We start from the raw sequence: 70869 nt of genomic DNA on the forward strand, positions 1-70869 counted from the left end.
TGTTGCTCCTACAATGACCGACGCCATCACAACTCAAAAGTCAAAAGAGATAAATTGGTATTTCTAACATAGTCACGTGACAGTGTGGCCTAACTCTGATCTATGAAAAAAGATAATGCATTTTTATACTACATTCTCTTCCTCTTTTTCATTAAAAATAAAGACATTTCACACTGGATGCACATATTAAATAATAGTACTAGATTTTGGAAAGGAACTAGCTTCATGAGCCAAGCAGTACTGTGTTTAGTGCTTACAGCATTCACATAGTACAAAGCATGGGCTCCCTTATTTTTCTCCCCCAATTTTGATACTCAAACTATGCATTGGATCTTGTTTTTCGGCAAGCTACCAAGTTACAAAAAAAAAAAAAAAAAAAATTGCAATTATCTATTAACAAAAGATTAATTACAATTTGGCCATGTGAACTATGCAGAAAAAAAAAAGTTAAAACTATTAAAGAAAACAGAAAAAATCCCAAGCAAGAGACCCTCCCACTTTTCTCTGATCTAAAGGCAAGACTTGCTCAATTTACACATCCCAAGTCCCAACTCCCAAGAGGAGCTGTATCATCAAATTCGTACTAGAAAGTAGTAGGAAAATAAGACCAAAACCATTGCATGATGTTATTCAGCAAGCTACAGAAGTTACAAAAAAAAAAAATTGCAATTATCTATTAACAAAAGTTTAATTACAATTTGGCCATGTGAACTATAAAAAAAAAAAAAAAAAACAGAGAGAGAGAGAGAGAGAGGAAAAACTGTTAAAGAAAACAGAAAAGATCCCAAGCAAGACCCTCTGACTTTTCTCTGATCTAAAGAAAAGACTTGCTGAATTTACACCTCAAGAGGAGCTGTATCATCATATTACTACTAGAAAGTAGTAGGAAAATAAGGCCAAAGGGATGGTTGTTAATTAACAACTCCACGTCACCCTACTTGCTCTTCCTTGTCTCCACAACACCACTGTCCAGCAATTAACAAACAAAAGGGAAATTCCAAGAGAGCAGTTCACATGTTGCAAACCAAAATTATCTTGGGCATAACCCTTCTTGCTATCCCTTTATTTTTTTCTCTTATGCTGTTATTTTGTCCTACACCTTCATTTTTCTCTTTAATCAATCATCTTTCTTTTCTTTTCTTTTATGGGTTTTTGGGATTAAATATCAGTATCAGGGGAGTCGAGTGGGAAACAAGTATCTTCACCACCAGTATTCCATAGAAAATTAGCATAATTAGCTGCATAAAATGAGTTGTCTGGTTCTGCAGCTAGGGCTTCAAGATAAGTCTCTTCTGCAGCCCAAAGGTCCTTCCTTACTTGCCATAGAAAAGTTGCATACTTATTCAATGCCTCTGCATCCTTTGGCTCCACCTCTGCTGCTTTCTTGAAGTACTCCTCTGCTCTGTAAATAACAAAACCACAAAAATAATTCAGAACAAACCAAATTTAAAGCAAACTCTAAAGCTCTACAAGCTTAATGTTCTTTAATCTATGGCGCTCGGATACTACTCCAAAAATGTTGTCGCACCCATGTTTTGAATTCTCCAAGATACATAATTTTTGGAGGATACGACACGGATGCACTGACATTTTTGAGGGATCTGACCAACATAGCCTTTAATGGGGCCTACATACAGTAAGATATTTGAATGGAAACCAGCACCTTGGGGCCACTAAGAATAGTATAATTCTAGAAATGAAATTAAGGTACTACCACAGACTGCTCTATCAAGATACAATCCCACCTAAACTTTACAGAAAATGACAATTGCATTGTGAAGGTGATTTTTCAAGCCATCAAAACAATTACTTTTCTATGAAGCAACTAAGTTGACCTAAGAGATCAGCTACATAAGCAAAAATTCATGATTAAATCTACCAATTAGATCTAGTTCTCCTTAGCAGGATTAAAAATCTAACATTGAAAAGAAAAGGATAGAAAATTTTGGTACCTGTCATAATCTTGAGCTACCAAGAAAAGAAACTGAGCATAATTGGCTAACAAAAGAGTATTTTGAGGTTCTTGAGTTAGTCCCATTTGATACAGCAACTCTGTTCTGAAATAATCAGCATAATCATCAACTTCAATATTTGCATGTATTGGTGACACAAATCTCTGCATGGTTTCATGATCCAAGGCTTCATCTCTCATTGAAGCTTGCATCTTTGAAGCCTCATGTACAATTGAATTCCAAATCTGCAACTCTTCTTCCCTTGTTTCTTGACCAGATACACACTCTTCTTCACTGACCCTACTGCTCCCAATTGAAGAAATCCCATTGGTTAACATACGTCTGTCGAACGTCCCATCGCCATCGTTTCCACTAGCAATTGGCTTGTAAGTCCCACCACCTCCATTGTTTCCACCAATAGAAGTAGTTTTCCCACTTGAAGAAGATGACACTGAAAATGTCTTAAGTGTTGAAGAATCAAATCTTTGGTTCAAATTACTCTCATCTAAAGTTGAAACACTTTCGGTAAGTGGTGGTGGTGTGGCAGCAATAGCAAAACTACTTGCCATAGAATGAACACTATAATTTGCAAGCAGTATCATCACATATACCATTAAAGTTGGTGTATGTGAAAATACTTGCTGGAATAACCACACAAAAGATGCATGCATTTCCTTTTGTACTCTCACTAATATCCCTTGTAGATCTTCATAAAACAACATTTCCCTCATCTGCAAAGTATAGCTTTGCAGTTCCCTTATTATGAACACCATATTCGAAAACGCTTTTTTCACAGAACAGTAGGCTGATTCTCCTGCTTCTCTAATCCCATCTTGCCATTGTTTTTTTCTCTTTATAATCCTAAGAGAAAAAGGAAGATCCACACTATTCGCCTTCCATTCGATATTAGCAGGAATTATCTCGTCTCTTTCAGGCCAATCAGGTTGTTCTAGTGGATCAAATGGCCTTTGGTTCTCCAAAAACTTAATATCATGACCACCATCACTGCTAACACTTTCAATAACTTCGCGCTGAGACCTTGTTGTACTGGGATTTTCGACGTCTGAGAATTGGAATTTCAAGGCCAATTCTTGAATTTCCTTAGAAAATTCTTCATCTGAAAATGAATCTAAGCTGGCACTAGTACTATTAGCCCTTCTAATAGTTCTAGTTCTTGGTTTGGGTATGTCACAAGATTTAGATCTGTATAGGTTCAATGATTGGGTATCCAAAAGAGCAGATTGGTCAAGCCTATGAACATAACGGCAAATAAGAGACCCTTTGTTACTAATACTACGTTTTTTTGAAGAAATTGGTGAAGCAAATGTTTGAGAAGAAGAAGGTGAGTGAGGAACAAAAGGTTGAGTAGTCCATTGCAAACATGTTGTAGCAACTTTCACACCCATTTTTTTGAACTGAAAATTATTAATCAGAGATTATATGGGGGTGAAAAAAAAGTAGAACCCTTTTGATTCGGATCCACAAAAAGGCTTAACCTTTCCTTCTCTCTCTCTCTCTCTCTCTTTTTTTTTTTTTGTTAACTCGAGATCCCAAAACCTGCAAATACAAGTAAAAATGAACCGACCAAATAAGTCAAATAACGTTCATAATTGTTCCCTGAAAATACAAGGAAAGTGGAACTATCTAGTTGAACTGAATCAGTAAAGGCAAAATAATATACACAATAACCAAAAAGGCCGTGCTACCAATAATTACACACGCCATTAAAATCGGATCGTATAACAGAGTCCAATAATAAAATGATGCAATGAGCATAGAAATTAACGTTAACTTACGTAGTAATAATAGGCACTGTCACCGGTGAAGCTTAAGACGGTACCGTTTTAGCAGTGATTTCCGGTCGTGAAAGCGAAGTACGAGTTGCTTAGTTACGACTTACGCTTATCAACAATAGCAGCCTAGCTGAGGTCTTATATATATGAAGCTTCAAGAAAAAAAGGCACTTTCAATTATAATTATTATTATAATAAGAAGAAAAAGAAATTAGTAAAATATAAATATTAGAAGTATTAAAAAAAATCTCAACAGAGTCCGACAGCGGACGGAGAAGTACGAATAGAATTAAAGTAGTTGTAGTAATATACACGTAGGGGTCGTTTGGCAGATAGTTGAAATTATCCCGAGATTATAATTTCGGGACTAATTTATCTCATTTAAAAGATAGTATAAAATAATCTCAGTATAAATGGGATAAGAAGTTATAAGCTAGGATATCCCAGCACTAATTTTTGTACTATGTTTGGTACAAGGTATAAATTTATCCCAATAAATTTATACCTTCTACCAAATATGATATAAAAATTAGTGTTGAGATATTCCACTTATACCTCCTTCCAAACGGCCCTCTAGTACATTATAAGGAGTAGGGAAGTTGCCGGTTGCCAGTATGATATTGTACCTTTTTTGTAAATGCTAGGATATGTTTGACAGCTGTGCCCAAGTCAAAGCCAAATTGCAATTTGCAAAGAAGGAGATTCTTGTTTATTACGTAAAAAAAAAAATGAAATCTTTAACTACTGTAATTGTTTTTAGAAGAAGTGTTTGTTTAGGGTTTTTTTTTTCTTAAATATTTGCTAAAAGATCTTCTCAAACGAGTTGTTCTTTGAAGGAATACAAATTTTATATTTTAAAAAAAGCTTTATAACAAGATTATTTTCAAGTGGCGTCAAAATATTAAAGGCGATTATTTGTTATATATTTGTTGAATAGATAAGTTAGAATATAAGTCCCAGTCAAGTCATGTTAACTTTGAAATTTTGGGGTGGAGCTCAATAATCCGTATGAATTTATTGAACTCTTTCATACAAAAGTTATGCCGTGTAGATATAATTAAATATTATTTTATATATATGGATTATTGAATTTTCTTGACATGAGAGGATTCTAAGTATAGTGATTAATGTAACTAAAGAGAGTATTACCCTCTTATGACTAATGTTAAAGATGGTATATATTTGTTAGAATCGCGAAAAAAATTAATGTGAAGATTTTTGGACAGATGATGCCATGATGGTAACAAACATGGGAAAAAAAGTTACTAATTTAAAAAGATGCATTAAAGAAATATAAAAGATTTCTCCTCCTGACATATTTGAGATGTGTAGCTTGTGAAAGATTCTAAAAAAAGTAATTAGTATATGATTTTGTTTATTTAAGTCTGATCACTGATGTCTGACATTCTTATATTGTTTTTTTTTATATTAGTCCTGCCATTTTAGAGAACTTACATAACACAAAATATAGCAACAAGTGGGTAAAATATCTCCCACAGAAGGAATCAAATCGTATAGTTTTATACACATTAACGTCCACAAATTTGCCGGTTGCCTGTTGCCTGTTGCACTTTGTATGGGGACTATTCTTTTACAACTGTACATAGTCAAAATGCAAATTGGAGAGTGAGTGTAGATTCTTGGAAGATGGGCTGTAGCAAACGAGAGACTCGTTGGGTGATTAGTAAGTTTAATTAACGCTGCTCTATTCACGGGACTTCTGGATCTTAACCAAAGAATGGACATGTGGCGCGTGTCCAGTGAATATTGAGATTTTATTTTATTCTAAAAAAAAAATTACTTTAGGCGGAAACGTGAATTCAGGTGTCAATTTTTTATGACACGTGTCCAAAAGTGCTCATTTGTTTTAATGTTCTCATTTACTACGTAAATGCTGTACTTAAATTTTGTTGATACAGAGAAAGTCGGTTAATTGCGATTTCATTAGTATGAGGAGAATTTTTTTACGGGAGTTGTTTTTTTGTAATATAAGCAAGGAAGCATGAGAGGTGTGTTTTTAATTATTATTTCTTTCGATCCATTGAAAGACTCTGCTGAGACAAAAATGGGCTGTCAAGAAGGTAAAGGAGGTAGGATGAGCAGTTGATCAGATCTAGTATGGATTGTATATGGACGGTAGTTGGAGGCGGCGGCTCTCCCAAGGTGAGATCTTTGGGGAAGAGGATCAAGTTGTCCCTTGCGAACAGCTTGATGCACTATCTCCCTTCAACCCGTATCTAGCTACTGACTATGGTATACAACTGTCATTGTTCACACATCACATGTGGATTGGTGGATTTCTCATAGTTGGTGTTGCCGCGCATGCATCCATTTTTATGGTAAGAGATTATGATCCAACTACTCAGTGCAATGATCTATTAGTTTGTGTTCTTAGGCATCGTGATGCAATCATATCTCATCTCAACTGGGCATGTATATTTCTAGGCTTTCACAGTTTTGGTTTGTATAGTTCGGTATTCGTACTGAAACCTCGGCTAATTCGGATTCACGCCGCATAGAGCAAATTCAGGAAAAGCGCTTCCTACTAAGAACTTTTATATATCTAGAACTCGAACCCGAGACCTCTAATTCAGGGAGAAACTGTTATGTCTAAGTGTTCAAAGCATTATTGTAATAAAATTAGTTTCTGTTTAAACAACAAAAAGAACCAAAAACAATGTTAAGAACATAAGGTAGATGAACAGAAATTTCTGAGCCCACAAGTTTCTTGTGTGTCCTTAAAAAATCTAATCCCCTCACTGTTGCCAAGGTTAATGTATTGATTTCTCCCAGGATAGAACGGAAAAACTATTCTGCAATAGTGGCAATGCAAATTGTAGAACTTCGACGAACTCAAATAGCGGCAGCAAATCACACTGGACACTTACGTTTTTTTCTTTGGAAAATATGCAGAATGCAGAAGAGAGAGGGGAGTAAAAAAACAAATTTTCAGTTGTTCGAAATATTTCAGTGATTTCAATGTGTGAAAATGAGGCGAAACCTCTGAAAATTTATAGCCATTGAAAAGGTGCAAAGGTACCCGTTCGGGAAGAAGGTGATTGTTTGGTCATCAGTTAAGACTGTGGGGAAAATATTAATTTATTCTGTGAATTAATAATATAATTAAATAATGCGCGAATTAATATTAGGAAAGGGAAAATTAAATTTGGTCAAAACAAATTATCAACCAATCATTTGATCGAATCCGAGCCGAGCGACGACGGCACATACATATCACTTTCCACCATCAATGTGGAAGAATGTTCACTTGGAAAAGTTATATTTCCAAAATTTCACTTTACTCCAATTTTCTTACCCTCCATTTTTCAATTCACACTTCATCCTTTGATGGTGCATGAGGGGTGTTGATAGTTAGTATTTTGGCAAGTTGCGTGTTTAAGGAAGAAAGAAGTAATGGAAAGGGGAAAGAAATACATGAAAAATAAATCAGAACTCTAGCCTGTTTGGCTGAGTTTTTTAAGAAGCCAAAAGTATTTATTTTCCTAAAAATGCTACTCTCTCCATCCCAATTTAAGTGTCTTAATCAAATTTGATTGGGCATAAAGTTTAAAGAAAAAACGAGACTTTTAAATATTCTAGTCCTAAATTAAAAATGTGTGTGTAATGTACTAAAATATCATTTGAATCTTTTGGCACTCTTCTTGGGATAGATTAAAAAAAAAAAAGTAAGACACTCAAATTGAGACGGACAGACTGCTATTTATTTTACAGAATTGATGTATTTGTTCAAGCATTTAGGAAAACAATATCTACTTTTGAGTAATACCATAAGCGTATTCCAGAAACTAGAAAAAATATTCTCTCATAGTATTTTGATATGGCGTATTTGTTTTTGTTATTTCTTTTCCCGTATTGTCTATCTTTGTGCCGAAGATTGACCGGAAATGTCTCTCTAAGGATAAGGTCTGCGTATATTCTACCCTATTCAAACTCTACTTTGTGGGATTTCACTAGGTATATTATTGTTGTTATGTCAGACCCACTTTGTGTGATTTCGATGGGTGTGTTGTATGTTGTTGTTGTCGTCGTCTATCAAGTTACTATTTTAATATGACAAAAGTGTTAAAATGAGCCAATTTTAAAAATTTGATCAAACTACTATTTGTGTTTATGGTTGTGAACGTGTTCATCATTGTTATTTGATGTGATGAGCCCAATAAAGCACAAGTCTAACATATTGCAAAGTATGCAAATCAAAGCATATAATAACAAATCAAAAGAGAAAATCCGACATTTGATTAAGGACTAATTGTGTGATGAGTCAACCTGATTCCAAAGGTACTTCTTTCTGCTCTCAGGCTTTATTTCTTTTCACTTTCATTTGTTAATTAAAGAGTTTAAATAATGATCATTTGCTAAAATATATAATCCTCCAAGCTGTAGCGCAGATTTCTTCTATGTTTTAATTTATTGCTATTTTTTTCCCCCACTAAATTTCCTCTTTATTCCTTTTTCTTTATTTTTTTTGCCAGAATTTGATGCCAAGCAGTTGTATTTGAAATGAAAATAAATGAAACCGACGTTGAATAAAGCCAGGGAAGTCGAGAAAAATGAAATATGGTCATATGCTAATATCTCTGATCGCCCATTAAATTGCATGTGCAGTATCTATCCCTCTTGAATTATTTTAATAGCTCGTGCTCCTTTTCTTTCCAAAGGTCTCTTCCCGTGCAGGATGAACCTGTCTTATTTTCCCTATAAAGTACTTTACATCTTGAAAAAGGCGTACTTTTCTTTTAGTATCTGAAATTAAAAAATCGTCCATATTCTTTTTAAGGAAAAATATGCAGATACACCCCTCAATTTTGTGATTTATAACAGATATATTCCTCATTGAAAAAGTGATGTATATATATCTTTGCCATTACATAAATGGTGCAAACATACCCTTTTTGCTAATAGATTTTTTTAAGAAAATCATTTAGCTTTTTTTATAATTAAAAAATATCACGCGGCTTTAAAAAAGTAACTCAACCTGTTTATTTTAGTAGACTTACTTTTTTAAAGCCACGTGGTAATTTTTTTTCTGGTAGGTAGGGTCTGATTCGTTTACAAAAATGGACAGACTTATTTTTTTTAAAGCCAAGCAAATATTTTTTTTAAAACTAACAAGACAACCCACTATAAAAAAAAATTGTCTCCTGGCTTTAAAAAAATAGTTCTACTAAAAAATGGGTAGACTTATTTTTTTTAAGTCACGTGACATTTTTTTAATTCAAAAGATAAGCTAAATAATTTTAAAAAAGATTCTGGCAGCGAAAAGGGCGTATTTACACCATTTGTGTGACGATAGATATATATTTGCACAATTTGTATAACGGCAGGAGTATATATGCATCACTTTTTAATAAGGAATATATCTACTACTAAATCTTAAAGTTGAGGGTCATATTTGCACCTTTGCCCTTTTTTTAATACATCCTAGTGCTCATATTTGTTTAAGTACACTTCAACTTGTTCACCTCAACGATCCAAAATAATTCTACATTTAAAAGTTGGAGATGATGAACTTGCACCTGCTATTATATTATTTCGCTCGTCCCAATTTATGTGACACATTTCAAGATTTAAACAAATCTTTTTTTTATCATAATTTTTTCATATATCTTTTAGTAAATATTTCGAATTTTTAATTATTGTGACTTATAATACTTTTTACGTTGTCTCCAAATATGTAAAAATAATAAAAAAAGAAACTTGATGATTTTATGCCCGAATTCACGATCAAAATTAAATTGTTTGACTCTCAAAATTTGAACGATAACACGTAGATTAAGCTAGAGGGAGTAGTTGCTATTCACATAAGAGATCTCTAAGTTCTTATTTCGAAAAAGGGCCAAATATACCCCTGTACTATTGAAAAAGGGCCAAATATCCTTTGTTATACTTTGAGTTCAAATATATTCCTACCATTATACTTTGAGTCTAAATATATCCCTCTTCTGTTAAAATTATTCAAGGTGGACACCAAATCTGATGTGACACTGTTAACACAGTGAGTTGGACACCACGTGACGTGCCACCTCACCAGCCAACTCATTTACCCCTTTCTTCCCATTCTTCACCCACCACTACTATCTCTTCTCCCTTCACAATCACTACCACCATTAGCATCACCACACCACCATCTCCACCTTCGCTGTTTCTACTCTTTCTGATCTTCCTTTTAGGCAATTACCAGTCAAATAGATACAAGTTTGCTTTCCTCAGCTTATTCGGTTCCTCAAAATTCATGACGGGCTCATCAAGAGAAATTCCTTTCCTCATTATATCTTCCGTTTCTAGCCTTTCATTTCAGTTAAGTTATATTGTTCATTTACAAAGATGTTTAATGTCCAACTAATATTTGCATAATAACTGATGGATCAGTTACACATTTTTGGGCTGCTTCAATAAATTAAACGTTGTATATATATGGGGTTTTTAATTAAGTTTTTGTGTTTTTGAAAATAAGTTAAACAAATAACTAATAGGAAGCAAAACCCCCAAAAGAGGAGAAAAATGATAACATGACTTCGAATCAGTGGAATTGCCAATGCATTATGCATATGCTCAATTTAATAATTCTAACATTTTTGTCATTAATATTGAAGGAATAATTTATTTCTGAAGGTTAAGGTGGAGATGGTGGTGTTGTGGTGCTAATGGTGGCAATGGTTGTGAAGGAAGAGGAGATGGTAGGTAGTGGTGGCTGGAGAAGGGGAAGAGAGGGGTAAATGAGTTGGATGGTGAGATGGCACGCCACGTGGTGTCCACCTCACTGAGTTGACAGTACCACGTCAGATTTGGTGTCCATCTTGAATAATTTTAACGGAAGAGAGGTATATTTGGATCCAAAGTATAACGGTAAGAGTATATTTGAATCTAAAATATAACGAATGGTATATTTGGCTCTTTTTCAATAGTACAGGGGTATATTTGGCCCTTCCGTTCTTATTTTTATAGCTCAACTACTAGATCATCTCTTTGGAAACAACAAAAAAGCTTCATATGCTCCAAAAACTTTAACGTCCCGCCTACATTTCTATATCAATCTTGTTGAAGTGGAGCAATATCCTTGGATTATGAAAGTTCCAAATTATACTAAAGGACAATTTGCTTTTTTAATCCCACAAATATTGATAAATTTTGGTCCCTGTGGTATATCTGATTAAACACATTAACTCTTAAGTAATTGAAATGTGTGCTTTCTATCCCTTTGCTAGTGAGTTTTCACAAATTTAATAAATTATCAATCATTATATTATTTGATTAACCATGTTTTACATCCAATTTGTATTGTTATTCATATATGAGTCTAATATAGTTAAAAATAGGCTAAATATGATAAATTTTCTATATATGAAGGTATAAAAAATGTGTTTTAACCGCTTGAAGGTTCAACATACTTAATAATATATCATAATGATCAAAATTAAAATTAATAACCAAGGTACAAATATACAGTTATCTTATATCGAAATGACAGAATTATTGCAATTATCATCTGGCACGTAAGTGATGCTCTATATGTTGTGTGAAAAATCTACAACTTTCTGTCTATCATTCTTATTGTGCTTAAACTACTTTCCATGAGGAAATCATTATCTTTTTCACTTCTGTCTCTTTCAGCAAAACCTTCCAAACTTCTTACAACAAAGCTTTAAATGATACAAGAAGCTTTAAAGTTGTATACAAAATGGAGTATACATCTTGCACATAAGCATACTCCATTTTTTCCCCGATCGATTGTTAAATGATTAGCTTCCATATAAGACTTTAAATAACTACTAAAGCTTACAACATTTGAATTTTGGTTATTCAATCTATATTACTAATACACACATAAATAATATGATCGCAATCCTTGGATCTAATTCTAACGGTACTTGGATCAATAGAAGTGTTTGAGATGACAAAAAAATCATGAGATGAAATCCTTGGATCATGTTTGGACATGCAATTTCTTAAGTTATATTTTTTCTTATAGACATAAAAACTTCACAAGTTGTGAAAACTATCAAAATTTTCCCAATTCTTATACGATCTTACCAAATGAGTAAGTCATAGTTCATAACAAAATTAATACGCTACTAAAAGACCTTTTTAAAAAATACAACATCAATTGATCAAACTTTAGTTAAATAAAAAGAAAAATTTAACATGAATAGTAATGTAACTACTTTTTAATATAATCCTCCCACATGGTACGAATATAAATAACGGTTGTTAGAAGTTAATGAGGTTGGTAAATGGTTGATGGGAGTAATTGTTAAGAATATCTACTAACTTATGAGTCTCTTTTTACAAAATATAAACTCATGGGTCAAGTTACATTTAAAAAATTTGAAATTTCAAATCATGTCTTTTTAAATGATTTGAAATTTTATCTCATGAGATGAAATTACATGTCCAAACGCTAATTTCATCTCATGACTTGAAATCATGACATGAAATCGCACGTCCAAACTCCCACTTAAAGCCAATTCTTATCTTCAACGTTATCGCAATCCTTACAAATCAATCTCTATATTATATTTTACCCTACAATAATCATATATTATTCACCAGATCACTATGTTACAAAGTTATCCTATGTGTTTATTATTCATTGCATAATAATGATTACACATGTATTGATTTGGTTAGGAAGGGGTAAGGAACCAACGGTGCAGAATGTAAAGCTTAGAAATGGGGCATATGCGCGGCCTACTTGCAATTTGTTTTGTTATCACTTAACAGACTGAAAATAGGTTCTTACTGATGGGGACAGCATCGGCCCATGTATTTGATGGGCCCACTCCAAGATAATCATCGGCCTAATCTTTCACGTTGATCAAAGCATTTTTGGGATTGATTACTCGTACTTCATTTAATTATTGATAAGGTTATATTTCGTAATTTAATGTACAATGATATAGACATTTACTCTCACCTTTTAGTTGTTGTTTGTCATTACTCCCTCCGTTAACTTTTAATTGTTACATTTCGTTTTTTAATAATCAAACTATATGTATTTTGATCAACATTTTAAAATATTTTTTCATTATATTTTTTTTTTTTACAACTTATGGTATTTTATATAGTTCAATTTTTTTTAAATATTAAATTAATTTAATTTAATTTAGCTTTTAAATTAATCAAATTAACTCTCGAGAAGTAAAACGTGACAAATAAAAGTAAGCAGACTTATTAGTTCGTCTCGAAAAGAATTACACATTTTTTTAAATAATCATACCAGATATTATGATATGTATTAAGATCATAAATGCTAAAAAAAAGATATAACCATGCAATGTTGTGACATATTTTAAAACTACAAGTTTTAAAGTATTCATTTATTTATTAAATTACGTCAATTCAAAACATGACAAACAAAATAAAACGGAGGGAGTACTATTTGTTGCAGGGTTGTCTCAATATAATAAAAAGCTAGCATGCAGAACATGTACATATAAAAAAAAAAAGATTTTTTTTAAGTATTACCTCCATTTTAATTTATGTTTGCATAATTGGACTGGGCATGAAACTTAAGATTTTTTAGAAATATAATCATAACACGTCGTGAGATTTCTGTGGCTAAAAAAGTATGTAATAAAAATAAACTGAGAAATATAAAATTAAATTTTTTCTTAAAATATATTAAAAAATTGTTCCCTTTTTTAACAAGCTAATAAGAAAACCACTGAAAAGAAGCAGATGGAGTATTTCTTGTCCTTAGTGTCAGATTATTTGTTACTCCACTCGGAGTGTACCGTATGAGATATTTTTTTTTTAATGGGTGAAATGACATTTAATTTTAATTTAAAACACGTGCTTTAAATTATACACAAAATAAATAAACATGCTTACCGGTCCGATTCACTCGGTCCAATTTGACTGAGTTGATTTGAGTTGTACACATTACACAATTGGGGCCAGTTGGTTTTGGGATTGTGGGGATATGATCATTTTGGTGAAGCTCAATCAATACAACTAAACAAAATTTTTGCCATTAATTCAATCTCATTTTTTTAATTAGTAAGCGTTTGACCATAGAAATAAAAAAAAAAAATTCACTTTTTTAGAATTTTGGAGTTAGAGTTGGAGTTGGCCATAATTTTTATAAATAGTATTTTTTTTTGTTGAAATGTACCTGTTTTGGTTGTGAAACTTGAAAACTAGTTTTTCTTGCTTTTCAAATTTGTATTTGGAATTTCCATGGGCAAACATTAATTTTAAAAAAAAGTAAAAAAAAAATTCGAAAAAAAATGAATAATTCTTATGGCCAAACGGGTCCTTGATCTATTTGGGTTTTAGTTAGTATTAAGTTTATCATTATCACTTTTATGACAACGGGAAATTCTAATTGTTGAATTTGTACTTGAGAAGTCATTTGTGATAATACTATATCATATAACATAAACTTTTAATCTTTGTACAGAGTTGATAAAAATGCAAATTAAAATATATCGTTGAGGAGGAAATATTAAAAAATGTAAAGCGTGTATACCCGTGAGAAAAGTTTATTTTGTGCATCAATTGACACAAGTGTTCTCTTGTTCAAACTTCAACCCATTAGTAAAAAGACGTAAATATCATTTTCACATCCACATTCATCCGTGGAAAAGTCATCCAGTAAGGTCCGCATGATAAGTGTTTGTATACACTAGGTGGAAAGTATTTGCACTCTCATATTTAATATTTTGCTTAAAAAATTAAACTCGTTTTCCAACTCTAAATAATATTCAGTCCATCACAATTTATGCGGCATTTTTTTCTTTTTAATTTATCTCAAAAAGAATATCACCTCTCTATAGAAATAACTTAACTTTAAATTTCTCTTTTACCTTTAATTAAATTATTTGTTGCCACACAAATTTCTAAAATTTATTTTAGACCATAAATTTAAAAAGTCTTTCTTCCTTTCTTAAACTTTGTGTCTAGTCAAACGATGAATCGTCACGTGAATTGGGATGGAGGGAGTAAAATTTTTTCCCCTTCACCAAAAGTACATTAAACGTAAATTAATCTCAAACACTTTCAAAATATACGGTGTCGAAATTCTGAATCAACCACGAAGTCAGGAAATAGCCTTGGCTGTTGAGGTCAATTTTAAGGGGTTCAATTATATACCTCCATTCTTCAATGATTAAGCTCAGGTACTTGCCGATCTTATTCTCCATTTTGGTAAAGGTGGTTGAATAGAGTCATAATAAGCATAGTTAGGTATGAAAGGTGGCAGTCTACCGGACAAGTTTGGCCTTAAGGAAAAAGATAGCCCTCGCACATGATCAACATATTTGGCACCTAATTAAACTTCTTTTTTCACATGCCATGTTTTTAATTACTCTCATTTTTCAATTTATTTGTCTTACTTTTCTTGTAGTGAATTTTTTTTTAAAGAAAATTGTCTATTTCTATTTTTAGTAACTCATCACAACAGTCTAGGGGTGTATTTAATACTGCAAGTAAGACATATTTGGTACATTATTCACATCTCTAATTTGAGACTATAAAGATAAAAAATCTTCTTTATTTTTTTAAACTCTATATCAAATCAAGCTAAGACAAATAAATTGAAATGAAAGGAGCTCACTTCATTGACAACCTTCTAAATTCAGAGCTCTTAACGCATAGCTATCTCTTTGTTATGATTAACAAATAATGTCACATGCTTCTTTCACTCCTTAATTTCAAGTTTGTTACGTGTTTCATGATCGCTGTATATTTTTTGATTTCCCATCAAATGTTCTGTATTTGCATTTGACCTCGTCTATTTTGAACTCGCGTCTTAAGACCAATTTAAGGAGAAACACTCCCTACCAAAATTTGTTTTATATTGAGAAGTTGAACCTAAACCTCTAATCTAGGACGAAGGATGCCCTATCCACTCATATAACCTTTAATGGTACTACATAATCAATTTGCTAGACCACATGTGATTAGAGTACATAAATCGACTATACTTAAAATAACCAAGTTCTTTTTATTGCGTAAAGATTTTTAATATTGTAATATAGTTTAATTTGTCTTATGCAGCAAGTTCTCTGCTTGATTTGAGGTACTTTAAGTGTTAGTGTAGAAAATAATTTTTATATTGTCCATGTATAAAATTAAAGTCAAATAGCGGTGATGTTATTGCATGTTTACTCTCTGTTCAATATCGAAGGTAAAAGTGGTTGCGAAATCGCTTTATATCTGTTCCAGAGAATTTCTTCTAATTTACACAATTTTCTGTGGAGCACAATAGCAAATGCACACGTACGTATAAAGTGGGATATTTAGATAGGAATTTTTATATTTCGTCAAATATTTAGATGGAAATGAAATAGTAGGATAATTAGGTTTCAAGAAGTGGACAGAGATTGGAGACGCCAATGCCACGACAATCTCCTTATCTTCTCATTACCATCTTTCAGGTCCATCTTCCATTTTTCATCTCCCCCTTTGAAAAACTTATTTTTTTGATTGAACTAATTAACGTCACATTCCCTTGTTTTCAAGCAAATTACAAAAACGCCCTATACACCAATCAATAAGGAATGATTGTAACATACTCTAATACCTTTCGCACGTGTAACTCTGTTACGCATGATATTATTTTGCCTTCTTGTTTGTTTTGAAATAGATTGAGGGGATTCCACTGGCTAGTGAATGAATAGGTTTAGAGTAGCATTCATTTAATTTGCTCGATAAGCTGAATTGAGAGAGATCCAGCATAAATTTATGAGTTAAATTGAGAGAAAAAATGTCCAGAGCAATATAACATGAAGAGATAAAGCGGTCATGCAAAAAAGCTCACTAGAGTTCGATTTTGATATCAAATGAAAAAAAAAAAAATTGAGCATCCAACCTTTATCATTTAAATTCTCACGGAGATCTTACATTATCAATAATTAAGGGACAATTGTAACATTCTCTATTACCCTTTTCACATGTATAATTAACTTGATTACTTGTGAGTTGTCATAATAAAGTTCAGAGTAGCGCGGTCTATATATGAGCTAAATTGAAAGAGAGAGAAGTCTAAAGCAATATGACATGAAGAAAACAATAGTTACGCAAACAAGCTCACCACACTTCGACTTTGATACCATATATATGTAGAAATTTGAGTATTCAACTCAAAACCTTCGAGCAATGTGTTAAGTAGCTCTAGAAAATTTAAACTATTTTAGAACTTAATTGCACAACTGATAACTGATAAGACACAAGTGTAGTATTCTCTAACGTGTACAAGATTCATTTATATTCAATATATATACGGAGTATATATTATATATTTAAACTATTACTAATAAATTTGTGGTGAAAATCTTTAGAAGTATACATTTATGAGTATGACGAGGAAAATATTATCCAAATAACAAGATGTTTTTTCCTTCATCCACGTGCATCAGCAAGTTAGATATTAGGAAAAAAAAGGCTGTAGAACAAGACGAAGAAGAAGAAAGTTTCCCCCCGTATCTTTCTACTTAGCCTCTTTTCAAATAGCGGGAAATTAAAAATGGCAGTGAAAACGATGTAATATCCAAAAGAAGGAAAATTCCAATTAAACAATAGCGATCTCACATAAACAAAGGATAAAAGAAAAAAATGTATAGCGAATTGATATCTGCAGAATCTAAAATCTCTCACAGGAAAATTTAGGTGCAAAAAACCCAGCTATTCAAAATATATATGTTTAGGGCTCATGCAGCAGGCACATCTTCATTCTTTTATTTGGAATTCTTATCCTTTTAGTGGTTGCTGTCCATTTAACATTCTCTCAATTCAAAAGAAAGAGGTAATCTTTGGAATATAACGGAATCTCAAAATTTTCTTGTTCGAGAAAAGAGGAATTTACTAGCTTCTGATTATTACCAGAACTTTTAAACTTTTTCTTGATTGTCTGGTTTTAGAATTGTATATTAATTTACCAAACAAACAATACTAATAAACTCGCAGTAATATATGATAAGAAAATGAACTTTGGGTCTAACTCAACTCTAAAAGCTTACTCCAATGAGGTAAGGATTGATCACCGAAATCATATAACAGAGAAGAAAAATTGCTACATCCACCAACTATTTGTGATACTAAAAACACCCCCACACACCGGAGCCTGAAAATTAGAGCGTGGATAATATATTATAAGCGCCCAACATCGGGTAAATAAAAAACCGGGATTGACCTTACTCCAGTCTCCATACCATGGTCCACATACACTTCATCTTGGTACAAGAGCAAACATATATCCTAGGTTCGAGTTTTACTACTACCAATTATAATTTTTTTTTCATGTATTTGACTCATAAAAAAGGATCAGACACATGAACGACATATTGAGAAAGTTTTTAACATTTTAAACTTTCTCAAAAATATAATACATTACTTAGACAAAAGTTGTATTGTATCGATTGATTTAGTGATAATTATAAGTCCAATGTGGATGCAACGTATTACACATACTATTCAGCTGTCCTAGAACGTGCTTTTTAATGACATTGCATGTTCTCCGTTTACATTCTCGCGACTCCATAGAAAGACGTAATCTTTGGATCGGAATATAACGGAATCCCAAAAATTTCTTGTTGGAGAAAAGTGAAATTTGATAGCTTCTGATTATTTCCAAGTAAGATCTGCGTACACTCTACCCTCCTCAAATCCCACGTTGTGAGATTTCACTGGATTGTTGTTGTTGTTGTTGTAGTTTTTACAGCTTTGTGTGCTAGCTACTACTTCTTAATTTACCAAACAAATAATACTAACAAATGTAAGCTAAAATGCGCGCGCCCACACACACAGATACTATTGAAGGTTGGTTGCAATAACATGTAAATGCAAAAAGATTGGAAGCTTTGACGAAATAATAGACGAATTCAATTTGAGTGTTTATTGATATATCAAATAGATTTATATGTGTTTACCCCGAATTTGGATAATAAATTAAATTTGTTGGTGAGGTATAGGATATGTGGTTATATCTTGAGTTTATTCGATGGAGAAGAGAAATGTATGAATATAGTATGAAGAAGCAGCCAACAATCGGTGGTTCACTATATACGTGTATGTTTTCTAATATATGAATGTTACTTAATTGAAGCAATGTAAGAGATGAACACCACAAATGTTGACCGAGAATCAGATATTGAGAGGGAGATTTTTGTATATATATTCCTATTACAAAGTGTTCTTCATATGAAAAAGCCTACCCTCTAAAAGGAGGACAATGCCCCCTATTTATAGTGTTGCCCCATGGGCTTCATACAACATAAAAAATAATAGAATAAAGAAAAAGTTCTGAGTTGGATTAGGTAGACCGTACGGTCTGATACCCGTACGATTGGCAGTTGAACACAGCAGGACGCCATCGAAGCGTGGCAACCGCGCAATGGATCTCCCGGACCACCGGCCACGACCAAACGGACATACGGCCTCGAACAACCGGTCACGGAAGAACCGGAAAAATGACGCCCTTCCTTTGCTCCGGTCCAAGCGCTTCCCCGATTTAGAATGGGAGCCTTCATGCACGTTCTTGTCCCTTTCTTCTCTCGGCCTTCGGTCTCACCGGTTTAACACATACCCGATTTTTACCGTATACAATATGCTTTGGGATGATAAGGCGAGGTGTAGCTAGAGCAGTATGATCGTCACTTCCGTATTCACCCTTGATACTCACGCACACACCTCTCCATTGTGTGCATAGGTATGAATGGTTCTCCCTAGTGTTAAGGGTGAAATTGTAATTGGCCAAGGAAAATATCTTAAAGGGCTGTGAATAGTCAGTTTCCAAAAATGGAAGAAGTCAACATTATGTTTAATCGACGAAGTAGTCGTTATGAGGTAGGGGCGGGGCGGTGGAAGCGGCAAACGTCAATTCTACAATTTGATATAGAGATTATATTGTTGAAAAAACCAAGGATTTTACGCAATCCCATATGAGTTGTTTTGATCATCTCCAAAGCTCCATTCACGTCCATACAAACATATAACTCCCAAAAATCCAACTGCTATATTTTTTTTATTTTTTTTTCATGCACGTGAAAATATCCTTTCCCATCCCTAGTGGCGGATTCAGAATTTTCACTCAGGGTATTCGAAAAAATAATTGAACCTAAATATACACTGTAATATATGTTCAGGGTGTTCAAAAGTTAATATATGTACATAAACACATAAAATTTATCTTAAATATACACTGTAATTTTTTGTCCAGGGTGTTCGGGTGAACACCCTGGGCTCTAGGTACATCTGCCCCTGCCCATCCCTCTTTCTAATTTTGCCCCTCTGATAGTCGGCGTTTCTTGAGTTAAGGGTGTGTTTGGTAAGGAGGAAAATTAATGCTCCTGAAAAAAAGTGATTTTTTTGTTGTATGTTTTAGTTTTTGATAAGTAAGATAAAAATATTAAGCATTTATTAATATATAAATATAATTTAGGCAAACACTATTAGGGTGAAATAAAGTGCATGGGTGAGGTTGCAGGGTATGAGTGGTGGAAAAACTTTACTATGTGTGAGTTATGTAATGTCATACTTGTGTGAGGACCTCAATTGATTGACAAGTGTACATTATGGGTCCCACATTCTTCATTTTCAATTCTCCTTTTCTGTTCACCTACCAGGCTACCACCGCTTCTTCCATTCAACAAACCCCTCCCCCCCCCCGCCTTTTCTAAAACGCAAATAACTTACACTACCATCCGGAAACTTGATAACTGCGTACTATTTTTTCAGGTTTGTTTACAGCCATCTGATTGCACAAGTTAATAACACAACAAGGCAAGATGAAAGAATAAGTATTTTTCATGATTAGAATTTCTGGAATATAGCTGAAGTCATTTAAAATGGAGAAGGCTAATGATAAGAATAAAATATAATATTAAATTTAATCTGTTAAGTATAAATTGTATCCGAGAACCCCATTAAAGTAACCTCCCTGACACGGAAGTACCATTTGTACCAATTATGAGAGGTGAATTCGGGATTTAAATTTTATAAGTTTAATTTTAAGATTATTAACATTGAACACATTGTATTTTTAAATAAATTCATATATACGATTTATTAAATTTAATAATTTCTTACACATAAATTTTATTGTGCATATAAAATTATGCGCTCAATTGTATCAAATGTAGAAGATAAATTAATATATGCATGAAATAAATAAATAAGCCGAAAAAAGAACCACGACCAAAGGCAGAAAAGTGAGAAAATCATGGTTGGAGTCTAATATATAGTGCCTCTAACGGTAGAGAAAAAAGAAAAAGATTAAAGTGGAGGGGGAGGAGAGTCCGGAACCAAAATAACCCAATAAAAATTCAAGTGAACAAAAATACCCCCAAATTTTTTTTTGGTACAAAAGTACTTTTAGCGCAGTAAAATACTGATCCTGCTCCACAGTCACATGGAAAGGATAAAATATTGGGCCTGCTCGATAGTAGAATACTTTTTTTTGGGGGGAATATTTTTGTTCACTTGAATTTTTATTGGGTCAATTAAATTCCGGACTCGCGGGGAGGACGGGGGTACGTCTGATGGGTGGAAAAGGACGGTAGAGTTTTACTGTGGTTGGAGAAAGAAACAATACTAAGGATAAAGCATGGAGTGGGTAAGAGAGGTGGGACCCACACACTATTTTTTTTATGAAAAAGTCACCCTCACATGCCATGTCATATTTGTGCCTCACCCAGCATAAAACTTTTCATGAGTGGTGGGGTTCAGGGTGCCTGGGGGTAGAGGGTTGGAGTCGGGGTAGAGCATGCTTGAAGGAAATGAGTGTTGGGGGTGAGTTTCGGGGTGGGGGTTGGGGGTGTCAAGGGTGGTCCGATGAGGTGGGGTCGGAGGTGCCTGGGGTTTTGGGATTTGTTGGAGGGTGGGGGTGGGTGGGAAGGGGTCGAGGGGGCTCGAGGATGGAGGGGTTGGGGTCAGGTGGGAAGACAATCAACACATAATGTCACTTATGAAACTTGTTTTCTCTAAAATCCACTAGCTAAGAAAGTCATTTTTCTGATTTTTAAGAACTTGTTTTCTTAATTAAATGTTTTTCAAAATAGTTTGAGCAGCCAAGCAAAAAAATTAGAAAACATTGTTGGGAAAATATTTTCGTACGCCATTTTCCAAACACAACCTAAATCTTTCGTTCTAATAGAGCCCACCGTGACAACATAAGTTTCAGAAAATGTCTAACTTGTCTATCTTTTAACTGCATGCATGAATATGAAAAAATATATTACTACTTGCCTGTATTATGGATTTCGGCGATAAATAGAAGGTAGATCTAGAACTTATTAGGGACTGGTTTTTATTTGTATATATTTCGTCATAAAGTGGATTTAAATTATAAGAGAAGATTTTAAGTGAATAAGCAGCTAAGGCAAATATCATGAGAGTATTAACGAGACTGTTTTGGATTTTGGTCCTATATATTGAATATTTTTTGGGAGGATATGTCACGTGGTCTCTTTGGCTGTTGAAAGGACGTTATTATCATAGACTTTGCTTGTGTTTTGAATATTCTTTTGTAAATTTAACTTGCCTTTCTTCTTTGTTTTGGGAAGAATAATGTCGCAAGGCAGCTAACTAACTGGCCAGACATTTAAGCCTTTTAATTTGGATGATGCCGTTATTATCACTACGTTTTGTCTGCAAACCAGGGATCGTTAAAAGTTTTCTTTCTTTTGTATGTAAAATTTTAAGAAGTTTAGACCTGTGTTTGCTTCTATATTTCACGTATAACAGAAAAAATAAATTTAAACCACAATGCTAGTCGAAACATCTTATATAGGTGGAAGACCAACACAAAACAGTTAGAAAAGTAATTTTTTTTGGTCCAAAGTTTGTGAAGTAATTGAATTGCCTTAGCTAAGCATTAATGAAGCAGTGACGGTTCCAGGATTTGTGATAAGAGTTTCAAAATTTGAAGAAGTAAACACACGAATAAGCCCATTTGGTTTCAACTATTATCTATACATAAAAATAATTTTAATCATGTTTATACAGTGTAATTTTTCGCCGAAGGAATTTCGGATGCAACCCTACAAATTCAGAGAATTTGAAGAAATTGCACGGTTTTCCCTTCAAATGGGCCAGTCTTTAATTTTGGCCCTTCAAATGGGTTGGTCTTAAATATTTACCCTTCAAATTGAATTTATGCCCAGCGGGTCATAAATTCTTTAAAAACACGGGCATAACTTAAAGGTTATTATGATGCACAAATATTAATATATACCTCACAAAAAAGTTATTTGCATTAAAGAGAAAAAATTAAAGACCAGCACAACATAGGGCCTAAAGTGCAAATGACCGAAAAATCATAAAAGCCCAATATATAGGTTGGCTTAGTTTCTTTTTTTTTTTTTGTGCGGATTGCCTCCAAAAGCACTGGTCTTTAATTTCTGGCCCTCAAATTGGTGGTCTTTAATTTTTGTCCTTCGCCTAATACCTCAAGGTTCTGGGTTCAAACCTCAGCTCATAAAAAAAAAAATCGCAAGGTAGAGGTTTGGATTCGCAAGACAGAGTTTTGCATGCAAAACTCTATCTCAGGCAGAATTTTAATTTTAAAACTCTAGCTGCAGGAATTTTGAATGCAAAACTCTACCTGAGCCTGCAGGTAGAGTTTTGCATAGGGGTGGGCGTTCGGTTTTTCGGTTCGGTTTGGTTATTTCGGGTTCGGTTTTTTGAAGGTGGACACCAAACACTGAACCAAACTAGTTCGGTTCGGTTCTTTCGGTTTTGATTTTTTAAAGTTCGGTTCGGTTCAGTTTCGGTTTTTTCAATTCGATTTTTTTAATATAATATTAGAAGCGATTCGATCTACACTAATTCATATTCTCAAAAGCAATAAAACATAAAACTGATAAATTGAAATCAAAATCAAACAAACAGGATACACAAGAACAGAAAACTACAATCATGACATAGCATTACTAGGTGTTATATATATACCGTAAGAATAATTAAGAAAACACATAAAGGACATACATTAATCCTAAAGAGACATCCTAGATACCTTTCTTTGTTAAGGATATTTGATTTTTTCAATTCAAGTGGAAAATTAGGGATACAAATGTAAAAGAGGACTTATTACAATTGGGTTTTTTTTGCTTTAAACTTAATGGGCCTGGACTATTTTAATTTTTTTGGGTAATGTATTAAATTTCGGTGCGCGTTCGGTTTTATCAAACTTCAGTTCGGCTATTTCGGTTTCGATTTTTTGACGATGGACACCAAACACCGAACCAAACTAGTTCGGTTCGGTTCGGTTTGTTGAAGTTTCGGTTCGGTTCGGTTCGGTTTTTCGGTTTTCGGTATTTATGCCCAGCTCTAGTTTTGCATTCAAAATTTTGCCTGAGGCCTAACTTTGCTACAAAACTCTGTTTTGTATTTTTTCTTTTTGACTGAGCCGAGATTTGAATCCCAAACCTCATGGTATTTGGCGAAGGTCATAAATTAAAGACAACCAATTTGAGGGTCAAATATTAAAGACCACCCCAAAATAAGTACATTCCTGCGAATTGCCCCTTAGTTCCTAATATTTGGGCCGTGATTTATTTGATGGGCCGAATGTTCGCAATGCAAGTCTCGTTACTTAAAAAAAAAACACTACAAAACGGCGGGAAATACACTATTACAGTTTCCTCTTTCGCGCGAAACGAATTGAATCTGAGCACACACAATAATCTACCTATCCTATATAAATAGTTAGACACATAACCTTCACAACATACATTCACTTCACTTCCAATCTAAGCTCTCATACCATCGGCTTTTCAAAGATGCCGACCATCGCAGCCGTCCGTCGTTCGCCACGTGTCTCCGGTGAGACCACAGTTGTCGCCGATCAAATAGTCTCCAGTCCTCAAAAACGAAGACTCAGATCTAATCCAACTAGTGAGGACAGTTTAGTAACTTCATCTTTAACTTCGTCTCCGTGCAAATGGAAATCGCCACGACGACGTGTCAATGACAGCCCTAAAACTCCTCCAAATGTAACTTAATTTTCTCCAACTATGTAATAGTAATTCGTTAAATTTGTGAAGATTTACTGTCAAAAGTGCATAAATTAATTAATTGATCTTCTGTTTTTATGTGGAATTCAGGCGAATCGGGGAGATAAAGCAGTTATTATGAGCAAATCACCAGTTAAAAGGAGATTATCAGAAAGTTTTCTAGAGAAGCCTACGTGGAATCCAAGAGGTGAGCTTGATTATTTTGTTTATCTTATTTCTTAAATCGGTTTTTTGTTTACTGATTAGGTCAATGTTTGCCAGGAGTTCTTTTAATTTGTTTCTTTAGATTTGTGTATTCGTTAGAAATTGTCGAGGATCTCTAGCACTAAAAAATAATAACATATCCAGTGTAATCCCACAAGTGGCGTCTGGGTAGGGTAAGATGTAAGCAGACCTTACCTCTACCTTTATGGGATAGAGAGACTGTTTATAAAAATATCATAGTTCTATTAGAGCAGAATGGATATATTGTATTCATATAGCATATATCGACTACTCTGGGATTTAGGTGTAATAGTTGTTCTAATTTCTTTAATTGAGACATAATCTGATTTAATTTTGTTAAATTAATATGTATATGCACTTGTTCAAATGGAGCAGAATCCATACATATTCATAGCATATCTTGACTACATTGAGAGTTAGGTGTAATAGTTGTTCTTATTACGTTAATTGAGACATAATCTGTTTTAATTTTGTTAAATTAATATGGATATGCACTTATTCAAATGGGGCAGAATCTATACATATTCATAGCATATCTAGACTACTCTTGGATTCAGGTGTAATAGTTGCTCTTATTTCTTTAATTGAGACATAATCTATTTTAGTTTTGTTAAATTAATAAGGATCTGCATTTCATATCTAGTGACATGTGATTTTTTGATTTCAAGATGTGTCAATTGCCATCTTTATCCGTAGATATGGAGCAATTAAATGAAGTAAAAGAGGCATTTATTTCTAGAGATTTGTGTATTCGTCCGAAGATAATCACTAATTTATTTCTATAACAAACTATAATAGTTGAATTGGAGCGGAATGGATATAAATTATTCATACAGCATATCTCGACTACTCTGGGATTGAGGTGTAATAGTTCTTATTGCTTTAGTTGAGATAATCTATTTTAATTTGGTTAAACTAATATGGATCTGCACTTCATATCTAGTGGCATGTGATTTTTTGATTTCATGCTGTGTTAATTACCATCTTTATCCGTAGATATGGAGCAGTTAAATGCAGTGAAACAGGCATTGCATGTGTCTAGGGCTCCATCAAAGCTGGTGTGTCGAGAAGTTGAGCAGAATAGAGTTCTGGAGTTTTGTAAGCAAGCTGTGGAACAAGAGAAGGCTGGAAGTTTGTATATGTGTGGCTGCCCAGGGACTGGAAAGTCTCTATCAATGGAGAAGGTCAACCAGGTCCTTGTTAATTGGGCACAAGAGGTATAGCTTCGAAAACCTTTCTTTTATTTTACTTTTCTTTTGAGCTGAGGGTCTATTGGAAACTACCTCTCTACCCCACAAAGGTAGGGGTAAGGCTGCGTACATCCTACCCTCCTCAGACCCCACTTGTTGGATTACAATGGGTGTTTTCTTGTTGTTGTTGTTGTTGTTGTTGTTGTTGTTGTTGAGGTATAGCTTGTTGCTTGGTGTGTTTTGAAACATGACTTGTTGGTTTGCGATGAATGCAATGCTTTTTGAGGGAATGACGTGAATGTTATAATGAACTGTGTTTCCTTAACCAAACAAGTTCATCTATCCACATCATGAACTATTTCCATTTGCAGTATCCTAATGTTTGTAGTGCTATTGGCCTAAACCATGTAAAAATGTTGAATTGCTAACTATAACCTTATAATGTAGTGAAGTACTGACCGTCTTTAACAAATGTACCATGCTTCGGTTACATCTCTTTTGAGCCAAGGGTCTATCGGAAACAACCTCTACCCCGCAAAGGTAGAGGTAATGTTTGTGTACATCCTACCCTTCCCAGACCTCACTTGTGGGATTACACTGGGTATGTTGTTATTGTTGTTGTTGAGGCTTCAAATTAAATGTTTGCTATTGTAGCTGCTGCAGAACCCTTGAAATAAGTTTACAAGGAAGAGGTAATTCATCTGATTCCTGAGCTTTAAGCTTGGAATGGATTTCATTTGACCATATAATTGCAAGTAATGCCTTTTTGAGACTCTTACATCTGTTCTTATTGTGAAAATGTAATCTTAAATATTTTTGAATGAATTGTACCAAAATTAGCTAGATAATTGTTGGTGATATTTGTACTGTTTTCTGATTGCTCTACTTGTTAGACGATTTGTAATGTTTTCTGATTGCTCTACTTTTTAGACGATCTGAGGTTCTTCAAGGATATATTTTCATGCTATAATATGCAAAGAGACATGACTGGAATTGTCCGGACTCAGAGTTGTGTTTCTTTTGGTCACACTTTTAAGTCCTCATGATAAAGGCTCAAGGAAGGTTTAAGATCTAGGTCAATGCCTTAATTTGAACACTTATGATTCTTATCATGCGCAAGAAGTATTCTAATTTTTACTAACTGATTTTGAATAACCTCAGAGTTCATCTGCATATGAGAGTTCCCCAAGTGGTTGAGGGGTTTGCAAAAGATTTTCTTTATCAACTATCTTCCAAAGATGCATATTCAACTACTCTGAAGATCATTGCTAACCAACTCTTTACTTGCTCATTACAGTCTGGTTTTCAGGCTCCAGACACATTATCCCTCAATTGCAGTTCTCTGTCAAAGACATCTGACATTTTCAGCAAGGTACATTGCTATTCTACTGATTCAGTTGCTAAATAATACATCGCTGCATGCTTATGCTTTGGTGACCATTGCAGATACTTGATAAAATTCAACCACGGAGTCGCACATCACCATTGCAGTATCTTCAGAAAATGTTTTCTGAGAAGCAGCAGACAGCAGTCACGAAGATGCTGTAAGTCATCTTCTAGATGTTTCAGTAATTTCTACAATTTGGGGCCCCTTTTTACCTTTCAAGGTTCTATTGTATTTCAAGTGAAACTACTTTAACTTGGAGAAGCATTTATAGTGCTTGTTATTAGATGCTTAATCAAACTGTCTATCCGCTTAATAACATAAAGTGTTGAACAGGTTAATAGTTGCTGATGAGTTGGATTATTTAATCACAAAAGACAAAGCCGTGCTTCATGATCTGTTCATGCTGACAACGTTACCTTTCTCCAGATTTGTTCTGATAGGTACTGGAGCTCTTAGACCGTAAAGGCCAATTTCTTGATCTAATGATTTAGTGTTTTTCTAATATGACTAGTTTTGGTATTGTCAAATGAAGCTATTATTCTGCTAATGTTTGCTCCTAATTGGGACTCTGCTTTGACAGGAATTGCTAATGCAATAGACCTAGCAGATAAATTTCTTCCAAAGCTACAATCCTTGAACTGTGAGTATTTTCCTTTCTGTCAGGTTGTTTCTTTCTGAATTCTTTGACTTCATCTAGTTTAGGCAGAGAGGTTAAACAGATCTTAACTTTTGGACCTAATTATTCAAGCTGTTAATAATTGTGCGTCAAGCTTCATAATGTAACCGCAGAACACATGGTAAAAACTGTCAAACCCTGGTTAATGGCTGCACCAAAGAGTTGTTGTCTAAATATTTCTTAACACAAGCAATTGGACAGAGAAAGTCAACTAGCTCTGGTTATGGGTTTTCTCTTTGATTTTTCTGTAGCATATGAATTTTATTACACAAAATAGCCCCTTTTAACCTCACAAGGGTATGTGGTAAAAAACACCTATTTGCCAATTAACCTCTTAATGCAGCTTATGCTAGATTACTTATTGTATGTAGAACAGTATTTAATCTCTGACTTATGCTTTATTTTTTCAGGCAAGCCAGCAGTTATAACATTTCGTGCCTATTCTAAGGACCAGATCATCTCCATTCTTCAGCAAAGATTAAACGTAATTCCATGGCTTCTTACTCTCATTTTTCTTCCCCTGAGCAAAATACAATAGTTCTATCACATGGATGTATTTGTTTTCTTATTATTTAGCCGGTTTTCATTATATCATGAGTGGGTGTGGGCTCAGGATATGAGTAACAAGTTCAATGACTGGTGGTCATACGTATCTAAAGTCTGAACTCAAGTGCTTTCAGTGATAAGTTACTGATGCTGCTTTGGTGTGGAACCAACTGATTCTACTAGCAGAACCCAGAAAGCATTAGAGATTGCTCCTCTTATTTAGCATCCTAGCGCGATAACTTATCTCTTTCGTTTTTTTGGTCTATGAGTTTAATTGAAAATGTGTAGACTGGCTGTGATATTTACAGCCTGTCTTTATGTTATCTGCATAAAGCACAGTACAAATCATTTCTTATGGTTCTATTGTTGATAGAGTTTGTTTTGTACTTTGACTGCTGAACAGGCATTTCCTTACACAGTCTTCCAGCCTCAAGCATTGGAACTATGTGCAAGGGTAGGTACATTAAGTATTAATATCTGCATTTGCTTAGTTTTACTTTTGCCTTATTATATATGCAGTAAGACTATCCTAGTGACACATTTATCTGTGCTACTTCAAACTACTAATCCAAGATTTATTTATTTCACAATAATCCACCGTATCCTAATATAAGTTTTAATATGGCAGAAAGTTGCTTCCGCGTCTGGAGATATGAGGAAGGCTCTATGGATATGCAGGTTTGTGAATATTGCTGCAAGTTTGACTCATCACAATTTGAGAAAGTTTCCTGAATTCATATTGATTGTGGCCTAACAACTTCGTAATATAATTTGAGGAGATGAAATTCTAGTCATAGAGTGCATGAGTGGTAGTCTGAGTTATTGGGGAAAAAAGAAGGGCATAAGGAGATCAATTTTTCTTCATAATTTGGTGAACTATTGTTAGCAGATAATTATGAAACTATTTTCAGAACTGATGCTTAAGTTCTTCGTTGAGCTCATGAGAGTATTAATCCTAGATCATGGATGTTTCAAGAGCTTGTTGTACAGCTTTCCCTTGATTATAAGTAAATATTTATCTTTCATCATTGTTTCAGGAGTGCTATTGAGATGTTAGAAGCTGAAATAAGAGATTCTATCAACAGCCTTGATTTACCATCGTTACACGGGGGAGTTTCTGATCAACCGAGAGATGGTGCTTATGATAAATCACTTATACACGAAAGCAATGTTGTGAGTATTATCGTCATTTCACTCGTTAATGGTTGAGTTTGTCAAACTATTGATTCTGGAGGATGTATAGTTGAGGTCGGGCTGTTTCTATTGCCAAGTCATAGTGTGATCCCAACTTCAGCAGCTACATGATTTTCTTCACTTTGCTTCTTTTTCTCTGATTCCATATTATTAAGTTTTCTGTAGATATGAATAAATCTAGAATTTTAAAGGGTGGACTGAAGAGTAACTGTATTGCAGACTAAAGTTAGTTTTGGACTTCTCCTTGCTTCACATTTGTGCTCGTTTTCTCCCTTGAGATCCATTGAGATATCTACACTAATGAGGCCTAAGCCAGCATTGCGTATAGGTATTTGAGAATTAAAATGGATATGCTAAGGCCTGAACAATTAGGATATCACATAAAGTAGGTGTAAGTTATCGACCTAGGACCTCATTGTTCGTATATGATAACAGCAGACTATTTTAGTTGAACTTAGCTGTAATTTTATGACTTATGTATCCTCATTTGCCTATTCTTTTTAAGTAGCATGTTGTGTCTTATTAAAACTTGGAACTCTTTAACAGGTCAGGGTTGATCATGTGGCTATTGCTTTATCAAAGGCATATAGATCGCCAGTGGTGGATACTATACAAGCACTTCCACAACATCAACAGGTAAACCACAGAGTTACTTGACATAAGAAGATATCTAGAGTTCATTTGGTTTCATTTCCTAGTTAGTTTCTAGTTACAAGAGATTTCTTGACCCTTCCCCCGAAGGAAAAGAAGAGAAAATAAAAAGTGAAGAACGAAAGAGGAAAGCTATTGGATTATGGTTGAAGTATCCAAATTTTTGTGGTGTATTGGCAGCATTTATTCAAGAGCTAGATTCAAAAATTGATTTGCATGGGATGTCTTTAGACTTTACCAAAATATCATCATCACAGAGTAGGATTTTAGTGATTTTGAGAAAATGGAGCCACCCTTTTTGTGATGCCCTTCTAGATTATTGTTGTATGGGCATTTAAAAATCACCTGGTGGTTGTGAGTAATGCTTAATATACTTCACTGCAGATTATACTTTGCTCTGCCGTCAAGCTATTCAGGGGGAAAAAGAAGGATGCGACTATAGGCGAGGTACTTTCTATTTGTTACTATAACAGTGAGATTTAAATAGCACAAGGAGAAACAAGATGTGAGACAATTTGTACTCTATTGCAGCTGAACATCTCTTACCTTGATGTCTGTAAATCAACTTTAATACCACCAGTGGGGATCATGGAGCTGTCAAGCATGTGTAGAGTGCTAGGAGACCAGGTAAAGTCTTGCATAAACAACATGTTTCTCCATTTCAGTCTCCTTTTCTCTTTCTCTTCTCAATCATGAGTGCTCTGTTAACGAATTGGCAGAAGCATAACTCAAGGTGTACATAAAAATGCAGGGGATTCTAAAAGTAGGAAAGGCTCGAGAAGAAAAATTATGTAGAGTAACTTTAAAGGTAGATGAAGCAGACGTCACCTTTGCATTGCAGGTATGAATTTATTCAGTTTCTCTTTTTCTGATCTGGTTTCTTAGAGACATCCATCATGGTTGTATATTTTTCAATGATGAAGTGATCTCACTAATATATGACACTGATTTTGGATCAGGGAATACGCTTCTTTCGAAATTGTCTTCAGCAATCTTGACGATTGACTTAGTAAAAGATTGTGATTCTTTATTATTTATTCTGTTGCTAAACAAATAGCCAATTTATGGTCCACAATAGAGGGTAAGTTTTTTCCCTTGTATTTCGGTTTGCATTTTGGAACTGGATATATACTAAGAGCCTGTTTGGATGAGCTTATGTCTATAAGCTGTTTGCAGCTTATAAGCTAAAAAAAATAAGTTGGGTTAGTTTAACTTATTTTTTTGGCTTATAAGCTGCTTTAAATAAGCTAAGTCAAATGAGCCCAATTATTTTTTTGAGCTTATTTTAAGCACAAAATGACTTTAAGCTGGCCAGCCAAACACTCAAAAAAGCTGAAAACAACTTATAAGCAGTTTATAAGCAACTTATAAGCCAATCCAAACGGGCTCTAAGTCATTTCTTGTGCGTGATAACAGGCATCAAACCTGGTCAAAGTGGCTATAATTTATGGACGAATGGAAGAGGAACATCTGGATTCCATTAAACATTGGAATTTTCTATGGCCCCCTTATCATACTTTTAGTTCTCAAATGTTACTGAAGTTGAATGACAAAATAGTTACATTATAGGAAGAGAAATAGCAACTAAGAGTTGTCGATATACACGGCATTGAATATCTATCAATTTCAAGAATTTCTGGATTTTTTTTTGACATGTAAACTTTATTGTATTATATTACCAAAAGCTGATTCTCATTTTCAAGAATCCCTGAAAAAAAAAGATCAGATGAAAATACTATATTGCTGATTTTTAGTGAAAGGGTTTTATGTGAAGTAAAGAGCGAAAATAACTTTATCCTGAATTTCTTTTGTCTTAAAAATCTCAATACCCTTCGTCCCTATGTTCCATTTTAAACTCAACTTATGAACGTAGTGCCAGTTAGTAGGGGAATTATGGTGACATTTTGTGGAGGAAGCGGTTCATCTCCAGAGTCTTGTCGCTAAAAAGGGGGAAAAGGAGTATTGATGAGCCTTAAGCTCCAATCCCGGGATAACTTGTTCTCCAACCAAATGAGTATCTAGGCATCGCACTAAAAAAGTTATGTCCACCAAAGTGAGTGGTGCATTCGTTCCCACAACCCAAGCAAGGAGTATAAAGCAACCATAGATAGGTTCTAGCTTAAGACGTTACATATTTGAACTCTAGCATAACTTAATATCTTTACTAGGGAAACTCTGCACTTTGAAAATGCAAGTGAAGCAAAATCAGCTGATCTCTTTTCTGATTATGATTGAAAATTAATTTTTAAATGGATTTATTTCTCCGGGTGGTCTAATTGTTCGAGTATCATCGCAAATCACAGCAACTGAATTCTCGCTATGATTCCTATAAACCTAAAAGCTATACTGCCCACTGATTCTCAAATTTAAAAGTTAGGCAATTAAGCATATAGATAACCAAATGCAACACTCAGCCAATGAGAGGAGCAAAATGCCCAAAGATAGCTCAAAACCCAAAGTTAAAACTCCACTTCAAAGAAAGGAACTTAGTTTAGCGCATAAAACATCTTATACAAACCAAATGGAAATTGCTTAAAAGTATCCTACTAGACACCCAAAATAGCATTCATCATCACTAATACCAATCTTAGGACCTGGCAGATATTGCTAGATTAAAATAACTCAATCAAACAATCCACCAACAAGGTCGTCATCCTCCTCCTCAGGTTCTTCTTTCTTTTCCTCCTTGGCAGGAGCTGCTTTAGCACTAGCAGCAGGAGCAGCAAACTTGCTAGGGTCCTTTAAGTTTAAACATTTTGTTCAGATAATGTCAAGAAGAACGGATTAATTAATTAAAGGTCTTTCAAGAATTGCAGTTAGAGCCCGTTTGGATTAGCTGGAAAAAAAGTGACTTTTAAGCATAAGTGTTTAAAGTACTTTTTAAGTGCTGAAAGTTATTTTATAAATAAGCAGTTACGTGTTTAGATAAAAGTGCTTAAAGGGTTTTTAGAAGTAAGGGTTGTTGAAATTAACATAAAATATAAGAGATAAAAAGATAAAGTTATTGGTCAAACCAAAATGGCTTTTAAGCAAAAAAATAAAAAAAAAGTTGGGGTTGAGTAACTTCGGCTTATTTTAAGCATTTTTTAACTTAATTTAAACTGTTTTCTATTTTACTAAATACCCAAATAAGTTTAAAATGGCTTATATAAACTAGTTTGACCAACTTATAAGCCAATCCAAACGGGCTCTTAGTGCTAACCTTCAAGTACTGTTTCACTTTTTCAGCCTGTGGGAATGAGTATTCTGTTGCTACAGCAAATGACAGAACATTCTTGTACGAGTTGATGAACATGTGTGGAATAGCCGTAAGAGTAGGATAATCAAGAATCATGGAGAGACCAACAACATTTGTTAGTCCAGCAGCAAACTTCATTGCAAGATCATCATCTGTGAGTTCAAGAACCTCAGGACTGAAAACTGAATCATTGTCATAGACAGACTGGACTATCAGACCATTAGAGAATGGCTTAATGAACAACTTCGAAAGAAGGGCAGACTCAGATGAGCCCACTTTTTCGCCTTTCTTAATAATTTCCACAGGGGTGATGATCTCAACTGTGCCTTTGTTGATTTTGGTTGGGATATTCAGAACCTAAATTTTACTGGGATGTGAGATTATTTTCATACAGATAAAACCATAAGCAGCTTAGGAAATCTTGAAAGAAACTGGTTTGGCAAGGATCTAGTCCAGTGTTTCCAGGAGGAACAGTCACATCAATTGGAGCAACAAGGCCAAGTCGAGCAGGTGCTCCAACCTTTTTGATCAAATGTTAAAGTTAGCATTCTCATACTTCAGTATAAATTTAAGTGTTCATAACTCAGAAACAGCAAGTGAGGATTTGTAAATGTAAAACTAGTATTTTGTATAGCTTTTTACCTATCAAATATTGCAAGAATAAGAAGCCTAGATCAGAATGACTTGTGACCTAAATCAACTCATAAGCAGCATTTTCGAAGGGGGAAATAAACAAATTGATCAGAAAGCTTAGAGCAAAAAGCTAGTCATTTCGATACCAAATTGATTTAGTATTATATATCTTTTACACATGCTCCTACATGGATCCAGATCCACTGATAATATAGTAAAGAGTTTTTTTTACCAGCAAACCAAAAAGATAAATAAAGATTAATCTTAATGATACCTCTAAAGGAAGAAATATGAAAAACGAAAAAGGAAGTTATGTATACCTTGTACTTGGAAACTTCATCACTGACTTCTTTCAAATCTCCTTTAGTGAAGATCAGTCCCACATTACCCTGTTACAATATTACATATGGGAATTGGGAAGGAAGAGAATCATAAGGCAACCCAAAAAGAAATTATCTAAAGTCTGAACTCGAGTGCTTTCAATGATTAGTTACTGATGCTGTTTTGGTGTGGAACCAACTGATGCTAATGCCAGAACCTAGAAAGCATTAGAGATTGCTCCACTTAATTTGCATCCTAGTGCAGTAACTTACCTCTTTCCTCTTTTTGGTCTATGCGTTTGATTGAAAATGTGTAGACTGCCTATGATATTTACAGCCTGTCGTATGTTATCTGCATAAAGCACAGTACAAATCATTTCTTATGGTTCTGTTGTTGATAGAGTTTGTCTTGTACTTTGACTGCTGAACAGGCATTTCCCTACACAATCTTCCGGCCTCAAGCAGTGGAACTATGTGCAAGGATAGGTACATTAATTATTAATATCTGCATTTTGCTTAGTTTTACTTCTGAATTTATTATATATGCAGTAAGACTATCCTAGTGACACATTTATCCATCCTACTTCAAACTACTAATCCAAGATTTATTTATTTCACAATAATCCACCGTATCCTAATATAAGTTCTAATATGGCAGAAAGTTGCTTCCGCGTCTGGAGATATGAGGAAGGCTCTATGGATATGCAGGTTTGTGAATATTGCTGCAAGTTTGACTCATCACAATATGAGAAAGTTTCCTGAATTCATATTGATTGTGGCCTAACAACTTTGTAATATCATATTGATTAATACCTGAGTTATTGGGGAAAAAAAGAAGGGCATAAGGAGATCAAATTTTCTTTCTAATTTGGTTAACTATCGTTATCAGATAATTATGTAACTATTTCCAGGACTGATGCTTAACTACTTCATTGAGCACGTGGATGTTCAAGAGCTTGTTGTACAGCTTTCCCTCGATTATAAGTGAATAAGAGATTCTATCACCAGCCTTGATTTACCATCATTACACGGGGAGTTTCTAATCAATCATATGATAAATCACTTATACACGAAAGCAATGTTGTAAGTATTATCGTCATTTTCACTCGTTAACGGTTTTGAGTTTGTCAAACTATTGATTCTGGAGGATGTATGGTTGAGCTAGGACTGGTTTATATAGCCAAGTCATTGTGTGATCCCAACTTCAGCAGCTACGTGATTTTCTTCTCTTTGCTTCTTTTTCTCTGATTCCATATTATTAAGTTTTCTGTAGATATGAATAAATCTAGAATTTAAAAGGGTGGACCGAAAGCAAGGTCCATAGTTAAAATCCTAGCCACGGTGGAAAAAACTATTCAGCTCAATGCAAATGAATTACGAAAAAGTACACGTGTAAAAGCTCCATCTAGAAAGTTAGCAGATTTTATAGTGACAACTGGAAGGGCAAAAAAGGCGAGCAGGAGTTTGTTACAAATAGCTGTTAGTAGCAGAGCAGTAGGCATCATTGCTGTTATTGAGTATTTTCTCTATTTTCCTCATCTCCTTTTCTAATCTTCTTCTTCTTCTTCTTAAACCTTCAGTGGTTTCCCCTATCCTCGCTCTCACTTTTATTGTAATTCCTTGTTGAGTATTTGGAATACTAATATTACCAAGTTGTGTTGGAATTTGCTTTATCCACAACATCAACAGGTAAACGAACAGAGTTACTTGACATAATTAAGAAGATACATGTCCTAGTTAGTTCCTAGTTACAACAGATTTCTTGACCCTCCCCCCAAAGAAAAAGAGGAGGAGGACCATAATCCAAATTTTTGTGGTGTATTGGCAGCATTTATTGCAAGAGCTAGATTCAAAAGTTGATTTGCATGGGATGTCTTTAGTCTCTGCCAAAATATCATCATCACAGAGTGTAGGATTTTAGTGATTTGCAAATCTATTAACACTTAAAAAGAAGTGCTCAATATGGAACCACCCTTTTTTATGATTGCCCTTCTAGATTATTGTTGTATGGGCATATAAAAATCACCTGGTGCTGGTGCTGGTGGTTGTGAGTAATGCTTAATATACTTCATTGCAGATCATACTTTGCTCTGCTGTCAAGCTGTTCAGGGGGGAAAAAGAAGGATGCGACTATAGGCGAGGTAATTTCTATTTGGTACTATAACAGTGAGATTTAAACAGCACAAGGAGAAAAAAACAAGATGTGAGACAATTTGTAATCTGTTGCAGCTGAACATATCATACCTTGATGTCTGTAAATCAACTTAAATACCACCAGTGGGGATCATGGAGCTATCAAGCATGTGTAGAGTGCTAGGAGACCAGGTAAAGTCTTCAACCAACATGTTACTCTATTTTAGTTTCCTTTTGCTCTTTCTCTTCTCGGTCATGAGTACTCAGTTAAGAATTCGGAAGAAACATAACCCAAGGTGAACATGAAAATGCAGGGGATTCTAAAAGTTGGAAAGGTTAGAGAAGAAAAGTTATGTAGAGTATCCGAAGGTAGATGAGGCAGACGTCACCTTTGCATTGCAGGTATGAATTTATTCCGTTTCTCCTTTTGTGATCTGGTTTGTTAGAGGCGCCCATCATAGTTGTATATTTTTCAATGATGAAGTGATCTTACTAACAAATATATGACACTGATTTTGGATCAGGGAATACTTGATGGTCGACATAGTAAAAGATTGTGATTCTCTACTATTTATTCTGTTGCTAAACAAACAGCAAATTTATGGTCCAGAATAGAAGGTAAGTTTTTTTTTTTCCCCCTTGTATTTCGGTTGGCGTTATTGGAACTTGATATATATTAACTCGTTGTGCGTGATAACAGGTATCAAACCAGGTCAAAGTGGCTATAATTTATGGAGGAATGGAAGAGGAACATCTGGGTTCCATTGAATGCTGGAATTTCCTTGTGGCTCCCTTATCATACTTTTAGTTCTCAAATATGTTACTGAAGTTGAATGAAAAGAAGAGTTGTGGATATACTCGGCATAGCAACTAAGGAATTTTTTTTACTATGTGTGCAGCATGTCAAGTCATACTTGTGTTGCTTGATTGACAAGTGGACTGATGTAGGCTCCACTTTCCAAGCAATCAAAGACCCATAATCCCTTCTTCTCAATTTGCAGTTCACTATTTGTTCTCCATTCTTTTTTGCAACATCTCTTCTTTATTTCATCTCAGCTATTTTTTTTAGTCCTATCAAAAAGATGGATCAATATCACTATTATTTATTTCTCTACCCTTATTTATTCATATACTCATCTGTGTTGTTACAATTTATTTGATTGGCTCTTTCTTTTGTCATTAATCATTGTATCCCTCGACCAAATTAATAAGAAAAAAAAATTAATCATTGTATGTGGAAAAACAAATTAAAATCTGTGAAAGTTTTCATTTCACATCTTAAAAAAAAAAAAAAAAAGAAGATAAATCTTGAATAAGAAAACAAAATTTATATTTGCAGTAACGAACAGTAACGAGAAAACTAACAAATATGAAAAAAAAAAATTGCTCGATAAATTCTTCTTCTAATCTCTAATAGTTTCACCAAAATATCTCCTTATCCATGAGCAAGTGAAAGCACACCTGTAAATATTCTAAAACCTCAATTGTCATTGTCTAGCTTCGATTTTTTTTATTTTTAAATATTTTGAAATTCTATAGCAGTGTTGCGCTTATTGTTAAAATTCTTTTAGTTATGAAGTCTAAGAATCAACCAAAAAAACATAAATAAGGAAAAAATATTGCAAACTTTATAGCGTCAATCTTTTAAGGGATAAATTTCATGAATGATCATAAAACTTTACATTTTTTTCACTAAAGTCACATAATTATATTTTTTAGCAAATAAATTCACCTTTCTACACAAAATTCACAATTGCCCGAAAACTCAACTTTCCCATGTGTGATAATTTTTTACTTCTATATTTTAACTCTTTTTTTATTTTTAATCTAACAAATACAGATCCAATAAAAAGAGGAGGGATCTGGTCCAATTTTTTAATCTTTCAACGAGTGATGATCCATTTAAAAAATTGTAATTATATAACCATTTACAAAACTTACCCGCCTTTTAAAAAATAGTACAAAGAAACACTTAAAAAAACTGGATTAACATTAATCCATTTATCTCTATTTGATTTTTGATAGATGAAAAACAAGACTTAGGAGAGACAAAATATACAAGATAAGAAGGGGTGTGGAGCAAAAGAAAAGAACGGAACAAAAGAAACTCAAAAAGGGAAATTGAGGAAATGAAGCTAAAAGAGAGAGACTGCTGACAAGGGGGACCCACAAAACACTTGTCAAAAAGAAAGGGGAATGTTGGTTGTGTCTCTCCCAAAATATAACTTTTCGCAACTAAGAGAGTTGTGGATATACACGGCAACTAAGAGAGTTGTGGATGTTCACGGCATTGAATATCTTTCAATTTCCAGATTTTCTGGATTTTCTTTTGACATGTAAACTTTATTGTATTATTACCAAATGCTGATTCTCATTTTCAAGAATCCCTGAAAAAACACTTCAAGATGAAATACTATATTGCTGAGAGTGAACATAACTTTATCCCGAGCTTCTTTTGTCTTACAATTCTCGACACCCCCTTTGTCCCTAGGTTCTATTTTAAACTCAGCTTATGAACCAGTGCCAGTTAGTAGGGGAATTATGGTGACAGTTTGTGGAGGATTTGGTTCATCTTCAGTCTTGTCACCAAAAAGGGAGAAAAGAAGTATTAATGAGCCTTAAGCTCTGAGTATGTAAACATTTCACTGAAAAGTTATACCAAAGTGACCACCTAAGCAAATATAAAGCAACCATAGTCCATAGGTGGTTCTAGCTTAAGATGTAACTTAATTCTCTAAGCATAACTTAGTACTATTACTAGGGAAACTCTGCACTTAGTATTATTACTGGGGAAACTCTGCACTTTGCAAATGCAAGTGACGCAAAATCAGCTAATTCTCGTTCATATGGATTTGTTTCTCCAGGAGGTCTAATCGTTCGGGTATCATCTTAAATCACAGCAGCTTAATTTTCGTTATGTTTCCTATAAACCTAAAAGCTATAATGCATACTGATTCTCAATTTAACAAGTTAGGCAATTAAGCATCATATAGATATCCAAATGTAACAATCAAAGCCAATGAGAGGAGCAAAATACCCAAGGATAGCTCAACCCAAAGTTAAAACTCCACTTATAGCAAACCAAATGGAAATTTGCTTAAAAGCATCCTACTAGATATCCAAAATAGCATTCATCATTGCTAATACCGAATCTTAGGACCTCACAGATATTATTGCTAGATTAAAACAACTCAATCAAACAATCCACCAACAAAGTCGTCATCATCCTCCTCAGGTTCTTCTTTCTTTTCCTCCTTGGCAGGAGCTGCTTTAGCGCTAGCATCAGGAGCAGCAGCAACTGGAGCAGCAATAGCAGCAAACTTGCTCGGGTCCTGCAAGTAAAAAAATTTGTTCGGATAATGCCAAACAAGAACGGGTTAATCAATTAAAGGTCTTTCAAGAATTGCAGTAATTGCTAACCTTCAAGTACTCTTTCAATTTTTCAGCCTGTGGGAATGAATATTCTGTTGCTAGAGCAAATGATAAAACATTCTTGTAGGAGTTGATGAACATGTGAGGAACAGCAGCTAGAGTAGGATAATCAAGAATCATGGAGAGACCAACAACATTTGTTAGTCCAGCAGCAAACTTCATTGCCAGATCATCCTCTGTGAGTGCAAGAACCTCAGGATTGAAAACTGAGCCATTGTCATAGACAGACTGGACTATCAGACCATAAGAGAATGGCTTAATGAGCAATTTAGACAGAAGGGCAGACTCAGATGAACCCACTTTTTCGCCCTTCTTAATAATCTCCACAGGGGTGAGGATCTCAACTGTGCCCTTGTTGATTTTGGTTGGGATATTGAGTACCTAAATTTCACTGGGATGTGAGATTATTCATATAGATGAAAAAGCATAAGCAGCTTTAGTAAATCTTGAAAGAACTGAACCTGAAAGAAACTGGTCTGGGAAGGATCAAGTCCAGTGTTTCCAGGAGGAACAACCACATCAATTGGAGCAACAAGGCCAACACGAGCAGGTGCTCCAACCTTTTCGATCAAATGTTAAACGTTAGAATTCCCATACTTCAGATAACTTAAAAAACACCAAGTGAGGATTGGTAATGTAAAACTATGTTGTATGGCTTTTGACCTATCAAATATTGCAAAACTAAAGAAGCCAGATCAGGATGATTTGGGAGCCAAATAAACTCATTAGCAGCATTTTTAACGGTGAAAAGAAACAAATTGATCAGAGGAAAGATCTAGTCCTTGAATGCAAATAATCAGTTTTTGTTCTGGAAGTTCATTTCAGATACTCCTACATAGATCCAGATCCACTGATAATACAGTGAAAAACTTTTTACCAGCCAACCAAAAAGATAATTAAAGATTAATCTAATTGATACAGAAAGAAACAAAATGCAAAACGAAAAAGGAAGATGTATATATACATAATATATACCTTGTACTTGGAAACTTCTTCACTGACTTCTTTCAAATCTCCTTTAGTGAAGATCAGTCCCACATTACCCTGTTATGGGGTAGGAGAGAATCATAAGGCAATCTCAAAGGCAAAGGCAATTTTTTTTTTACCATCACTAGCTAATTGAATTATTAATGATATAAATTATCTAACTAATCTGCTCTATTTAGACTCATTTTTTGTTCCAATATAACAAGTGACAGACAATGATGTTAAACAGTAATTTTTTGGTCGCAAGAAACCAAAATAACAGTGATCGAAAAAGGAATGGAGAAAAAACAAAACCATAGTGACATTTAAGAAATTCCCAGAATCATTATTAGTACTAAGCCAGATCTAATTCTCAAAACTCTTTTATCCGAAAAAGAATAGTGAAACTCAAAAATAAGAAGAAACAAAAAATACTCTATTTTGAGTTTCTACTGTGACTTTGAACCATAATATTTTCGACATAAAAAAGAAAAAATTACAGCACGTAACTACATATAAGAGCACCTCTAAACAAAAAATAAAATAAAAATAGAAAACAGTAGTAAGAGAATCGCAGAATCATGATTAATACTTATTAAGCCTCATCTGATTATCAAACCTCCTTTATCCGAAAAGGAAAAGTGGAACTAAATAACAACTTTTTAAATTTCTACTGTGACTTTGAACATCCATTTCCAATAAAAAAAATTTGAGATGAAAATAGCTACTCATCATATAAGAGCACTTTTAAACAATATATAGAAAACAGTACCGATTTCTTTTGATACAAAATAAATCAACAAAGATAAAATAAAAGACCTCAAAAGATAATCTAATCCCACATATTTTCTTGGAAAACCAAACAAACTTAGCAGTAACAAATCACATAATGATAAACTATGATTCAAAAAAGAAAGAGCAGTAATATATTGTATAACGAAGAAGAAAGCTGAAAACAAACCGCAAGGCAAGGAATAAGGGAAAGAATGGCATTATTTCCAGTATTCTCAGCATGGACACGAATAGATCTTTTCATCATCGTGTTTTTTCCCATCAAAACAATAGAGTCACCACGTAAACCCTTGCGGATCATCTGTAGCTGATTAGAACCCACATTATCTGCACCCACAATAAGGATCTGTTGATATGTATCAAGAAGTTCGCATAGTTTCTTGTCATAGTTAATCTTCTTCTCAGCTTTTGATGCTTTCACTACCATTTTTTTTAGGAAGAAAATGAAAGAGCTAAGAAGAAAGAAAATATGGTGAGAGAAGAGTGAGAGAATAAGGTTTTTTTTCGGCAACGGGAGCTCTAAGCTAAATATATATATGGAAAGGTGGTTAGGTTTAATCTGTTGGTTTCAGGAGACTTGTGCTTGTACGTAAATGGATACGTGTTGATTGTTCATAGAAACAAAATAGAATAATTGCTGAATGGGGAACTTGAAGTTCTAAAATTTCAGGGAGAGGACTATCCTCTTGTAACCACCTTTTGATTTCAGTTTTTAGTTATTTTTTAAATTATAAACACTCTCGAGTCGCTTAAAAGATTGTTAGGAGTAATTAGTTCATAATAAGTGATTTTTTTCTTGTTTCCTATCCGGTGTCTGCTACTAGATTTGGAGCTGAATAATATAGATTCTTGCGGGGAAATTCTACTTTGAGGGTAAAGTGTTCCTTGTTAAAGTTGATTACATTCTCAGGCTCGAACCCGAAACTTCTAGCTAAGTATGGAAAGATATTTTTATTATTTTAAAAAATAAGGTATATTATCTGATACAACATAAGAATACATTGATAGAGTAAAAATTAGTATTACAAGATTAATCCATAGTTATTTAGGGGTGTTTTTGATGTGGGAGAAAATATTTCTCTCTTAAAGTTTTCTTGATAAAATTATTTTCTAACATGACATTTTAAATTTTTTGTTGACATGAAATTGAGAAAAATAAGTTTCCATCATTAATAAGAATAAGAATAATAATGATTTTCATTATTCATGGACGAAAAAGTTAACAAATTTTCTAACTGCTAAAGCGAAGATAGATGAGAATCAGGAGATTTTGGTGGATGTATTATGGTTAATTTGTTACTTGCTTGATCTGATCAAATGGTTTTCCCTTCTCTCTCGCTAATTCGTTTCCAATTTATTTTATTAGAAATGAGGTCTACATCTTATTCATTTTTATCATTTTGTTAAAAAGTTAAGAGGCAGAAACATGATCTTGCTGTATCTTTGAAATTAATATGAGTTCAGAATCTAATCTTTTTTTCCAACTAGTCCCTCCACCTCAGCTCTTATGGAAAAACAGTACCTATTTCTTTGGCACCAAGAATCCAAAAGACAGTGATCGAAAAAGGATTACCACACTGACATGTAAGAAATTCCCAGAATCATTATTACTAGCGTAAACCATATCTGATTCTCAAAAACTCCTCCATCCAAAAAAGAATAGTGGAGCTTAAAAAAGGAAATAAATAAATTTAACTCTTAGTGTGACTTTGAACATCCATTTCAAAGGTAACGTGGCCAGGTTTTGTAGGTTGCAGGGAGACTAGCGCTTGTACGTAAATGGATACGTTCACAGAAACAAATAGAATAATTTCTGAATGGGGAACTTAAAGTTCTAAAATTTCAGGAAAAAAACTTGCTGAGAGATTTGAAACTCTTGTAAATGACTTTTGATTTTAGTATTTGATTTAATCTCTTTAGATTATATACTCTCAAATCACCTAAAAGATAATTATGTGTAATTAGTTCATAATAAGTGAAAGTTTTGACATTTTAAATGTACAGGTAATGATCTAATTCAATTTTTGACGCTTATTTAAGATAAAGGGGGTTATTGTCTTTTTCTGGGTGCTATTTTTTTTTTTTGTTCCTTTCATGAAAAAAGATTAATTTCTTATTCTCTGTTGTTCTGGTAATTATCAGTACTCCATCCATCTCAATTTGTTTGACACTTTTTGCGAGTCAAACTTTTTAATTTTGATCATGTGTTTGAATATAGAATTTTTAATTTTTTTAAAATACAATTTACATATTTGAAAACTACGTAAAAAGTACTATAACTCACCATAATTAATAATTGAAGATATTTAAAAGTCATATAAAAAAATTACGATCATTTGACTTACGAAAAATGAAAAGTCTGAAATAAATGGGGATTGCGGGAGCAGTATATATCTGTTGAATTCTAGTATAGCAATTAACTTTTTCTACAACACTTTTTGAAAACAGAGGCACTGATCACAGTATCCACTGCAAGCTGCATTTTTTAGTTGTTGGGCCTATGTTTATGATTGGATTTCAGTTTGGTTACACAGTCCTAAGCTAATTGGGCCTTTAGATTTGAGCTTACTGTTTATTTGTGTAACTACTGATTCTACTCATTTTAACAAATACTCCATCTGTTTCAATTTATGTGAATCTATTTTCTTTTTAATCTGTGCCAAAATAAATGACTTCTTTCCTAACTTGAAAACAAATTCACTTTATGAAATGATTTACAACCACATAAATATTCAAGACTTACTTTGAACCACAAGTTTCAAAAGTCTTCATTTTTTCTTAAATGTCGTGCCTAGTCAAATGGGTTCACATAAATTAAAATGAAGGGAGTACTATCGTATTAGCAAGTTTGTAAGTTGGTTAAAAAGAGGTAAAATTTCTAAAACAACCTCTTCACTCTTACTAGCTCCGTCCCTGATTAGTACTACACTTCCTATTTTGCAAAACCGGTGTAGGTTACCCTTTTATGAAAATGAATAGGCCATTAATAATTGTGAAACTTACACAAATAGCTACCTTTTAATAGCTTCTAACTAGTTATAGCTACAAGTTGAAGATTTACAATTCGTAGCTGCTTTTGGCTGTATTTCAGTTGAATCTCGCTTTTTTGAAATACAGTGAAATAAAACGAAATACAAAAATCATTGTTGGTAAAAAACGGCTGTATTTAAGGAAATACAACGAAATACAAAATCGTTGTTGAGTAAAAAACGGCTGTATTTAAGGAAATAAATATGTTCTTTCAAATTAAATGGTAATTAGTATTAATGCTTCCATGTACCACGCAAAGCGTATGAGGTTCCATAACATCACTGAAATATATTGAAATTAGATAAAACACAGTTTAATACACATAATCAAAGGCAAAAAAAATTAAATATAAACAGAAATACACTGAAAATATATTGAAATACACCGTCAATGGCAAAAAAAAAAAAACACTGAAATATATTGAAAATTAATATATTGTTTGCTAATACACAAAAATACACTGAAATATACTGAAATATTTTATCAAACACTTGGTGGGCATGAAGCTCCACAACTCTCATCAATGGTGTTTCTACTCCATCCACTCCAAAAAAAAAGGCACTAAAAATTCACTGTCCTTGGCCTTCCTCCGTCATCTTCTCCAAAATTTCCTCCAGTCCTGCCGTAACAATTTGCTATCTTGTTCCATGGATTTATTCCTAAAAAAATTCAATCTTTTCTTCTCATCCTTCCGTTCCTAACCAATGACCAGAGCCCCTTTCCCATCAATTTCTAATTTTCCCTCCTCTCAGGTTTAATCTATTTGTTTTCTTGTAGTTTATACATAAATGAATGATAGAGTAGGTGAGAAAGAGAGGGGTGAGAGAGATAAAGAGAGGTGTGAGATCTCAGATCTGGGGTGAGCACATAAAGAGGAGGTGAGGACCGTGTATTTAGGGATAGAGTAGCTAATGGACCGTATATTTAGGAGATGAAGAAATACAATAACTGAAATATAGTTGGGTAGCTATGAAATGTAATTTTAGAATAATATAGCTGCGAAAATTAAATATTAAATAAGATAGTTATTATTCATAAATAAGTCTTAGGAGTGGGTAGCTATGACAAATAAGTTTTCCTTAATAATTAGTGCACCAAACGTGTATAATTTTTGTATGGGAGAAAAGATACATTATACTCGTATATACGTCATATCAATAAGTGCATATATTAAAGAATACCTCCTTTAGTTCCAATAGGCAGTGACTCTTGTTGTAAGTTCTATTCAATCTGCAAAAAGGACAAATGCCAGGTCATTGCGGACAACTGCTCACCATCTTGGTGACTTGTAAATTACGTAAAAACCTTATTGAACTTGATTTATGTATTAAAATATAAGTGCAAGGCATGTTTAATTTATATAAATTTAGGTATTAATTAGCTAAATAATTAATGGAGACACATCATGATAAATAAATTACCATAATCTTGATACATGTAGATAAATTTTTCCTCTAAATCTCCGTCACGCTTCGCTATTTTGTCAATGAAGTAGCACACAAAATCCTTAAACGATAAGGTCTTGCAACGTGGCTGAAACTTTTGTAATACCTCCTTTTTGATAATCTATTTATTGCACGCATCCCTCTTCTCCGATAATTATCATAATCTTGATACTTGCTCATAATTTTCTCCATACTCTTCGAATCCACCTCCTTGTCAACTAGAAATATTCCTGTTGAAATACTGTATTTTGGGGGAAGAAGCTATAGTTAATTTATAAGCCAATAAATTCTGGAATAATTTCCAATTGAGGGTTCAATTTAAATTCCAGGTCTGTGAGTATAATCTGATCAACAAACTATGGTAACAACTAAGGTCTACGTAGTGTAAGTGACCGTCTCCTTATTGTAGTGAATGAATGAATTTGGGTGGTGATTTTGCAGTAGCATCTGCCTTCTCTGTGTTTATTCATTTTTTTGTGTTCTTCAGGTATTACTCACTTTATGGGCATGTGGAGACCATGGCGCGAGAAATACAACGAGGAGTCAATTCGGTTATGGGTGTCGAAGCAACACTCTGGCAGGTAACTTCTACAGCTCATTAGCCTTGGAAAGTTATTAGCATTGAAGTTTCTGCTTTAGCCTTACAGGTTTCATTTTCTTACTAGGATTTAAATTATAAACAATGATCATGAAAAAAAATAATTCATTATCTGTTAGTTTATGTATTATAGCACTACAATGGACGGTTAGAGAGGAGAACATAAAATTTGAGCCTATGAGTTCAGAATGAGTATAATCTTGTTATATGTATAAACATTATTAATTTTACTTCGAGTCAACAACAATGGTTCAATTGAATCTACAGACCCACCTTTGGACAGTTATGCATAATTGGCCTTTTATTTAAGTGTATAAAAGTTACAACTTTATTACCATTTCCATGAATTTCTCAAGCTTATCAATCCATATCTACTACGGACAGTTATAGAAGTGAATGTAAGATTAAGAGTATGTGAGTTCAGAATGAATATTATCTTATTCATAGTTTGTTATTTTAGTTCGAGTAAATAACAATGGGTTCAGTTGAATCCACAGAAATCCTTAGATCTGCCTCTGGGAAACTATGCATAAATAGCTTTATATTAAGGGTCTAAAGGTTAGACTCTATATATTACTAGTTCCATGAATTTGATCGGTAGACACGTAGGTTCCGGAGACACTTCCTGAGCGGATATTGGAGAAGATGAAGGCTCCTAAAAAGCCTGATGATGTGCCTGAGATCACGCCTGAGCAGCTCTTGGAGGCTGATGGTTTCATATTTGGTTTCCCTTCTCGTTTTGGTGTGATGGCAGCTCAATTCAAAGCGTTTTTTGATGCCTCCGATGAGATATGGGCCGCTCAAGCGTTAGCTGGTAAACCTGCTGGAATCTTCTGGAGTACTGGTTTTCATGGTGGTGGCCAAGAGCTTAGTGCGTAAGTACTTCATTATCGATTCGCTGCTTTCTTTACTCTGTGCTCTTATCACATTCACATAGATTAATTGACCGTCAATACAGATTCCTGGCTTGCATATAATTTAGTTATAGGACTACTATCCTGTAAGACTTAGAATGTAGTCCGTAGAATATGAGGGACCAGAAAATTTCTAGTTTCCTAATTGCTTCAACTTGGTACATGTGTGAAAAGTTAGAGCTCTGCTAGATGATTAATTGTAATTCCAGAATCTTTAATCAGTAGCTGTAAACTCTCTCTATAGCTTCGATAGTCCACTTAAAGCCTTTGGTGTAATAATCCACAAGCCATGGATTAGCACTTGACGAGATCCATAGAAATAATTTGAAAATTTGCTAGTGCCAAGAGGATTCCAAAATATGGATATTATCTTTGTTTCATCAGATCATATGTTAAAGGGCACTGAAGCCTAGAATTGTGTTAACCAACCATAGTGGCGAAAGTCCATGTCAACCTAAAGCACTCGCTCTGACACATCAAATACTTTTTGTTCTTAAACATGGCTGTATCCTCACCTATCCTTCTATCCCTAAAACCACAGTTTACTTAAGTATACTTTTGCTCTCCCCTCCATTTGGGAGTTGAATTCTTTTTTATGGATTGCTAGACAGGAGGAGGGTATTTGCAAGATCACTACGCCCTTTATTCATTTTTATCTTGATATTACATAAAAACTAAGTCAAGGTCACAGATGAGAACATAAGTAGGACACAGACTTCATGAAACTGAAGTCGAGAGAGTGACTTTTGATAAAATGTGTATTTCCCAAGCACTCAATGCTCTAAATGGAATAATAACTTTAACTGGACCGTACTGTTTCTAGGACCGAGATCAGAAATTTGGAAAATTTACTTCCGTCTTGTTTCCATTTCAGCGGCTTCCAAAGGTACAGCACGTTTAAGATCTTGTTATTATTGTCGAGAGAGTGACTTTTGATAAAATGTGTATTTCCCAAGCGCTCAATGCTCTAAATAGAACATGCAATACTCTTTCCTTTTCATCTTTTCTTATTTTGGGATGAAGTATTGCAATATTCTTCTATCATTGTAAAGACTAGAGATCCATTGCGTTGATAAACTCAAATGCAGAGTAAAATAGATACAAAAGCTTCTCATGGGGTTGTTAAATCATTCGGAGAATATTATGTTTTGTCTCGATTGTGTTGGATATTTGTTTATTCTCTTCTTGTTTAGTCTGTTATATTTGGATAGCTCTTTCATTGACACGAGTGCTTGTTGCTTGCAGACTAACAGCCGTAACTCAGTTGGCACATCATGGCATGATATTTGTTCCTCTTGGATATACTTTTGGTAAAGGGATGTTTGAGATGGAAGAGGTAAAAGGTGGATCTGTCTATGGAGCTGGAACTTATGCTGCTGATGGTTCTCGTCAGCCCACAGAACTGGAATTTCAACAAGCCTTCCATCAAGGCAAATATATTGCTGGAATTACAAAGAAACTCAAGTAATTAGTCACAGAACAAAGAGCAAGGATTAAGACATAAGTGAGCAATTTATCACTGAAATGGGAAGAGTCCAAAAAGATAAGACTCTATCTGCAAATGTACATTGATTGTAAAAGCCTTTAAGTCTCTGGAGAAAAGTTTAGATGTACAGCTGCCTTTGTTGCTTATATTCCGTTCGCATTAGTTGATTCTCTACCTTGTAAATTTGTTAAATGAAATTTTAATTGATCCTCTATGTAGAATTTAATAACCTGTCATTCGGTCTTATGACTCTTATCCACTAGCTTCTGTGGCCTAATGGTCCCTTTTTTCTTGATGAGCTGAATCCTATACTTGCTGATGCTTTTTTAGCAACCACCTAAGTCCTAATCTAGATATATTGGTGGATATTTTTTATTGATCATAACCTGGAGCATACATTGATGACCACAGTAGCCGGTAGGAGGCATACCCCCTATATAACACAGCAACAAAAAACAGCTGAAAAAAGCAAACAAAAGAAGTCCTTTTGAGCTATACAGTTCTCCTTCATTATCAAACTTGAACTTTAGGAACTTCAAACTTATACTGATCCATTCTTGCTGTAGATGGTAATTCTTGAAATATTTGAGCATCCAATATCGACACATTATCGACACATTGGTTTCCCAAATGAAATATAGTATGATGTTCTTAGTAGGATGCAATACTTGGTCATAAGATTAAGAATCAATTGAGATGAACTAACTAAAGAATATAGACAGCAATAAGAAGTAGATCATTGCTACTAGTCTGCTAAAATTTACAAAGTGTTTACTCTTAAGTCACAGTGCAAACGTTCACTTGAAAAAGTTGAAGAAAAAATAGATGAGTTCTATAAATTACTACTCCATAACTTTCTAGTCATAACTTCCCTTCTTTCTAGAAACGGAATTTTCAGATATATTATACTCCATTAAAAATAAAATAAGTCCACCTTTACTTTTCTTCATATACATTTTTTTTATCTATCATATATTTGTTAGTAAATCTGTGTTCATAAACAGAAAATCAGAAAAGCAGAAACGTTAGTTTAATAAAAAACATAAACAAACACAAAAATATTTTCCGAGTCCACAAGATTTTTGTGTGTCTTTAAGGAATTTAATCTCCTCACTGTTGCCCAAGGTATACGGATTAATTCCTCCCGAGATAGAACGGAAAACTATTCTGTAAAAGCGGCACTTCAATTTACAGAACTTAAGCGAACTCAAATGGCGGAGCAAATCAAACTTGATACTTATGTTTGTTTTGGAAAAAAAAAAAGAGGGGAGAAATTTCAGAATTTTCGGTGTATAAAATTTGAGGAAAACCTTTAAATTTATAGACAACGAAAGGATAAGATAGTGTGTATCAATTCAAAATGTGTCATTTTAGGTTATTTGAACAAAATTTAAAAATTAATGAAAGACGTTTGACAATAGTTTTTAAGTTAATTATATTTGAAATAGGCATAATATATAAATAGACCCTCAAACTCAACCTTTAGTATGCCCTCCAACTTTAGATGTGTACAAGTAGGCATCTCAACTTGTCTCCAGTTTGTCAATTGAACACTCTAACTTACAAAATGATCATCTAGACACCTCCAAAATTAATGTGTCATGTTCACGTCAGCATTTGTGTTTACATATTCAACTTTATACAAGTTGAGATGCTTACTTATGCACACCCAAAATTAGAAACCATACTTGCCAATTAAAATCAAATTTGAGGGCTTGTTTATGTATTATTATGGTTTAAAATACTAAAAATTCTAGGACAATTTGTAGGATTGGGTTTTGCTGGGGTGGTCTTTAATTTTTATCCCTCAAATTGGTGGTCTTTAAGTTTTGCCTTTAAAGCAGAATTGCAACCTTAAGATAGAATTTGTGCATTTTTTTTTACTGAGTTGAAATTTGAATCCACAACTTTGGATATTAAGCGAAGGACAGAATTTAAAGACCACCAATTTGAAGGGCAAAATTTAAATACCACCCCAAATGAAGGCCAATCCGCGCAAGAAAAAGAAAAGAAAATGCTCTTACACTCTTACAGTCGGTCAAAAAGACATTCAGCAAAATAAATATCCGATGAGGTTCGCGAATAAATAAAAGGAAAAAAGATCTACTCAAATTTATAGCTATGATGACAAGCTGACAGCGAAGCAAACAGTAGCTCTGTCGTATCACAAGAACTCCACCCAATTCGAAACCCGAAAAGCCTCCCAAAAATGGAAAGTCTCTTTCGATCAGTGACAGGCGCAAACCCTAACCCATCCGATTACGAAGAAATCGAATTCTGGTCAAACCCTGAACGAACGGGTTGGCTCACAAAACAAGGCGAATACATCAAAACCTGGCGCCGTAGATGGTTCATTCTTAAACAAGGTAAACTACTCTGGTTCAAAGACCCTTCGTCTGTCACACGCGCTGCTGTACCGCGTGGAGTTGTTTCTGTTGCTGAATGCCTTACTGTTAAAGGTGCTGAAGATGTGATTAATAAGCCTTTTGCTTTTGAGTTGTCTACTAGTCGTGATACTATGTATTTTATTGCTGATTCTGAGAAGGAGAAAGAGGAATGGATTAATTCTATTGGGAGATCGATTGTTCAACATTCGAGGTCTGTTACCGATAATGAGGTTGTTGATTATGATAGCAGGCCTTAGTACCTTTATATATGTGGGTTGCACGTCTTATAATTGTCAGAACTTTCTTCTTTTTTCATGTTGTATTGTGCAGACTATTTAGTGACTGGTTCATATGAAGTTTTCGTTTGGTTGTATGAGTTTATGTTCAATGAAAATATTCTATTTTCATATTTAGGTTTAATTGATCGACATTTTTACTATATTTTTTTTTTGTTTTATATTCATTCGTACTTATATGTGAGTTGCATGTCCTATAATTGTTTGTTCTGTTTCTCTTTTCATGTTGTATTGTGCTGACTCTTTAGTAACTTGGCTTATATGAAGCTTTTGTTTGGTTGTATGAGTTTATGTTCAATGTAAAAGTTCTCTTTTCATATTTAGGTTTAATCACCTTTGCTTTCCGGTACTATCTGTCGTTTCTTGTATTTCTATTACTGCTCTATCATTCCTTTTATAGTATTTTGCCATGGCTTATTCGTTTCCGTTATCTCTTTTTTCGTACTGCTTTTATTTGCTTGTCCTTGTGTCGAGGGTCTACCGGAAACAACCTCTCTAGCTGCACAAGGTAGGGGTAAGGTCTGCGTACACTTTACCCTCCCCAGACCCCACTTTGTGAGATTTCACTGGTTATGTTGTTGTTTAATCACTTGATATTTTAACTAAAAGATGTTTATTTTCACTCGTAATTTGGATATAATGATCTTGATTAGAACTTAAATAGATATAGAGGATTCATAGAGCCGACTTAGTTGATTGATTAAGTAATTGAATTTCATTCATAGGGTTCATTATGTGATGCGATCAAGTGCTATTAGGAAACATTTTCATTTTAGCTGTAGGGATAACTGTACAATGAGATGAAGTGCTCTGGTGTGTTAGATTATGCAGCACTGACCCGCAAGGGTGGCTCAGTTGGTTGAGCATGGGGCTTTCCTAGGTTCGAAATCCCCTGTTGTGCCTTCTGGGTTGAGCTCGTCGCACGGGGTTTGCCTAGTGCGGGTTACCTCTCCTGTGTGGTTTGCGAGCTATTACACAGGAGCTGGGTTTACCCTGTGCGCACCCGAAGGGTAGCGGCTGCGGGTTCCCATGTCATAAAAAATAAATAAATTATGCAGCACTGATCAGTCTAACTTTCCTTTTTCATTGGGCTGGGATAAGACTTTGAATTTCTATTCCTTCATTTCCTCTGTCAGTGCGACCCTTTGGTTAATCTGATAGGGAGTTAATTTCACTCGTATATTAAGAGTACCTTCATGACTATTGGCTTCTATTTCTAAGTTATTCTTTTGAAGTGTATAAAGGTAGTCTACATAGACTCTTATCTGTCACTGGAGAAGGGCAACTTGCAGACCACTGCACTAAAAAGGAAGAAAAAGATGATAAGAAAACGATGAGCAAAGAGATTCATTATTGTTTGAAGCAAAAGTTTCAAATAATTTATTTCAGGCTCCATTCTCTCTTCTATCTTTACCATTAGGGCAACCTGTTATAGCTTCTTCTAGTACCAAAAATCCTTTCTCTTATAGCCGGTACTCCCAACTTTACATATGTAATATCCATTTTATCCTTGAAAGTTTTGCCATACATGAAGACTCCAATTCTATAGTCTATTATAGACTGTCTATCCTGTTTGGACCAGAAAACTTTGTCCCTGCAATTAATGAAACAGCTTGTACGCGTCCCAGAATTGCCTCATTAGATCAGGTAATGCCATTTTGAGTATCAGATCATCTTGAAATGGTTAAACAGCTCGTCTCTTTCTTATAAACATACCCAGTAAAATGATATTGTGGCTTGCACATCCCCTTGTTTCGATGCCTTGGACCTATTCCATACTCCAGAGACTTGGAAACTTATCACTTTGATTTCATGCAATTGAATGAACTACTGAATTTGGAGGGTAAAATCTAAAGAAAGAAGAAATCATTGAGCTCTTTTTCTTACTTTATATTTTTCCTTGAGAAGTTAAAGTTATGGTGCACACTTACTGACAGTTATGGGTATGTCCTGTTCCCTTAATATCAGTAGAGCTGAACTGACTCATAGTCTCTACTTGGAGCTGTATGTCCTGTGGTTCCCTTAATATCAGTAGAGCACTAGAACTGAACTGACTCACAGCTTTATCTAATTCTGATCCTGAGAGGTAATTGCTAAACAAAGTCACTTACATGGCAATGGTGTCCCTGTTGAAAAAAATTGCTTGGCTTATTGATCTCAGTGATAATCAGCATTTCAAAGTGGTTGTGAATAGTTGTGATTATTCTCTTCTGAATGTGTCAATTGCATTTGACCCTTCTATGTATGAAGGATTGATGTTGCCGATCTCAACTAGTTTGCGATTGAGGCATGGTTGATTGATTGATTTGACCCTCCTTTAGGTGCAACAAACTGTTCTAGCTGTTGCATGAAATCCTTGCACTCGAAATCTGTAGCTGAGCAAACAGTTTATACCTTGAGAAGATAGCAGTTTGAGAGTCTTTACAGCTTGGCATTCAGCCATGAAACTTTGAGAGTATTTTAGTATATAACAACAACAACAACAGGCCCAGTAGAATCCCATCACGTGGGGAATCCCACCACGTGGGGTTTGAGAGTACTTTAGTAGACGAATTCAAAATGACCTGAACCGATCAAGTTTTCTGGAGAAAGGCCACTGGTTAGTGTATTGCCTAAAGAAGACAAGATACGTTTTTTTCCCTTCACCATCCTAGCTTAGTGCAGCAAAAGATAAACCAAAGTGAGAGACAGAGGTAAGAAAATGGATATCAACTCTACAGCATTCGGCTTATGGCTTTCTTAATTCGAGCAGTGCATGGCTTCAATTGCACTCTGATACCTCTACAAGTGTTGGGTTACCTGTCATACCCCATTTTAACCGGGTTAAAGTAGAAGTACGACATATTGGTGATTCCTATTTTTTGTTTGTGTTAAGGAGTCGCCACCTAATTATTTATGGTGAATTAGGACACCTAAAGTCTATTAAAGTTATGTTTAAAGTTAACTCTGTTTAAGGTCTGCGAAACTTAAGATTCTAGGTAAGGGTTCAATTAGTCTAAAGGGAAGGTATTAGGCATCCTTTAAGACCCATTAACAATGGTTAATCGACCGGACTAAAATTTAATTAGGCTAAGTGTAAATGTAATGTTTAAATGTTTAAGAAAATATCTTATAAGTATTCCTAAAGTTATTTAAAGTAAAACTTAGTTTAGTTAAAATAAACTAAAAGAAACAGGACATGTGATGTTTATATGTGTTTGAAGAAAAGTGAGTTATGCCGACTCACAAATTAAAAGAGTTATTGTAAGATTAATGTTAAATAAGTTTTTAAAGGTTTCATATAAAGACTAATAGTTTAATATATATATGTAAGGATTGTTTTAACAAATATACGTTTGAAGCGTTGAAAAAGAGCTAAAGTGAAAGAGTTATCCGTGAAACTAGTTTGCCTTTTTTATTTCTCAAATGAGTTAGCATTAGTGTCAAATATGTAATGTTTTAAATTTATAAGATAGTAAGAGCAAATCTTGATTCTTTTAACTCAAATGAATATAAATTTGCGATATTGAAGATCAATTATTCTAAAAAAAAGTAAATATTATGGATACCATAAATGATTCTAATAATATAAAAAAGAAGAAAATGAAACTCTGTGGAATTGATTATTATTAGCTTTCCTTAAATTACTACCCATTATTAAATTAAACTCCACTAATTTGCTAAAGTTCATCTAGATTAATAAACAAAAGTGTTAGTCACACAACACAAATTAAATGCACAAAGATAAAAATAGAAGAGTGAAGAAGTTAAATGGGCTCCAGCCCATTTTTATGATTGCTGTAACTAAGCTACTGTTGGGTTATGGCCCAGTCATTTTGGACTGCTGTGGCTGTCTGTTTGCTGTTGACATTGATTGGGCTTTGGCCCAAATTTTATTTCCTTGTTTGGCTGTAGGTTGGCTGACTTGAAAGAGAAATTGCGTTGGGTTTTAGCCCAACACCGAATGCGGGGGATGACGGGTCGCTTGGACTCGTATGCGAGATGTCATGCATAAAACGAAAAGGAACGATTAGTATACGATCAATAAATAAGGTTAAACACATAAAATGCAACTCAAAACAAATCAGTAATTATGTATACACTGTATATTTTGGCATATCTTCTGTATATACAACCGTAAGGATATATAGAAGATTAATATTGGAAAAAAAACCTTAATCCATAACGACCCATCTGATCTCCTTGTTAACGTGCTTAAATAAGACATACCAGCAATATACGTATATATACATGCTGCATGCTTTACAATATATAGGGGAGGCAACCTTTAGATATAGGCAGAAGCAATATATGGTCACTACCCAGTGTAATCCCACAATAGTGGGGTCTGGGGAGGGTAAGATGTACGCAGCCTTACCCCTACCTGGGTAGGGAGGCTGTTTCCGATTGACCCTCGGCAACCCTCCTCCTTTATCCGGGCTTGGGACCGGCAATGTGAGCGAGCTCACACAGGCGGAGTTGCAGAAGCAATATATGATTACCAAAAATGAGACAGACCTCCAAAACAATACATGGGCAGAATACAAATTAGCAGATGGGCAAACTTTGAAGTCCCTTTTTAGCAAATGATACAGATGTGCACTATGCACAATTGATTTAAGATAACTCTCCAATAAATGACAAGCAGATTTACATAGGTATTGCGTGGTAAATTTTGATCATATTCCAATCAAAACAAAACCCCAAGATGTGCATAAGTCCATTAGATTATCCAATGAAGTTCATAGATACCATGTTTTGTATTGAAAGAAAACAAACTCTAAAACCTTCCATCTTCATTCTAAAACCCAGAATTCCGGACTATTTAGCAAGATTATAAACATATTGCCCAGCCCGAAACAGAATCACACAGAGGTTTTGGCAAATTATTATGTAATGACTAGATACATGTGAAGAGTTATTTCAGATAAGGTGTTACACAAATAGGCAAATAGGCATGAACAGGTTGGGGATACCTGGTACAGGATTCTTTAGGCCATTTTTTAGCTCCGTAAGTTATTGCAAACATATATAGGTACTCAGTCAAGTCGAGTTATGGTTAAGTCCCTTCCAACAGATACACATGTAGTTTGAGTGGTCAAGATATAATAATCAACCATGTAGGCAGGGCATTCTCAGAGATGGACGTTACTTTTTGTGGTACAGTGAAGTGGGGCGTCGAGGCCTTGAATCCCTGCTCGAACTCGAAGCGAACCGAAACCCAATTAAAGTAACTAGAGTTTTAAACAGAAAAGGAAAGGAAAATAGAGTAATTGTTGGCTGTTTTTTGTTGATTAAAACTTGTGTTTTGTAGGGGATTGTCGTGGTTCCAGGATCTTTGTCGATGTTAGGATTCCTTTTTCTTTTTTCTCTCTTTAACAGAACCATTCGTCCTGAATTTATAGGGCTTCGTTTGGTTTAAGAAAAGAGAGGAGCGTATGATAGAGACGAAGGAGTGGGGGACAAGCGTGGGGGGACAGCGGCGAGTGGGAGTGGCAGGGAGTGTGGGGGACAGTGGTGAGTGGAGGGGGTGTGAGGAAAAGAGGAGCAGGTGAAGCGGGTAGGGTTGGAGAGAAGAGAGAGAGCTGAAGGGGATGGGGGAGGCGGAAAAAAATGAGGGAAAAGAAAGAGAGGAGAGTGAGGGCTTAGGGTAAAGAATAAGGGAATTGGGCCGGACCGGGTAGGGTAGAAAATGGGCTGGTCCGTTTAGTATTTTAGTTGGGTTGAAAATGTGGGTTGGGTAGGGAAATAATGTGAGCTGATTTGTTTGGGGTAGGGAAATAATAGATTGGTCCGAAAAATGTGTGTCCTTCCTCCGCTATTTAATTATTTTTGGGATTCTAATTTAATAATTGGTATAATATATATTATGTAAAGACAATAAATAATTAATATGTAAAAATAAATATTTTGCAAAGTGTTTATCTTGTAATTAATTTAACGAGTCCAAACCCGAAACGAAAACGATGACTAGCTGTTCAAAATTTATGATAAAGTAATGCTCATAATGTCAAAAATATAAGTAGTGATATTAATAGTAGTAGCAAAAATATTGTGAAAATAAAGTATTTAGCTCGTCAGTAAATTTAGAAATCCGAGTAAACTAAAATAAAAGAGGGACAAAATTGGGTTTCAACAGATGCCCCTCTTCGACCGGAGACGATGTAAGAGTCTTCGGGCGAAGAAGTTGACGTAGTAGCCAAATTTGTTTGGACCGACGAATATGAGTTTGTAAGAAAGTACGGTTTAGGAAAATTAATGAAAATATTATGAGGAGCGAAGAAATTATGAAAAATTATGGCCGAATCTCAGTTTCGAGTTGTCTACATATCTCGGGCTGCACGAGAATCAGGCCATGTGTAGTTCGAAAGTTTTGTGGATTCATAATCTTGCGGGGGTTGTAGACAGGTGACGCGAACGTTCAAGAATGGAACATATGCTTATAGCCTCCTAATTATAAATGTGGCGCGCAACACAACTTTAAGTAGGACTCTATTAGACACGATGTAAATTCTCCAAAATGCCCCAGTGTTGAATTATGGAGACGCTGGGGATGTAGAAAGGAATATGAGATTGTGAAAAGAGTAGATTTAGTAGAGTTTTAGCGGAGGATGTGAAAGAGAATTTTAACCTACGTATCACGTGTTTGTGGACATAGGCGGAATTGAGTTCGAGAGTAGATTCGTGACCTTTGCTTGTGAGTTTGGTATACCTCTTTAGCAAATTTGCCCCAGTTCACTGCGTAAGATAAAGTTCCACGTTGTGCTGTGTCCCTGCAGGTTGTATTTTCTGCCAAAACTGAAATTCATGTCAAAATTAGTAATAAAGTTAAAAAATGTAAAACTATAAAGAGTGTAAATGATAGTAAATATGATTGGGGGAATGAAAAATGAAGCCGTGTGGCCAATGTTCTCTCTGGTTGTCTTCAGGGACTTGAATGAATGTGTGATGCGTATGCTGAGGATGTGATAATATCTCTAGTTGCATTTGAAGATGATAGTGATAAGGTCTCCGGCTGTCTTCCGGGACTCGATGATAACTGATATTTGCGAATTTTAAGGTAAATTCATTAAAGTGGTAAAGTAGATGATGAAATAAAGGAATGAAGTAAGGAGTAAAATAAGTGTATAGCCGTTTGGCTTTATGCAGGTGAGGCCGTGTAGCCATGCGATGTCTCCGGTTGTCTTTGGGGACTTGATGATATGTCTCCGGTTGTCTTCGGGGACTTGATGCTATGTCTCCGGTTGTCTTCGGGGACTTGATGATATGTCTCCGGTTGTCTTCGGAGGCTTAATGATATGTCTCCGGTTGTTTTCGGGGACTTGATGCTACGTCTCCGGTTGTTTTCGGGGACTTGATGCTATGTCTCCGGTTGTCTTCGGGGACTTGATGTTACGTCTCCGGTTGTTTTCGGGGACTTGATGATATGTCTCTGGTTGTCTTCGAGGACTTGATGCTATGTCTCCGGTTGTCTTCGGGGACTTGATGCTACGTCTCCGGTTGTTTTCGGGGACTTGATGCTATGTCTCCGGTTGTCTTCGGGGACTTGATGCTACGTCTCCGGTTGTTTTCGGGGACTTGATGATAAATGATGTAGTCGTTTGGCTTATGCGGGTGAGGCTGTGTAGCCATGTGATGTCTCCGGTTGTCTTCAGAGACTCGACGCCAATCCTGTAAAATAAAATATGTGAATTCTTATTTTAGGGTAGAATGACCCAATATGTCCTATTTTAGGGTGGACAGACCCAAGTATCCTATTTTAGGGCGGAAGGAACTCGATATCCTATTTTAGGGTGGAAGAACCCGATATGTCCTATTTTAGGGGGGACGAACCCAAGCATGTCTCCGGTTGTTTTCGAGGACATGATGCATATGCCGTGTGAGGCATTTAAAGAAATGATATCCTATTAAAGGCGGATGAGCCTAAAATGTCCTATTAAAGGCGGACAATCCTAAAGTGTCCTATTGAAGGCGGACAATCCTAGAGTGTCCTATTAAAGGCGGACGAGCCTAATTGTCCTATTAAAGGCGGACGGGCCTAAATGTCCTATGAAAGGCGGACGAGCCTAAAGTGTCCTATTAAAGGCGGACAATCCTAGAGTGTCTTATTAAAGGCGGACGAGCCTAAATGCTGTGCGTTTGCGAACAATGATGTTGTCCCTTTGTCGGGCATTTGAAAGTAATAATGCAATGCGATGCGATGCCTTTGCAGTGCGGGAATTTGAAAGCAGTAGTGCATATGCAGTGCGATGCTTTTGAAGAAATGATGTCCTATTAAAGGCGGACGAGCCTAAAATTTATAGTTATCCTCGGTGTATGATATTGATGCCTCCAGCTGTCTTCGGAGATGCCTCCAGCTGTCTTGGATACTTAACAATGATTCCTGCAAAGTTCAGAGTAAAATGGTTAAAGCTGGTAAAGTATATGATAAAGTAATTGATAAAGTATGGAGTAAAGTGGTGGAATAGCCGTCTGGCTTATGATGTCGATGGTATCGTGACAGGCCAAATTCAGGACACGTAATCTTAATTTAATTTGTCTTCAATCTCGTCAACCTACAAAAACAGGTATATAAAGTCATAAAATTATTGTGATAAAAATAATTTAAAAGATAAGGTTGGAAGTAAAGCCGTATGGCTTTTTGAGGCGAGGCCACAATGGGCCAAAGGATGCTTTTCTGCCATGATTGATAGACTTGACTGTTGATCCCGCGCTTTTAGGTTCCTGCACTCAAAGAAAAATTCTTAGTTTGGGAGGGGGAAGTTGATTCGTGTTGACTCGAAGCTTGACGTTGTTGGCATTCCATTTGTCTTGTTTGTTTGGATCTTGTGATCTCCGTTCAAGCCTCGGTAGATGAACAGTAGTGAAATAATTGAAAGAAAGTATTTCATTTGAAAGGTAGGTGTGTAAGTGTATGTATAAGGAAATGTAACTATACGTATATAAGTTGTGAAATGTGTATATGTAAATGTATGTATGTAAGGAAAGATATATATGTAAATGTATATATATGTAAGTTGTAAAATATTCTGTCAACTTCGGATTGTGACACCTCTAAAGTAATTGGTCTATAATACTTCCTGTCTGATAGCCTCAATATTGTCGATGTCTAACCGTTCTTTCGTCTATATCTTTTCAAAATATGCCCCAGTTTTGGGTTCAAAAGGGTATGCTAAACTTATGTTGTGGTGTGACCGAACCCTGTATAGGTTGCCTACGTATCCCATCAAAGGAATCAGGTCAGAACGTAGTTCGTGAGGTATATAAGAATGGTTTAAAATTTTCTAATAAGGGACCGAACCCGATGTGGATTGCCTACGTATCCCGCCATGGGAATCAGGTCGGCGTAGTTCTGTTATGTAAATGGCTAAAGGTTTGTAGGATTTCTATCTAAATATGATTGACCTGTATGTTGATAGTCTACGAATCCCGTCGAGGGAATCACGTCATGTGTAATTCTCCTTACATAAGGATTTCTGATTTTATGTTATAATGCAACCGAACCCTACGTGGGCTGCCTACGTATCCCACCACGGGAATCAGGTCGGAACGTAGTTCGTATCGTATATTAAAGGAAAGGTTGCAAACTAGGTTGTCTAACCTAATATTGTCTTTCAATGTCTTCTTGACTGATAGCTTTCATGCTTGTATCATTGTCTATAGGCTATTTCAATTTCTTCTAAGTGGAATTTTGTTTTGTTCTCTAGTTTTCTTTGTTACTCTCTCGAGACGTATGTTGTCTTGTTCGTTCATCTTATGTCATAATCATAGAGTTGGCAGATTTGATAAGTAAAGTAGAAAATAACAATAACAGATGATTAAGGAAAATTCAAAATGCATTCATAGTTTTTTTGCGATGAAGCAAAGCAAACAAAAGTTTTGGGCATGATTCAAGCCTCAATTTAAAAAACAAGTTCACTACATGTTCAAACTACCAAGTCTCCTGGAGTAAGAATCTGATTCTCCAATGTCTCTCCCGGTTCGGCATCCCGGATGGTCGGTGTCTCGGTGTCAACATGAATCAACTCTTTGGGGATTAAATGAAAGAAACGTAAAGTGCAAACGATGTTAGTCTCATTAACACATGTCTAGGTAAAGTAAAGTCAAGTAAGGCATGTAGCAAATAATTTATCAAAATAGAGTCAAACAAGTTGTCAAACAAGTATATCAAATAATAACGCATCCTAATATGCATGTGACCTCTTTGTGCCAGAGGTAGGCCTATCGTTTGTTTGAAGGGTAAAGTGTGCCATAATACGTCATCCCGTTGCTTTGATTAATTAAACAAATTCTATTTCCCCAAAATAAAGTACAAAAGTTGTGTAATATTTATTATATGTCAAATGAATACAACATAAAGTGTTTCCTAATCTAAGTAAAGAAAATACAATTTCCTATGTCTAAATTTCAGCTCCGTTTTTGTAAAGTCCTTGATCTTCGTCGTTCGTTGTACTCCAATAAAAATTCATACCTGTCATAGGAACGTTAGTCATTCCTTCCCTTCTAAAGTTTAATTAATTAGAGCAAATAGTCAATATTTAGGCACAATTATTCTTCAAACATGCTCATAAAGTATGATTATTGTCGCTTGGGGTCGTGAACCCGCTTGGACGTTTGGGTAAAGTCATCTAATGGGCTTAATACACCAAGGGCATTAAACCTCCTAAGTTATGACATGTATGCTCTTAATAAAAGGTGTTGGTTTAGCTCTATCTTAGGCTGACTAAGAGTTGGTTTACTGGACGCAAGGTTCCCGAGTGGACTACTCGAGTGAGAAGGCTACGCGGTCCCCGTTACTCGGGCACCCCGCGCATACGCCAACTCTCCTAAAATTTGGATTCTACGAAAGAAATTTGCGGGTGCGCAAAACACACCTCGCGTGTACGTGTGATAGTGCGAGGTTTCCAGAAATGGAGGAAATATGAACGGAATGACAATTAATCAAAGCAGTAACACTTAAACAGTTTATATCAAACAAACAATTAATCACGTAAACAAATAGTAGCATGTAAAACAGTTTAGGCAAATAAAGTAACTAAGTTAGCATACAAAGCCTAATTAAATCAAAGTCATGTTATGGTTAGAACCTAGATAATATCCCCAGCAGAGTCGCCAAGCTGTCATACCCCATTTTAACCGGGTTAAAGTAGAAGTACGACATATTGGTGATTCCTATTTTTTGTTTGTGTTAAGGAGTCGCCACCTAATTATTTATGGTGAATTAGGACACCTAAAGTCTATTAAAGTTATGTTTAAAGTTAACTCTGTTTAAGGTCTGCGAAACTTAAGATTCTAGGTAAGGGTTCAATTAGTCTAAAGGGAAGGTATTAGGCATCCTTTAAGACCCATTAACAATGGTTAACCGACCGGACTAAAATTTAATTAGGCTAAGTGTAAATGTAATGTTTAAATGTTTAAGAAAATATCTTATAAGTATTCCTAAAGTTATTTAAAGTAAAACTTAGTTTAGTTAAAATAAACTAAAAGAAACAGGACATGTGATGTTTATATGTGTTTGAAGAAAAGTGAGTTATGCCGACTCACAAATTAAAAGAGTTATTGTAAGATTAATGTTAAATAAGTTTTTAAAGGTTTCATATAAAGACTAATAGTTTAATATATATATGTAAGGATTGTTTTAACAAATATACGTTTGAAGCGTTGAAAAAGAGCTAAAGTGAAAGAGTTATCCGTGAAACTAGTTTGCCTTTTTTATTTCTCAAATGAGTTAGCATTAGTGTCAAATATGTAATGTTTTAAATTTATAAGATAGTAAGAGCAAATCTTGATTCTTTTAACTCAAATGAATATAAATTTGCGATATTGAAGATCAATTATTCTAAAAAAAAGTAAATATTATGGATACCATAAATGATTCTAATAATATAAAAAAGAAGAAAATGAAACTCTGTGGAATTGATTATTATTAGCTTTCCTTAAATTACTACCCATTATTAAATTAAACTCCACTAATTTGCTAAAGTTCATCTAGATTAATAAACAAAAGTGTTAGTCACACAACACAAATTAAATGCACAAAGATAAAAATAGAAGAGTGAAGAAGTTAAATGGGCTCCAGCCCATTTTTATGATTGCTGTAACTAAGCTACTGTTGGGTTATGGCCCAGTCATTTTGGACTGCTGTGGCTGTCTGTTTGCTGTTGACATTGATTGGGCTTTGGCCCAAATTTTATTTCCTTGTTTGGCTGTAGGTTGGCTGACTTGAAAGAGAAATTGCGTTGGGTTTTAGCCCAACACCGAATGCGGGGGATGACGGGTCGCTTGGACTCGTATGCGAGATGTCATGCATAAAACGAAAAGGAACGATTAGTATACGATCAATAAATAAGGTTAAACACATAAAATGCAACTCAAAACAAATCAGTAATTATGTATACACTGTATATTTTGGCATATCTTCTGTATATACAACCGTAAGGATATATAGAAGATTAATATTGGAAAAAAAAACTTAATCCATAACGACCCATCTGATCTCCTTGTTAAGGTGCTTAAATAAGACATACCAGCAATATACGTATATATACATGCTGCATGCTTTACAATATATAGGGGAGACAGCCTTTAGATATAGGCAGAAGCAATATATGATTACCAAAAATGAGACAGACCTCCAAAACAATACATGGGCAGAATACAAATTAGCAGATGGGCAAACTTTGAAGTCCCTTTTTAGCAAATGATACAGATGTGCACTATGCACAATTGATTTAAGATAACTCTCCAATAAATGACAAGCAAATTTACATAGGTATTGCGTGGTAAATTTTGATCATATTCCAATCAAAACAAAACCCCAAGATGTGCATAAGTCCATTAGATTATCCAATTAAGTTCATAGATACCATGTTTTGTATTGAAAAAAACAAACTCTAAAGCCTTCCATCTTCATTCTAAAACCCAGAATTCCGGACTATTTAGCAAGATTATAGACATATTGCCCAGCCCGAAACAGAATCACACAGAGGTCTTGGCAAATTATTATGTAATGACTAGATGCATGTGAAGAGTTATTTCAGATAAGGTGTTACACAAATAGGCAAATAGGCATGAACAGGTTGGGGATACCTGGTACAGGGTTCTTTAGGCCATTGTTTAGCTTTGTAAGTTATTGCAAACATATATAGGTACTCAGTCAAGTCGAGTTATGGTTAAGTCCCTTCCAACAGATACACATGTAGTTTGAGTGGTCAAGATATAATAATCAACCATGTAGGCAGGGCATTCTCAGAGATGGACGTTACTTTTTGTGGTACAGTGAAGTGGGGCGTCGAGGCCTTGAATCCCTGCTCGAACTCGAAGCGAACCGAAACCCAATTAAAGTAACTTTCAGTTTTAAACAGAAAAGGAAAGGAAAATAGAGTAATTGTTGGCTGTTTTTTGTTGATTAAAACTTGTGTTTTGTAGGGGATTGTCGTGGTTCCAGGATCTTTGTCGATGTTAGGATTCCTTTTTTTTTTTCTCTCTTTAACAGAACCATTCGCCCCGAATTTATAGGGCTTCGTTTGGTTTAAGAAAAGAGAGGAGCGTATGATAGAGACGAAGGAGTGGGGGACAAGCGTGGGGGGACAGCGGCGAGTGGGAGTGGCAGGGAGTGTGGGGGACAGCGGTGAGTGGAGGGGGTGTGAGGAAAAGAGGAGCAGGTGAAGCGGGTAGGGTTGGAGAGAAGAGAGAGAGCTGAAGGGGATGGGGGAGGCGGAAAAAAATAAGGGAAAAGAAAGAGAGGAGAGTGAGGGCTTAGGGTAAAGAATAAGGGAATTGGGCCGGACCGGGTAGGGTAGAAAATGGGCTGGTCCGTTTAGTATTTTAGTTGGGTTGAAAATGTGGGTTGGGTAGGGAAATAATGTGGGCTGATTTGTTTGGGTAGGGAAATAATAGATTGGTCCGAAAAATGTGTGTCCTTCCTCCGCTATTTAATTATTTTTGGGATTCTAATTTAATAATTGGTATAATATATATTATGTAAAGACAATAAATAATTAATATGTAAAAATAAATATTTTGCAAAGTGTTTATCTTGTAATTAATTTAACGAGTCCAAACCCGAAACAAAAACGATGACTAGCTGTTCAAAATTTATGATAAAGTAATGCTCATAATGTCAAAAATATAAGTAGTGATATTAATAGTAATAGCAAAAATATTGTGAAAATAAAGTATTTAGCTCGTCAGTAAATTTAGAAATCCGAGTAAACTAAAATAAAAGAGGGACAAAATTGGGTGTCAACATTACCAGAATGCTCAAGCTGAAGTTGCCAACTGAGCATGGTATCTCTCTGTGACTTTTTGGTTTCTATATAAATACAAAAACATCAGTTGCCTCTTTTCATAAACAAGCACCAAAACATTTTAATTCCCTCCGGTTTCTCCCTATCCTAATTATTGACTTTTCCTTTATTTGTTTTCCTATTTGGAATACCAACATTTGAGAGCCCAATAATCCTCATGTCAAATAAAAATTGCCGTTACATAACTATTTGACTCAAATGTACAAATTAATATGACCCTCAAGTAGTAAAAAGGCAAGGGTAATATTAAAGAAAATCATGGAGTGAAAATTATGAACCATGTGCTAACCTACTACAATTAATTATGTACTGACTTAGCTGATAAGCAAACTCCCTTCAAAACGATTAGATTTCAAATTTTACTATTCTGGATATCTAAATTCAAAGGCGGATGGAGCCTTTCAACAATGAGTTGAACTTAGCTCAATATTTAAAATTTCAATATATATTCAATTTTAAATTCATAACTTTAAAAGTACGATGGAAGTTGAATCGATCAATTTAAATCTTGAATTCCCATTTGCCTAGATTTCTGGTCAATTGTGTGGTTTATTTATGTATGCGACCACATGTGTCATCTGCGTACGCTGAAATGCCTGAAGCTCGTAGGATCCAATGCTATCTCTGGCTCAATGCTCAAGATATCAACACAAGTTGAATCGATCAATTTAAATCTTGAATTCCCATTTGCCTAGATTTCTGGTCAATTGTGTGGTTTATTTATGTATGCGACCACATGTGTCATGTGCGTACGCTGAAATGCCTGAAGCTCGTAGGATCCAATGCTATCTCTGGCTCAATGCTCAATGTCACACCCCATTTTAACCGGAGTCAAAATTAGGGAGCACGACGTATTGGTGATTCCTATTTATTTTGTTTTAAGGAGTCGCCACCTAATTAATTTAACGGTGAATTAGGACACCTAAATGTTAATTAAGGTAAAGCTAAAACTAAACCTCCGTTAATAGTCTGCTTAACCAATGTGATTCTAGGTAAGGGTTCTATATTATCCTAAAGGGAAGGTGTTAGGCATCCTTTAGAATCCGTTAACTACGGTTATCCGACCAAACTTAGGTTAATTAATTGAGAGTAAATATAATGTTTAAATTCGTAAATGTTGCTAAAATTTTAAAAGGAAAATAATATTAGTGAAAATAAGATTTACAGAAAATATAATATAAAAGAAAACTTAAAATGCCATTTTTTTTAAAATAGGACTTATAAAGGTTGTTAAGGCTTCCAATGAAAGTATGACAATGCTATTTAAAATATAATAACTTTTTAAGAGAAGATTTAGTAGATGTGAACTTTAGATAGAAATTATATTATGTAAAAAAAGAAGCCTCGACTTGTTTTTAATATGATGAAAAGGGGGCATGAGTTTTCTCTTTTTATTAACCTATTTACCTATATTCGGCTAGGACTATGTATAATTGAATTAATCATAAAAATAATATTTATAAAATATACTTGAGTTTATATTTGCGTATTAGTGACGCTTTAGAAAATGTATATGATAGTAAGAATAAAATATGATTCCATTAACTCAAAATACATCGTTATGCTATTTGCAAATTAATAAGTAAAATAAATATTAGATGCTATAAATAATTTTGACATAAAAGAAAAATGAAGCTTATGGAATTAACTGGTCTTTCTTAAGTTAACTACCCTTTCACTAAAAACTAAGTCTCATATTAATCTAGTAAGGTTCATTTGGCTAAGGAAACAAACAAGTAAAGTGTTAGTTGCGCAAATACAAATCAAATACATGAAATGAAATAAAGGAGCAAATGATATTAAAATGGGCTCAGCCCATTTTAGGACTGGTGAGAAACTGTTCACGCTATTGGGCCTTAGCCCAGAATTTCCGTTTCTTTTGTTTTGCTGCGGACTGGCTGGACGCGGAAAAGATTTCGTTAGGCTTTTAGCCCAAACACCGGATGTGGAAGAAGAACGAACCTCCTCGGACTCGTATATGATGGTCATGCATAAAAACGAAAGAGAACGATTAGTATATGACCAATAGATAAGATTAAACATGCATAATATAAGTTCAAAACAGACCAGTGAACTAGGTACATACTGTGTATATTTAATGTACACCTCATATATACACATTCGTAAAGCTTTTGTCCCCGTCTTCCCGATGTTGCACAAGTTCGGAGGGATTTCACGAGTCCCATGCATGGCTAACACCGGGGAGGGTTCAAGCTTAACCCATAATGACCCTTCTAACCTCCCCATTAACGTTCTGACCACAATATACTCATAATATACACTCGTATACATATTTCATATATAGGAATATCCACTGAACATGAATTCAGAAATAAGCATAATTAAAATTGAAATGAAACTGCACTGTACGTGGAATCTGCCAACACCTTGGCTGCTGTTTTCTTTGTCATTCCACGATATATTAAATCTTGTGTTCAAATAGTGCATTACGTTGACTGAATTTAGAATTGCTGAACGTAGAAATGAATCATGAGCTGATTGGCAGGGGTGATATTTGATGTAGTCATTAGTGTTTGTCTTGATAATATGCTCTATATGGATTAATCTAATTAAATTAAAGCCATCTGAATAGACAGGGAGTTCTTTGAGAAGGAAAAGATAATGGAAAGATCCATAGAAGAACTGATTGAAAGCATAATAAAAAATGGCTAAACATGATAAGATTACATCAACATAGTGTAGAAGGAAACCTAGACAAAAGACATGATTTTATCTTTGAGGTACTTCCTTAATCCTTCCTGAATTCAATCAAAAATGCTGGGATATACCGAATTTGAAAATAAAATAAAAATGCATCCAACCGATATCCAAGACAGAGTTGAAAGGAAAATGCAGCATTGGAAATGAGTTCCTATTTTAACATGGATAGGTAATTCCAGTAAAAAGGAAGTAATCTGATTCAAAAATTACAAAAAAACACACAAATCACTGTCATGGATATTTACTATAAAACAAATCATATCTCACTGTAGACAAGCTTTTATCTTTTCCATATTCAGTGTAGAAGAAGTGATGGAACCTCATAACCGTTCTAATCAGGGAGAAAACACAACAATACACGCTTATCCATACAGTACCTAGAGGACACAATTGAAAGAGAATGAAGAAAAGAGTGTTCAGTTAAGAAGTAATTAAATCTAGTGACTGATTAAGGTTTTTTAAAAAAAGGAACAATTGCTTAAAGTCTTAATCATGTTCATGTTAGCATGTGGCTTATTAATTAACACCTTTGTTTCAAATAACCAAGGAGGCAATAAACTTAATGAAAACATATATTCCCGTTGAGAAAGTACTTCAAATTTATCCAGTTAATTTTAATTTTAATGGGAAATCTATAAAACAAGAGAGTATATTATTCCACAGTTACCTATCAAAATCAACATTTTCATTACTAAATAAAAAGCATCTAACAAACCCATATTTTCTATTCAAGTAAAGACTCTAACATTTGGATATTAGCACACTTAACCCTTCTTCTATTTTTTCTAAAATAGACAAATAGGCAGCATATGTTGAGACCAAACAAAAAAAAACACACAATCATATTTTTTCTGATTCTAATTAGGGAACAAGCAGAGGAAAAAATAAAACGATTTAGTTTTCTAAACTCATGGCTTCATATGCTCAACAAAGTTAAAGGAGAACAAAAATACAATACTGCATAAGGGTTCAATTATACAGAGGCATGAACATTCAATATACTCATGAACTACATACAGACACAAACATGCTAATAAAACTAAAATTAGCTGAAACTGAATTAAGGCATGAACAGATAGGTTCTGCTACTACTTAGACTGGAAACTAACCCACATTGAACATGAATATTTAAACATTTTCACTACTAAAACGAAACTAAACTAATTAAAATAGGAATATGTGTAACGCTACTAAATTAAGCTAAACAGAACACAAGCCAACTGAGACGACAATCTTGAATGAATACATCAACACCTACTGAGCTATGAGACCAAAATTAATTGACCAAAGAAAAGTTGCTCACATACTTAAGCCAAACTAAACCAAATTGTCATACTTAACCATACAAACAGATCAACACAGAAAACCTGCAAACCAACTTGTTTGTCTGACAAAATTAGCTTAACTAAACTAAAATATTCTAATCCCAGAATAACAACCAAAATAACACAAAGCAACAGCGAATGCGAAAAATAAAAAAAAATAGAGAATTACCTTCTTCGGGTGCAGCGAAATGAGGCGAAGGTTTCGATATCTACCTCGAAGACTATTGAGCAAGAGTTTGCGATGCTCGAATTCACAACAACAAACAAAGAAGACAA

General features: G+C 34.6%; 6 protein-coding genes and 1 long non-coding RNA gene across 10 annotated transcripts; 4 read left to right on the forward strand and 3 right to left on the reverse strand.

Moving 5' to 3' along the window:
* Positions 1 to 602: 602 nt before the first annotated feature.
* On the reverse strand, positions 603 to 3904 carry LOC132606104 (uncharacterized). Its single transcript, XM_060319445.1, has 3 exons — positions 3749 to 3904; positions 1953 to 3509; positions 603 to 1402 (listed from the first exon to the last, which is right to left on the reverse strand). The coding sequence occupies exons 2-3, from the start codon at positions 3356 to 3358 to the stop codon at positions 1159 to 1161; spliced, it is 1650 nt and encodes a 549-aa protein (XP_060175428.1). The 5' UTR covers positions 3359 to 3509; positions 3749 to 3904; the 3' UTR covers positions 603 to 1158.
* A 20460-nt stretch (positions 3905 to 24364) lies between these two features.
* LOC132606113 (cell division control protein 6 homolog B-like) lies at positions 24365 to 32322 on the forward strand. Of its 2 annotated transcripts, XM_060319454.1 has the most exons (17): positions 24368 to 24699; positions 24811 to 24907; positions 25942 to 26162; positions 27433 to 27507; positions 27582 to 27679; positions 27856 to 27962; positions 28103 to 28162; positions 28609 to 28682; positions 29148 to 29198; positions 29373 to 29422; positions 29782 to 29917; positions 30485 to 30574; positions 30974 to 31036; positions 31121 to 31216; positions 31341 to 31430; positions 31549 to 31670; positions 32006 to 32322. In XM_060319454.1, exons 1-16 carry the CDS (start codon positions 24487 to 24489, stop codon positions 31585 to 31587), a joined length of 1560 nt encoding a protein of 519 aa, XP_060175437.1. In that variant the 5' UTR covers positions 24368 to 24486; the 3' UTR covers positions 31588 to 31670; positions 32006 to 32322. The 2 variants fall into 2 exon arrangements, with proteins under 2 accessions (XP_060175444.1, XP_060175437.1); XM_060319461.1 differs by lacking the exons at positions 31549 to 31670; positions 32006 to 32322 and having other exon boundaries at positions 24365 to 24699; positions 31309 to 31430.
* Positions 32323 to 32546: 224 nt separating this feature from the next.
* On the reverse strand, positions 32547 to 34163 carry LOC132606123 (large ribosomal subunit protein uL10-like). The gene is made up of 2 exons (XM_060319472.1): positions 33792 to 34163; positions 32547 to 33328 (listed from the first exon to the last, which is right to left on the reverse strand). The coding sequence occupies exons 1-2, from the start codon at positions 33963 to 33965 to the stop codon at positions 33212 to 33214; spliced, it is 291 nt and encodes a 96-aa protein (XP_060175455.1). The 5' UTR covers positions 33966 to 34163; the 3' UTR covers positions 32547 to 33211.
* A 48-nt stretch (positions 34164 to 34211) lies between these two features.
* LOC132606129 (uncharacterized) lies at positions 34212 to 38308 on the forward strand. The gene is made up of 7 exons (XR_009569605.1): positions 34212 to 34337; positions 35212 to 35266; positions 35439 to 36921; positions 37010 to 37105; positions 37228 to 37315; positions 37438 to 37531; positions 37614 to 38308. It is a non-coding gene; the product is annotated as an uncharacterized LOC132606129 (long non-coding RNA).
* A 1575-nt stretch (positions 38309 to 39883) lies between these two features.
* LOC132606133 (large ribosomal subunit protein uL10-like) lies at positions 39884 to 42627 on the reverse strand. The gene is made up of 5 exons (XM_060319491.1): positions 42273 to 42627; positions 41321 to 41389; positions 40807 to 40905; positions 40334 to 40726; positions 39884 to 40245 (listed from the first exon to the last, which is right to left on the reverse strand). The coding sequence occupies exons 1-5, from the start codon at positions 42528 to 42530 to the stop codon at positions 40105 to 40107; spliced, it is 960 nt and encodes a 319-aa protein (XP_060175474.1). The 5' UTR covers positions 42531 to 42627; the 3' UTR covers positions 39884 to 40104.
* A 4006-nt stretch (positions 42628 to 46633) lies between these two features.
* Positions 46634 to 49825, forward strand: LOC132606140 (probable NAD(P)H dehydrogenase (quinone) FQR1-like 3). Of its 3 annotated transcripts, none has more exons than XM_060319515.1 (4): positions 46634 to 46652; positions 47066 to 47159; positions 47786 to 48051; positions 49336 to 49825. In XM_060319515.1, exons 2-4 carry the CDS (start codon positions 47097 to 47099, stop codon positions 49556 to 49558), a joined length of 552 nt encoding a protein of 183 aa, XP_060175498.1. In that variant the 5' UTR covers positions 46634 to 46652; positions 47066 to 47096; the 3' UTR covers positions 49559 to 49825. The 3 variants fall into 3 exon arrangements, with proteins under 3 accessions (XP_060175498.1, XP_060175490.1, XP_060175486.1); XM_060319507.1 differs by lacking the exon at positions 46634 to 46652 and adding an exon at positions 46659 to 46677; XM_060319503.1 differs by lacking the exon at positions 46634 to 46652 and adding an exon at positions 46684 to 46962.
* Positions 49826 to 51636: 1811 nt separating this feature from the next.
* Positions 51637 to 52370, forward strand: LOC132606153 (pleckstrin homology domain-containing protein 1-like). Its single transcript, XM_060319523.1, has one exon. The coding sequence runs from the start codon at positions 51786 to 51788 to the stop codon at positions 52218 to 52220; it is 435 nt and encodes a 144-aa protein (XP_060175506.1). The 5' UTR covers positions 51637 to 51785; the 3' UTR covers positions 52221 to 52370.
* Positions 52371 to 70869: the final 18499 nt, after the last annotated feature.

The sequence above is a fragment of the Lycium barbarum genome, chromosome 1, assembly GCF_019175385.1.
Source record: "Lycium barbarum isolate Lr01 chromosome 1, ASM1917538v2, whole genome shotgun sequence".
Lineage (NCBI taxonomy): Eukaryota > Viridiplantae > Streptophyta > Magnoliopsida > Solanales > Solanaceae > Lycium > Lycium barbarum.

Coding starts and splice junctions, on each gene's coding strand:
- LOC132606113 (XM_060319454.1), top strand. CDS start 24,487: ATGCCGACCATCGCAGCCGTCCGTCGTTCGCCACGTGTCTCCGGTGAG. Junction 27,508..27,581: donor CATCTGACATTTTCAGCAAG/GTACATTGCTAT, acceptor TGACCATTGCAG/ATACTTGATAAAATTCAACC. Junction 29,199..29,372: donor CATTGGAACTATGTGCAAGG/GTAGGTACATTA, acceptor TTAATATGGCAG/AAAGTTGCTTCCGCGTCTGG.
- LOC132606140 (XM_060319503.1), top strand. CDS start 46,937: ATGGTAACAACTAAGGTCTACGTAGT. Junction 47,160..47,785: donor TCGAAGCAACACTCTGGCAG/GTAACTTCTACA, acceptor GTAGACACGTAG/GTTCCGGAGACACTTCCTGA. Junction 48,052..49,335: donor GGTGGCCAAGAGCTTAGTGC/GTAAGTACTTCA, acceptor TGTTGCTTGCAG/ACTAACAGCCGTAACTCAGT.
- LOC132606133 (XM_060319491.1), bottom strand. CDS start 42,530: ATGGTAGTGAAAGCATCAAAAGCTGAGAAGAAGATTAACTATGACAAG. Junction 41,390..42,272: donor CCCTTATTCCTTGCCTTGCG/GTTTGTTTTCAG, acceptor ACCCCATAACAG/GGTAATGTGGGACTGATCTT. Junction 40,906..41,320: donor AAGAAGTTTCCAAGTACAAG/GTATATATTATG, acceptor TTGATCGAAAAG/GTTGGAGCACCTGCTCGTGT.
- LOC132606123 (XM_060319472.1), bottom strand. CDS start 33,965: ATGAAGTTTGCTGCTGGACTAACAAATGTTGTTGGTCTCTCCATGATT. Junction 33,329..33,791: donor AAGTGAAACAGTACTTGAAG/GTTAGCACTAAG, acceptor TTAAACTTAAAG/GACCCTAGCAAGTTTGCTGC.
- LOC132606153 (XM_060319523.1), top strand. CDS start 51,786: ATGGAAAGTCTCTTTCGATCAGTGACAGGCGCAAACCCTAACCCATCC.
- LOC132606104 (XM_060319445.1), bottom strand. CDS start 3,358: ATGGGTGTGAAAGTTGCTACAACATGTTTGCAATGGACTACTCAACCT. Junction 1,403..1,952: donor GTAGCTCAAGATTATGACAG/GTACCAAAATTT, acceptor TGTTATTTACAG/AGCAGAGGAGTACTTCAAGA.